Source organism: Myotis nattereri (genome assembly GCF_964212035.1).
Source record: "Myotis nattereri genome assembly, chromosome: 11".
Taxonomy (NCBI): domain Eukaryota; kingdom Metazoa; phylum Chordata; class Mammalia; order Chiroptera; family Vespertilionidae; genus Myotis; species Myotis nattereri.
This window is the reverse complement of record NC_138086.1, coordinates 75,006,278-75,078,366: the sequence shown is the minus strand read 5'-3', so window position 1 is coordinate 75,078,366 and position 72,089 is coordinate 75,006,278. Positions and strand designations below refer to the sequence as shown.

The following is a 72,089-nucleotide window of genomic DNA, read 5'->3' as shown; positions in this document are numbered from 1 at the left end:
CCCAGAACTCGTCTCTCGTAATGATATCTTTAATAAGGAGGAGTGCTAATGGCTGCATTATTTATTCACAATTCTATCTGGATATTTATGACATGTCACCATCTGTCTTCATTGTCCATCCTTCTCAATTCAAGTTGGTTTTCCCCATGAGAATAAAGTGCTTAGATACATTTGATGTTCACATGTGAGTTAAGCACTTTCATCCTAAACAAGTTTTCAGTGTGCTCTTCAACAATCACAGTCAATGGCAAGGAATTCCCGGCTTCATTTAAAAAACCTCTTTACTGTTTTTCTCATTCTTTAAAAAATATTTTAAAGGAAGCAAATCTTAGAATGAGAACTGCCTATTCACATGATTACTTATATTTTCCTTATTTATATCTCATGTAACATCATAGCTGAGCTTATTTTCCTTTTTTGGTGCCTTTTCCCCCTCCTACTTCTTTATTGCTCTCCTTCCCATTGCCAGCGTTCCATTTTCTCAACAGTTGCCCTTCAGTGAAAGGACACTTTTATAATTTTCTCAAAATAACTTCTCTGTCCATAGCCCCCATGAGACTTTCTTCATGTTCTCTACAATTGACCTTTTTCTACTCCAGCAGCTCTATACACCCTTAAAAGAACTCGTCAGAACATCTCTTTTTAAAGATCATTATCTGCTAATTGATGTCAATCTTCTCCACTATGTCAGGGGTACGTTTTATGGGCATATTTATAAGCTCCTGATCACCTGGGCAATAAGAAACTACAGCCTCCCATTATTCTTTAAGCTGCATATTTCCTCTTACAAAGGAAGAAATGTTAAATGGATGCATTCTATGCTTTTCTTATTTACTATATTTATCACTTGGCTGTTTATTGAAAAACATTTGAGTGTGTGTGTCAGGCACTGTTCTAGGCACTTGGGATAAACAATGGAGATGATACCACCATTGGCTGCTGGGAGATCCTGGTCTAGTGGGTGCTATAAATATATATTCAAGTGTAATATCTTGAGAATTACTAATAGAGTCAGTAGAAAGTTCTCTGACACTTAAACTGCTTTCTATTGGGAGACTAGAGGTGAGGGAGAAGCACAGGAGGGGTGAGAGAGCCATATATTTATCCCCCAAGATATTTGAGTAGTGTTTTGAAAATAGAATATAGGTTCTCCAGGAAGGCCACACAGGTAGGGGGAAAATGCAAGGAAGAAAAAAGCAGCACGTGGGAAGGTAAGGAGACAGGGAGAACCATGATATTTTGAGAGAAGGCCATAGCTGGCTGTAGTAGGGACTGTGCCTTGGGGCCTAAGGAGTGAGGCAAGGATGAAACTCCTCATATGTGATGCTACACTTTTCCATTTATTCTGCAGGTAATAAATGCTATGATATTGGAGACATTAAAGTCTCAATTGACTTGAGGACTGAAAGCAGCTTGAAGATTTATTATAGGAAAGAAATTCTCAGCACAGGGAAACCATTTAGATAGTTTATGTAAGAGATTAGAGGTCAGTGGATGTGGCAATGAGAGTGCAAAACTTTTTAAATTAAATTTATTGGATGGACATTGGTTAATAGGGTCATATAGGTTTCAAGTGTACATTTCTATGATACACGATATTGTGTACCCACCACTCAGAGTAAAATCATCTTCTGTTATCATATATTTGTGTCTGCTTCTACCAGATGCTACTGAGAGACAAGATTGAGTCTCCCTTGTTTTCCAGGTTCTTTCAGGAGCAACTTCACCCCAGTTCTACAAAGCCTTGTTGAGCCCAGTCAGCCAGTCTCTGTACAATTGAAGAAAGCAAAGTGGAGTCTAGAGACAGATTAGGTGTATTGAGGGAAAGGCAGAGAACAGTTAAGGTTCATTGAGATAGTTATGATTTGGGACATCTATGTAAACTATGTAAATTTCAGTGCTTCAAATCAAGATGTGAATTCAGAAGAAGAAAAAATATGGGTGGTGGCAATGTAGGAACTTAGTTCAGTTTTAAGCATCACAGAAATGAGTTTATGGATGGTTATCAGCGTAGACTAGGAACGCAAGAGAGAAGACAGTGCAGGAAAGGAAATGGGAAGAGAGAATTAGTTTTTACCTGAGATGCTAAGGTCTGTGCTAGGTGCTTCACGCTATAAAGGGGGCTCAATAAAAAGGGATTTCAATCCGGCCACTGTGGCTCAGTGGTTGAGGTTAGCCCATGAATCAGGAAGTTCGATTCCCGGTCAGGGCATATGCCTGGGTTGTAGGCTCAATCCCCAGTAGAAGGCAGCAGATCAATGATTCTCACATTGGTGTTTCTATCTCCCTCTCCCTTCATCTCTCTAAAATCAATAAAAAATATATATATTTTTAAAAAAGGATTTCAACAATTTAAAAAGGTATTACCATTCAGGGTTCTGGTGGTTTCCTTTACTGAAGATTCATTCCTCTTGACTTACAAAATTCACACTGGGCCCACTGATTATATAGAAGCAATGCAAAATTCACTCCATGATTCTTGGCAAAAAATTTAAAGTCATTATGAATATAAATGTAAATGTTGTAACCAGAGATGTTAAGTGGTCTGTTTAATCATGTAAATTGGATAGCTCCAGTGCTGAACTATGGCCTTGAAAGGTTAGAGACAAGTTTTCCATGATACCAATTTAGACTGAACCATTGGTATTTTCCACATGGTATTTTTCTAAGACTGACGAATCAAGACTTTGGCAAATTCACAATTGACAATTATGGGCTGTGGAAGACAAGTGAGCACACAGTTGTGGGTGGAACTGGGGTGAAGTTGCTCCTGAAAGAACCTGGAAAACAAGGGAGACTCAATCTTGTCTCTCAGTAGCATCTGGTAGAAGCAGACACAGAAATAAAATCCATAGGAACCTGGTGATTTCAGTGAAAGAGACAGAGATTTGATCAGGGCACATGGGAGTCTTACAGGTAATAACCAACCGGTAACAGCTGGAGGGAGGCAGGGTTAGGGTGGAGACCAGGGAAATGCATCAAAGGAGTGATGTCTGTTCTGAGTCTCTGATGGTGAGTAGTGGTTAGCTAGATGAAAGAGTTTGTGGAAGGCAGTGAAGGAAGAGAAAATGGTGGAATGGGGGAGGGAGGTTCAGGGGAAAGACAGTCACATGAGTGTGTCAAGGGCTTCATACTTCAGTGTCTTGAAGTCTAAAGTGTTAAAAGGAGAGGGGTGAGAAACAAGCTGGAGCAGGAGCGATACAGAGTCTGGAGTGGTGTGTGGGGAGTGTTAAGAAAATTGGGCTATAGCTGCAGATGGTGATAGAAAGACACTGTATGAATTTAATTAGGGACCAACATGCATTCGCAAAAGTAGTGTGGAGGGCAGATTGAAGAAGAGCCTAGAAAGGGAAAATTTAACTCTCATAGTAGGGCAGGTGAAAAATGTTGAATGTCTAACTCAAAACAGGAGTAAGATAGCTGGAGAAGGCGGAGAGCCAATATATATATATATATCAGGGCGGTAGAACGGATGTTCAGTTGAGACCTTAGTGCTATGGACCAAGGAGCATGAAAAAAAGGGGGGGAGGAGAATATGAGAGGTAAGGAAATGGTGAATATAGGTTCAGATACACTAAATTTGAGGTCTCTATGGATATCAAGAGAGATGTCTAGGCTGAAAACAGAGATTCAGGTGATGGTGATGATGATGGAAACGATGGTGGTAAACCTTTTCTGAGCACCTCTTCTATGAGGCATTATACTAACTGTTTCATGTTCATTCGGTTATTAATTCTTGCTCTGCTTTATTCTTCAATCACTGTATCATACCAAGTGATTCTTTTTTCCAATGTCTGTCTCACACTGTAATAGAACTGCCACAGGATGAAGAATTTTTATGTTTTGTTTATCTATAGCCAGTGCATAGGTACTCAAAAAATCTTGGTAAATGAATGAATCTTCACGATAACTATAACAGGTAAGGGTAATTTCCCACTCCCCCAATTTTATAGGTGTAAAAACAGGCTTGTGAGGTCATGTATATTGTCTCAGATCACATGTCTAGTTGGTAGAAGTTCCAGGATTCTAATCTTAGTCCCTGTGGTTCCCGAAAACTAGGCTCTTTACAACTCTCCATACCACTATGAGCATAAATGATTACTGAGACTACAGAAAGGAATTGGTCCCACTTCCCAGGAATAAGGTGTAGAGTGTAAAAAGAAAGAGGATATCCTTGGTAACCCCAATCGTTGTGGAAAGAAGAATCTCCAAAGGAAACCAACAGAAATACCAGATAAGTAAGAGGACACCCTGAAAGGAACTGTGTCCTATAAAACAAAGGAGAGCCTGACCACGTAGGCAGTGGTCAGCAGTGCCAAACTCAACTCAGGGGTCAGGTAGGGAATGTTCTGGAAAGGGTCTGTAAAATGGGTATCTCCATGGCTGGACTATGGCCTTGAGCAGTGAGGCAAGTTTCCTTAATAGCCACAGAGACAACGAGTGCCTTGTCAATGCGATGATGGTGAGAGAAGATAGCATGAGGATCAGTACAAAAGGGAAGATAGTGGAGACCTGGATAGAAAATAGCTGCTATTAGTTGTCTGTGAAAGAAAAAAGGAAAACGAGACAGTGACTAGTAAGAAAGAGGCAAGGAAAGATTTCTTAAAAAAACACAAAAACATTTTTATTGAGTTCAGAGAGGAAAGGAGAGGGAGAGAGATAGAAACATCAATGATGAAGAGAATCATTGATCGGCTGCCTCCTGCACACCCCACACCAGGGATCAAGCGGGAAACCTGGGCATGTGCCCTGACTGGGAATCAAACTGTGACCTTCTGGTTCATAGGTTGATGCTCAACCACTGAACCACGGTGAGAATTCAGCTCTTTGACCTGCACTTGATGCTGAACAAAAATGTGTGTGTGGTATACATGTGTGTGGTACATATGTGTGTGGTATATATATGTGTGTGTGTGTATATAGGGGGATGTGTATCTGAAAGGGTATGTGTGTGTGTAGTATATGTGTGTGAGTTATACAGTGTGTGATACTTATGTAGGGGTGTGTGTTTGTATGAGGGATGTATATGTGAAAAGGTATATGAGTGTATGGGGTGTATGTGGGTATGTATATGGAAGAGTGTATGTGTGTGTGTGTGTGTGTGTGGGGGGGGTATCTGTATACATAGGAAGGATGTGTATAAGGAGGGGTATATGCAAGGGTGTGTGTGTATTTAATGAGTCACTAAATCAGTGAAATCTGATGTCTATAAACCTACTTTGTAAATTATAGACTGTAAAACAAAGGTAAAGTATTATTGCTCTTTCCTTGGGATGACTGTGCCTTTAAAATTCCCACCTTATGCTGTGCTACCAAAGGTACTCGCCATGACTATGATGCCCATCATGACTTCTTCCTTCTCAGGGAACTGTGCATCCTGCCCCATGCCATCACTTCGAGGGAATTTATAGGAAGAAAATTGCCGCCTCCTGTTAAGGAGAGGAAAGACATTGTGCATCATTTACCTGCAGGTTTTTGTGCAAGTTGCATGCACCAGGAGGAAACCTGAGAGTAACCAGCAGAGCAGGCGCTCACCCCTCAATGAGCCTAATTTCTCCTGGAGCACCAGCCAGTTCTCCTATTCAGGCAACAAGAGAAAGCAGAGATTGTCCTCCACTCCATTCCAAGGACAAGACTGCTGTGGACAGCACTGGCCACATTACATACGGGATCAGTGTAAAATGAAAATGGAGTGGGGTTTTTTTTCCAGTGGTTAGAGTGTTGGCCTATGAACTGAAGGGTGCATGTGGGAGGCAACCAGTTGATGTCTCCCCCCCCATTCTTCTCCCCCCCTTCCACTCTCTAAAGACAATGGAAAAATATCCTCAGATGAGGATTAAAAAAATAAAAACAAATAAAATGGAAGATCCCTGTTTAACAATAATTAGGAATCCAAGATGATGACAGCAGAGAATTAACCAAGGGCAGGTTCTTCCAAGTTCAGGCCTGTGTAATATGCCTGATGGGCGCTTATAGTTTTGTAGTTAATTAGTGAGTGAAAACTAACTGTACCTATACATTGGGCACAAATACAAATTTCCACTAAGTGAGCTCAATTTAAGCTGTTACTCCTCTTTATTAGTAAGCGACTGAGGCACAGAAGTAAATAAAATGACCTTCTTTGACCTTTAAGTTTATTGTTGGTCCAGAGAGTAACGTATTAGTTTTTGTTCTCCCTCCTCTTCCTCCTCCTCTTTCTTCTGTTGTTCAATGTCATATGTTTATTCTCTTTTTTAACTTAGCATTTCTACTATCTTTATTGACACTAAGTATGTTTGAGTTCCTTGTGAGACATACACAATGTCTTTGGAATAAATGGTTATCTTTTTGGAGACAGAATTAAAGACTGTAACATTGATATGAGGCATAGGATGGGTTTTACTGGTCAATCTAAGAAACCCATTACTTGACAGAACCATTGAGGTTTAATAAAATTAATTCTGAGAAAGGTCCAGTGGACATAATTATAAACTACTAAAAACGAGCAAGATTGAAAAACATTGCTTCAATTATGTTTAGGTAATCCCCAATTTATAAAATGTTCACAAAGCATAAGGGAGCTGATGCAAGTTAGAGAATGACATAAATTTTGACTTCACAAAAGACTTCATAATACAATTTGCTGTTCCTTATAATTTGGTGAGGTGAGTTAGAGTTGAACATCATCTTCTAGGAGCCATATGCCTGGCAACATTTATAGTTTACCTATTGCAGAAATGAAGTCAGTGGCAGAGCCAGAATTAAAAACTTAGGGCATCTAAGGATCTTGGATCTGCTCTTACCCATTTAGCCACCAAAGGGTGAATTGAGTCACCAGTGCAAAACCTGGGGGAGGGGCCCTAAAATAATTTCTTCTGTCTCTGCTACGCTTTATCTCGCCACATTGTGGGTCCTTGTCATCTTATACCCAACCATGAGCACTTGTGTAGGAGAAGTGAGGAAAGTGAAGTCTGTGGTGTGATTTTGATTGTAATTTGGAGGAGGATGTGAGCAGCTCCCTCCTCGTGGCCTGAGAATCTGAATGAGCAGGCCTTTCAGGGTGCATCCCAGCACAAGGACACTTTTCTCTGCCTGACAGCTGAGAGTGCACCTCCTACTTCCTTGGCCATAAGCACACATTTTTAATAAGGTATCAGCTGAGCGGCAGAATATTGGATATGGCTTTTAATAGTATTCTGTTTTCCTTAAGCTCTACCTCTTTGCTGTTAAAATAAAATCACCACCTTTGGGAACAAGGTAACTTTCTTTTTTACAGAAAAATCCTTCACCAGCTTGCGTTGCAAAATTAAGAAGTCTCATTTCTCCTCATGTCCAAATCATATTGACTCCAAACCTTTGTCCTACTGAGGCCCTCCTTTTGGAAGTACCTGACAAATGCTTTCTCATTGGAAGGGAGTCAATAGTAATTAATAGCTTTTTAAAAATATATATATATTTTTATTGATTTCAGAGAGGGAGAGAGAAACAGAAACAGCAATGATGAGAGAGAATCGTTGACCAGTGCCTCCTGCATGCCCCCTACTGGGCATTAAGCCTGCAACCCAGGCATGTGTCCTGACCAGGAATCAAACCATGACCTCCTTGTTCATAGGTGGATGCTCAACCACTGAGCCACGCTGGCCGAGCTATATGCTCCTAAGACATTTAGAAAACAGAATTAAAATATCAAAAATTTCTAAACAATAGATATTACACAAAATGGATCAAAGTTCGTAAAGTTATAAAAATGTGTTTTATGGCATTTTAAACCCTAATCTCATTAGGTTTTGGTGTGTATGTGTGTGTGTGTGTGTGTGCACAAGCATGTGTGTGAATGCATGTGTGCACATGTGCCTTGGGTTAACATCTAATACACAGAATTTAAAATGCTCGAATATTAGTTTTTCCTTCTTCCTTAGTAAGGGAACCTCCACTTTTAGCTGAATATTTAGCCAAACAGAATAAAGATATTTTTTCTGCCTTCTCTGTGGCTAGCTCTAGACATGTGATTGCATTCAAGCCATCCAAGTTGTGTGTACCACTTCTGATAACTGTGCTTTAAGGGGAGGAAAAGGTCTCTCCATCCCACTTCCTTCGTCCTATTGGTTGGGCAGTGGATGGGAGTGTATTGGGCTCTGGGGCTAAGGAGGGCTGAGCAGGATGACTTTCTTCAGCCGTCCTCCGCAGCTTAGCAATTAAAGTCCTCAGGATGTTGTAGAACAGGCTGCTTGCAGACAATCAAAGGGTTGGGAAGAATGGATGTGCTGATAACAATGTGGTTGAAATAATAAACCATGAAGTCCAGACAAGTTAGGAAATCAACTGAAGAAAGGGAGAATGAAGAGCCTCTTTATATAGAGATGGGGGGGGGGGGGGAGATGAGGCCAAGGTGCATTGACAGTGAGGACCGCAGGGGTGAAAATGGAGAAAGGAAACGGGGTGGTCCACAGGGGCATACAGGAGCTCAGACCTGGAGCAGAGACCCAGGCTAAAGCAGAGAGACGGGGCGATAAGAGCAGGGGTGGGGGGCCAACTGAGATACGAAATGTGACGTCCAAATGAAAGTTACAGTCATGCATGGTTTTGAAAGAAGAAAATTGAGGCCAACTTTATTTCAGAGGTCATGGCTATACACCAAAAATGAATAAGAAGACGTGCCATCAAGGAGCAGGACAACCAGTTAAAAACCCTGCAAGATATGTACCATTAGATCCATTCTGTAAGTAATTTTTAGAAAAAGCTTTGACCACTGGCAGGTCATTGTGAATGAGACATGGTGAGTTCTTGCAGTTACTATTATTTTCCCAATAATAACATTGTAGTAGTTCGGAAGCAGCCATGCAAGCCTCCGTGCTATTTATATTTTACTTTTTTTTTTTTTTTGCTCCAGTAGAGGGCACTCAAAGCTCAAATAAATGCACGCAATCATTTCACAGCAATTACTGTTTTATATAATTAAAGCTCATATTCAAAAGAAAAAGAGAAAATCTGATTTAATAAGACAATGATTAGTCATGTGTGTAAATTTCACTAAAATGGAATGAGATCTTACAAGTGACTAAATGAGACATGTTTCTTTCATTTTCAGTCAGTGCACACTAGAAGTAGAAAGGAAATCCTCTGTCTGAGGAACAAGGTGGCTTTCTAAAGGCACATCTGCAATGGACACCTCATTCTCTGATTCCATTTCCAGACCCATCTGACTTCTGAGAGGGCTGTTACATAATTTGGAAATAGCCCTGTGGGCTACTGGACAAATACCCTTCAGTGAAAACCATCTGAGATAGAGCTAGTAAGATAGAAGTGACTTCGAAACTAGAGGAGCCTCTCATTGGCAAATCTGTGCAACAAATGCATGAGATCACTAAGACTGAGGCTGCAGCCACCGTGCCCTGCCCACAAGAGGTTCCCGGGGACATTTCAAGAAGACCTTGTGTTTTAGAGAGCTGTGACTATGCAAATGTTAGCACTCGAGGGAAGACTATTTTCCAGGCACAAGATTAACGTTGTGTGACTTTGGTTGCCAATTTGGCAGAATTCTAGTGGAAGATGTAAACAGTGGTAACTTGGCTGTCAGCATTTCATCAAAGATTTTCCTGAAGGAGTGAGACCCTGGGTCAAATGATTCTATAGCTATAGTCTTTGCCACAGTGGAGCTGCCAGCATCCAAACATAGCAGCTTTTCCCAACACAGTGCAGTTTTGGGTTTGGCTTGACATCTTCTGTCAGAGTAAGGGCTCTGTGCAGGAAGTGAATGGGAATCACTCCCATTATCTTGTGATAAGGGATCTACCATTATGGATTAGCTTCTTAGATAGAGTGAAGGCTGGTAAAGGGAAGAGAGGATTCCTTCCAAAAAAATCGTGTTTTTGGCAGAGATGGTGTACTTGGCATTATAAACGGTATGTTAAAACTTTATGAGTTACTTGCAGGAGATTTTTTAAAGCACTGGCTGCAAGACTCTGAAACTTCATGATTTAAACAACTCTCCTATCTTTCCCCTTACCAGATGCACTCAGAAACCCAGTCCCATCTCCTCTGGCATACCTTAGGGCTGTGGTTCCTCAGTCAGTACAGATGTGTTCATTCCCTTCTGCTCAGAATGCAAATACCATTTAGGCAAGGTCTGAGGAGCAATGCAAATGGAATTTTTTAAAAATCACTTTTCCTAATACAATGACATTACAACATAAAGGATTTAGAATTTAATACCCTGAGGGTATGCAAGCATCAATAATGAAACTCAAACAACTTTATTATTGTTGAGTTAAATATAGAACATATATTTATGGCTTGGGTGTAATTGCTGAGCATGTCTAGCCTTGCCATATATTATTGACAGATCAGGCGACAGCTGTCTCATTGTTTATTCTTTTTCTCAGCTTTCTGACATTGGCCTGATTTATAGTTGTAGGCAATAAATTATAAGGTTGAGTGTAGTTTGTAACCCTTTGGCTCAAGAGTTCCCATTACCTGGTTAGGCAAGCTAAATAGTTTATTTAAAATGACATCAAAATCATAATAAGAAAATTATTCAAATAAAAGTGAATGCCAGTGGACTTAAAATTAACAAGCAACTCCCTGGATGACAGCATGGTGGGGTAGAAAACACATGAGTCCCGTCAGCAAGTCTAGCGTCTATAATCTAAGCAAGACACGTCTCTGTGACTGTGTGTTACTCCTCCAACCCAACCAAACAATCTCAAGATTCTGTGCCTCTATGGATGACTTTTGTAGCACTTAGAATGCATTCTGCTGCAAGTAACAAAAGGCCCAAAACTAAAAGGAGCTTAAAAAATAAAGGCACATATGATTTTACCCAAGTGGAAGTCTGGGCACTGGGTAGTTCCAAGGAAGCTTGTTTAATAGCTCAGTGACGTCAGTCGTCTTGCAATAATCTTGGCTTTTCCTTCTTCAAGGTCACAGAATGACTGCTCCCAGTATCACATCCTCACACAGTGACATTCAGAGACAGGGAAATAGGTATTTTTCTTAGTTTCATTTTCTTAAGGGCAAGGAAAACTTTTCCAGAAGTTACAGACTTTATTCACTGGCCAGAATTGGGCAACATGTCCATCCTGTAGAGCAGGCGTGGGGAAACTTTTTTCTGCCCAGGGCCATTTGGGTATTTATAACATCACGAGTGGCCCAGTGCATGGATTCATGCACATTGAAAGAAAATTAATTAGAAGAAAGATTCATGCGGTAAACTTTTATTTTTAAATTGTACATCATCTGTATCAGCCAGCCAGTCGCATGCGATTGGCGCCAGCGAGAGCTTGATGGTGCCAGCGAGAGCTTGATATGTATCGCGCATGTGGGAGTCAACATTTATTTTTAAATTCCCAGTGCGTGTCATATGTACCGGCTGGCCGGTTGGTCAGATGGTCGGACAGACATACCTTTGGTCACTTAGCCTTTTATATATATAGATTTGCGGGCCATACAGAATTATGAACTTAAGAATTAGCCTGCTATATTTGGTCAAACAGTAAATTAACCCACCCCTAATGCCTTGGCAGGGCCAGAACAAATGACTTCGCTGGCCTTATGCAGCCCACAGGCCAGACATTCCCCACCCCCGTCTTAGAGAGTCACCAATCTAGGAATGAGAATGTGCCAGGGTCCAACCCCAGCAGGTCCAGGGGTTCCCAAAGGCATAGACAGAGTCGGCGAAGAAGGAAGGACATGGAGACAGTATTCAGTTGATCAGCAGCCTAGCCAGGATCTCCAGCCAAGTTCTGGTCTGGATCTCCAGAGAGGTTCTGCTTAGGATCTCCAGCCAGGTTCTGTGTCCATGTTCTCTTGCTAGGTTCTCCAGGTTCTCCAGCCAGGTTCTGTAGCCATGTTCCCTTGCTAGGTTCTCCAGCCAGGTTCTGTCCAGGTTCTCCAGTCAGGTTCAGTTACCAGGTTCTAGTCAGGTTCTCTTGCCAATTTCTGTGGTCAGGTTCAGTCCAGGATGTTTTGCCATGTTCTCTCCAGCGAAGTTTTTCTGTCTCTAGGTTCTGTGTAGGTTCTGTCTTCTGTTGTCTTGTTACATCTGTATTTATACCAGTTGATTCCAATCCTATCAATCTCTATTCTAAAGATTAGGGCGTTTCTTATCTCCATTCCAGGGAGTAAAGATTATGTAACTTAAGCATGATTGTTCGTAGTTAAAGTGATTAATTACCCACATGGCACTTAGTTAAGGGGTTTTATTCCCTCCCTAACTTCAGGGGAAAATCCCTACCTGGGGAAACAACATTTCTCAGAGAGGTGACCTTGGTTAAAACACATAGTGCCAAGAAGGCGAACAAACATATTAAGAACAGTATGCCATATATGCCAGGTCCCTTGAAACAGCAAGGATGGACCGGCTCCCGGCAAGAATGACCATAGTTAGCTTCAACCAATTAGCTTCATCCCCTACAGGCAGAGAGAGTGTCAGGCTGCCCTGGAATACAAGGTGAGTATGAACAAACTCAGTGAGATGAAGGTGATGGTGGGTGGAGCTTGAGTAGATGAGGTTGGATAATTTTCTTCCCAAAAGATCTAGAATCCTCTCTTTATCAGGTATTTCCCCCTGTTTTCATTTCAGAAGCTTCTTCAATTCAAGATGGTTTTGCCTATTGATGAACACGATGCCCTGTCTTCCCTTCTTTTTATGTGACACAGGTAGAAATGTAATGTAGCTTCCACTCTTTATCCTTCCATCTCCAGCTTCACTACATTTGTCTGAAACCGTCCTGTTACAGGGGGTGGAGGGAATAGAGGTTTTCTGCTGGAGCGGAATTGGAGTTCCTTCTCATCTAGGCCCACCTGAGCTGGGTGGGCTGCAGTGTAGAGTTCTAGGAGACAGAACTTCTGTTAGAAGAGCAACTTTGTTCATAAATTATGACAGCTGAGGTCCCAAATACCAGAAGGCAGATCAAGATGTCCTCAACATTCAGAGGAGCAGGACAGAGGCTGATGTCAATTGCGAAATGGATCAAAAAATTCAGAGACAGGACAGCGTGCGTGCGAAAGCACATCAGGATAGAGAGCACAGACAGAGAGAATGGGACTGAGCAATTGATGCATATGCCAGTCAGTTAGCCTGGCTTAACCAGAAGCAGTATGGGTAAAAATTGTCTCCCAAATGGTGGTGATGAAAATAAGAATACATTTCTAATTTTTAAAATTTTTTTTAGAGTGATGGCTTTGGGATCCAAAACTATTTACTGTTGGCCTGATCTGAGGTTCTGTCAGCTCCCCCCCCCCCTTTTTTTTCTCATATTTTAACCTCACCTTACTTGATTCCTTCTAGATTTGGAGATAATTATTCACATGCCATTAAACTTTATCTTCATGAACAATAAGTTGATGTGGGATTTGTTGTGTCTGTCTTCCTATTACTGCTATAGCTTTAGATGTACTATTTTTTAGAGTATCACAACAAAATAGCCTACTGACCCAATGCATATGTTTGGGTTCAGATTAGAATTTAGCCTACAGAGTCATCTTGTATTAAGCAATTAAGCTGTATTTTCTTATGTGTGACACTACTGAAAAAAATCAGAACAATTTTCAAGGAATAAATATGTATATAATATTTTATAATTATATTTAGTAACTACATATTTTACAATTTAAAAATTAATACACCTACAACTTGGGCATGTGCCCCAACTAGGAATTGAACTGATGACCTCTTGGTTTATGGGTTGATGCTCAACCACTGAGCAATGCTGTCCAGGCTCAGGAATGGAATCTTTTAAAGTAGACAAATTATGACAAAACATTACAAGTTAAAATTGGAGCAAAGGAAAAGGCGGAAAGCAAATGGGAAGCAGGAATTTCACTAAAAATGCACTCTGTTGAGGTAAACATGTACTATGGGTAGGTCCAAAATTTGCCTTTAATCTTTCTCTATAAGTGAAAAAGGAAAATTATGGCAGTTACATGCATAGTTCAATTTTGGGGATAAGGTTTTTACAACTGGTTGGCCACTTGGAATGTTTTTTCAGTGCTTCTCCTGTTAAGGGATATTATTATTATTACTAGAGGCCCAGTGCACAAAAATTTGTGCACTCAGGGGGGGGTCCCTCAGTCCGGCCTGTGCCCTCTCACAGTCTGGGACCCCTCGGAGGATGTCCACCTGCTGGCTTAGGCCTGCTCCCCAGGGGATCGGGCCTAAACTGGCAGTCCCTCTATCAGCCCGGGAGCCCTCAGGGGATGTCCACTTGCCAGTGGGAAGCAGGCCTAAGCTTCAGTCAGACATCCTTAGTGCTGCTGAGGAGGCGGGATAGGCTCCTGTCACCACTGCTGTGCTGGCAGCTGGCAGCCTGGCTTGTGCCTGAGCAGAGCTCCCCCTGTGGGAGTGCACTGACCACCAAGGGGCAGCTCCTGCATTGAGCGTCTGCCCCCTGGTGGTCAGTGTGTGTCATAGCGACCAGTCATTCCCAGTCATTCTGCTGTTAGGGTCAATTTGCATATTACCCCTTTATTATATAGAATAGAGGCCTGGTGCATGGGTGGGGGCCGGCTGGTTTGCCCTGAAGGGTGTCCCGAATCAGGGTGGGGGTCCTGCTGTGGTGCCTGGCCAGCCTGGGTGAGGGGCTGATGGCTGTTTGCAGGCTGGTCAAGCCCCACAGTGGGGGCCCTCAACCCATGAGAGTGTGACCAGCCTGAGTGAGGGGATGATGTCTGTGTTCAGGCTGGCCACGCCTGCGGGCTGAAAGCAAAGCAGGTATCTGGGGTTTATTTATCTTCTATAATTGAAACTTTGTAGCCTTGAGCAGAGCTCAGGGCTGGCCGGGGCAGGCGGGAAGCTTGGCTTCCTCCATCGTGGGGAGAAACCTAAACCTCTTGCTTGCTCTAGCTCTGTGGCTGCCACCATCTTTGTGACGGACTGACAGAGTGAGGGAGTGAGGGTGTGACAGTTAATTTGCATATTACTCTTTTATTAGATAGGATTGTGAAGTTAATAAACAATTTAATGCTTTCTTTCGTAGGAGAAAAGAGATTTATTTACTGAGAACTTATAAGGTGTTAGGTACTGGCCTTGTGTTGTCTGTAGGTCATTCAATCTTCCTTCTGCATTGAAAGGAGCCACATATTGCAGGGGGAGAGACAGAGGTTCAACAAGGTTAAATCATGTGCCCACAGTGAGAACTAGTCAGTGGCAGAGCTTGCTTCTAGCTTGGATCACACTCAGAAGCCCAGGTCCATGAATTATACCACTTTAAAGGCACTGCATTTATTCATGAAACCAAGTCCACTGTCAGAGTTGGACATCTCAGATTATGTCATTCTCCTCTCTTCTCTCTGCAACCCCAATCAACTTCTCTAAAGACTGTTCTAGGAAAATTCTTAAATTTAGAATTAGTAGACTTGCTTACTACTTCCTGTTCTTTTCCTTAATCACTGTGTGACCTCGAGTAATTCACTGAAGCCTCCCAAAGCCTGGTTACTCATGCATGGAGTGAGGACAGTGATAGTACCCCACTCACTTCATGACAGCAGTGGTGGGAGGGGGAAGGATTGGTGTAAAGCTCAAACTAGATCCTCTTTTTTGTACATGCTTTGGAAAAATGGTAAGCTTTAATCACATTTGATGCGTTCTTTTTTCTTTATTACTACGATCTTAAGATGTTGTTATAGAGAAAAATTCTACTTCTTAGTTTTTAGACTTTGGGTTACTTATTTAGGAAAATGCTGACTGTTCATGGCACCAGCCACAACTATAATCAAATAATCAGCTGTTTAATGTCTACTTCTTCCTACATGAAAGGGGAAGTTGCTTATTTTAGTTGCAGCTCTATAATTAGCACCTGAATTTTAATGTAAGGGCTATTGTCATGTTGAGAGTTACTTGGGCAATTCCTAAAACCTAAAAGACTGTATTTCTCTTAGCCTAGATTACTTGTCACTGGAGTAGTTACTTTGAAAAGGGAGGGTTTTTCAGGTCACATAAAAGGTAAACATTTTTAAAAAATTAAATTTATTGGAGTAACATTGGTTAATAACATTAAATAATTTTCAGGTGTAGAACATTTTAATTTGACATCTGTACTCTATTGCATGCTCACTACCCAAAGTCTAATTTCTTTGTGTTAACATATATTTGACCCCCTTTACCCTCTTCATCCTTCCCCTACTCCTTCCCTCTCTGGCACCATTGTTCTGTTGTATGTATCTATGCATTTGTTATGTTAGTTCATTTATTACTTTTTGTTTTATGCTCCAAACAGAGTGGAATCATACTATTTTTGTCCTTTCCATCTGACTTATTTCACTTAGCATAATACCCTTAATATCTACTCATGTTGTCACAAATGACAATATTTCATTTTCCATGGCTGAGTAGTATTCCAGTGTGTGTGTGTGTGTGTGTGTGTGTGTGTGTGTGTGTGTGTAACACCTTCTTTATTCAATCATGTATTGATGGGCCCTTAGGTTGTTTCCATGTCTTGGCTATTGACAATAATGCTGCAGTGAACATAGGGGTACATATGTCTTTACAAATAAATGTTCATATTTTTTGAGTAAATAGCCAGAAGAGGAATTGCTGGATCACATGGAAGTTCTGTTGTTAAGTTTCTGAGGAACCTCCATACTGTTCTTCTGAGCAGCTGCAATAATCATCTCACACCTGTTAGAATGGCTACTATAAAAAAGAGAAGACATAACAAGTGCTGGGCAGGATGTGAAGAAAAGGGAACTCTTGGACACTGTTGGCGGGCATGCCAGTTAATGCAGGCTCTATGGCAATTGGTTTCTGACATCTCACAAGGCTGATCCTCCTCAGCTATAAGAGGAAAAACTAATGCTGCAGAAGTAAGCACAGGAATGCTGGATAAAATAGATCCTGATTGATGGGCATTTCAGTGCTTCCCTGAGACACCAATTACCCGTGTACTGCATTTACTCACACACAAGGACATGCTTACTTATCCCCTCTATGTGGATCCATGTGCACAAACACATGCTATTGCAGTGGGAACCTCTGTAGAACATGCCCTGGGAAGAGGGTCGCCTTTGCAAATCCAGCTAATTCTCCTGGAGGCCAGTTTCTTATTAGCAGTGATGGTAGCTACCATGCAATCACAGCATCAGCAATCTCTGCCTCAGCATAGCTTCAAATATTTAGAAAATTTGTTTTGCTAATAATAAATGACACATACCAAACTCAGCTTATTCCTAGAATACAGGAACATCTTGGACTTGGCTGCCTGTCAAATAAGACACTTGAACCCATGGTCCTACTACCTTGACTTCCTACCCACCAGGGCAGTTCAGGGCAGTATACAGGTACAAGACAAGCGCCGGGCTGAGACTTGAAAAGAAAATGGGAACATTGAAGGTAGATGGTAGGAAAATAATTTTTGATTAGGCAGCCAATTGAGCAATGGGATACATTACTTGGGAAAACATTTATGGGTCCCTAAATAAAGGTCTTAGGATAAAAGGGAGATAGAATACATATTCCCATTGTCGTTATTAAGCAGCATCGAGTGTGGACAGGGTACAAGGTAGCTTTCCAAATGCAGAGGCATCCCCCGTTCCTGTGAAAAGTGTGGGGAAGATCTGCATATCAGCAGCTCTGGTTATGTTGGAACTCATGACTCATGAACATCCTGCCGACTAGCTGAATCTGGGGTTCTGTGGCAAGTTTACAAACTCTGAGATGCCTCCTGTTCAGAAAACCATGCGCAGGCTAGTTATAAACATGGAAACATCAATTGTTATAGTGATCATTAATGGTAACTCTAATTATTAGTACACTTAGAATTCTGTGATATTTTACTTGTTACTATATTTTAAAACATTACTAATCAGACATATCTTTTCTCCTGAGTATTTGGCAGAGAAAATTATACTTGGGAAAATAGCAACTAAGTCACAATGTATATTTTTTTATTTAAATAGAAGAAAGCTGGTTAACAGAAAATCATGAATACAGGGAGACAGGCTGCAATAGACAGAAAGTAGAGAGAGAGAAACATCGTTGATCAGCTGCCTCCCACATGCACCTGACGAGGGATGGAGCCCATAACCTAGACATGTGCCCTGACTGGGAATTTAAGGGGTGACCTTTGGGTTCACAGGATGACGCTCAACCCACTGAATCACAGCGGCCAGGCGGGGGGTGGGGGGGGGGTGGGGGGGATTTTTTATTAGCTCTGGTTTTACTGGGTCCTTATTGGCCAATCTATGCATTGATCCATGAAATAAAGCAGTGATTTTCATCAGAAAGAAGAAAGGAGAACATTTCATCCCTCTCCAACTCTGGACTCCTGGCTTGCCAACTGTGCACCCCTTGTTTTACTGCATAGGCAAGGCTTTCCCAAGGGTCGAAAATATTGTCCTTTTTTTCTCTTTGCTTTCTTTTGCTGTCCCTTTCACCTTTTTGCATTAATTGTGGTGCTGTTACTTCCAGGAAAAAAGGGGATGTATATTGACATTGAATCCTAGAACTACCATCCCCTTGGTAAAACTCTCTTTCAGAGTTAGAAATGGAAGTATTTCTACAACAGCACCTTCGAAATTGTAGGTTTTCATAGACACCACTAGTTTAGAATATCACAGTCATATTAAGAAGGACACTTGGCAGAGTCAAGAAATAACCTTTCTTTCAAGGTGTTTCACCATGTCATTGGAGTCAGAGAACAGAGCCAAAGAATCCACACACTCTAAATGCAAACATCAAAGACGAACAGCTGTCTTTGCAACTGAAGATGAAAATGAAAAGGTCAACGTAAGAACTATGCCAACATAAGAAAAAGAAAAGTGTCCATGGTATTTGACATTCAATGGAAAAGTATTCTTCTATGATTAGTTACTAACTAGAGGCCCAGTGCAAAAAATTTATACACTAGGGGACGGGTCCCTCAGCCCAGCCTATGCCCTCTCGCAGTCTGGGAGCCCTTGGGGGATGTCCGACTGCGCAGAGGCGGAAGAAGCTCCTGCCTTCACCGCTGGACTCGCCAGCTGTGAGCCCGGCTTCTGGCTGAGTGGCGCTCCCCCTGTGGGAGCACACTGACCACCAGGGAGAAGCTCCTGCGTTGAGCGTCTGCCCTCGTGGTCAGTGCGCATCACAGTGACTGGTCATTCTGCCATTGGCCTGATACCAGCTCTCTGACATCCTCTGAGGGGTCCCAGATTGCCAGAGGGCTCAGGCAGGCCAAGGGACCCCACAGATGCATGATCAGGGCCAGGGTGGTATGCGGGAGGTAGGCCAGCTGGGGAGGGACCATGGGAGGGCTGTAGGGCATGTCCAGCTTGTCTCGCTCAGTCTGATAGGCCAGACCCCTTCAGCAAGCTAACCTACTGGTCAGAGTGTCTACTCCCTGGTGGTCAGTGCACATCACAGCAAGCGGTTGAATGGCCTTAGCATATCATTAGCATATTATGCTTTGATTGGTTGAACAGCCAACCCGACAACCAGACACTTAGCATATTAGGCTTTTATTATATAGGATAGAAGAACATTTTAGAAATTTGGTAACCTAAAGCAGACCAAGAAAAAGAATCCTGAAAAAAAAGAATGATGTGATAAAAAGCAATAGAATAATTTAAAAATAAATAAAGGATGAGCTAAATGAGATTGATTAGGGATACTAAAGAAACTAAAATTGCAATGGAAGAATTAAAATCTGTACTAGGCAAGATTTATATTGAATAAAATAATTCAACACTGATGAGAGTGACTCACTTCAGTAGTTCTTTCAGCAAGAAGAAACATACCAAGAGATGAATACTGAGAGAAGAAAAGTATGGTGTTCATAAAATGGAAAGCCAATTATAGAAGTTCTTAGAAAGGAAACCAAGCTAATTGCAAGAAAACTTTCTTTAGCTAAAAACAAAACAAAACAAACAAAAACACAAGAGTGTGCAGATTAAAAAAGGCTAAACAGGTTTCAGGAAATGTTAATAAAAAGAATCACATGTAATTCCATCATGATGAGTTTTTGAATTATAAAGATAAACAAAATAAAACAGAGCTTATAGGCATCCATAAAGAAAATGAAAAGATAGTAACAACTTAACTGTGAGTACAACAACAACAAAAAATCAAGTTGTCTCCAGAAGCAAACAGAAGGCCATGGAGAGATAACATCAACCGTGTTAAGATTAATTTACAATATGGTGTTGGAGGGGAGCTCTATGGATACCCTAAAACACTAGAAAGACAAACAAATGGGTCCTGGAGCAGATTAAGCCTGAAACATAGCAGAAGGCAAATAAAAAATACCAAACAAACAACAAAGAACTGAAGATGTCCTACTTTGGGCACATCATAAGAAGGCAGGGTTCTTTGGAGATGACAATAATGCTAGGAAAAATAGAAGGCAGCAAGAAAAGAGAAAGACTGAATAAAAATGGATTGAATCCATAAAAGAAACTCGAGGCATGAGTCTACAGGAGCTGAGCAAGACTGTTGAGGACTGGATATTGTTAACGTCACTCATTCATAGGGTCCACAAGATTCGGAGCTGACTCAATGTATACAACATGCACACTTCGGTATAACTCTAGCTCTAATAGTTGCTTTAGAATATATTCCGCCACATTTCCCTAAATAAATATAAAAACTGAACTGGACATCAACTTGAATTTCAATTTAAATTCATACAAGATAGAAAAAAAAAAAAGCCCCAGCATATAAGCAAAGTTAACTGACAAATTGGGAGAAAAAATTGCAACTTATCTCACGGAGAAAAAAAAGTAATTGGCTTATTTGAAGAGTTAAACATTCGAAGACCAATTTTCCCCTATTTACTCCCCGAAATGGGCAAATGACATAGAGCCAGGTTACCAAAAACAGAAAAAGGCAAGTAGCTTACAAATATATAAAAAAAAGATGCTCAATAGTTGTGATTAGCTGGAGCTTTAGCAAATCTCTATTTTTGGGGGGTCTCTGAAGAAGTAATTTTTTAAAAAGGAGGACTAAAAATTAAATACTTGATAATTGACCAGTTTTAGAATTCAGATTCTCCACCAGAAAAAAAAAATGGTGTTTTTTCTTCCAGAATTGAGTAGGTCAATGAGCAATATGATTAACAAATATCTGATGCCTGTGACTTTTTAATTACAAGAAATTCATGAGATTTTATTCTATTACCTCAGTTATCTATTACATCTGTATAAATTGTATACATATATTACCATGATAAAATACCTTATTGCCTAAATTAGCTTGTTTTATTGTGCAATTCTGTTAACCTCAGGCTTTCCATTTTTTATCTGAAAATCAAGGGCTGAATAATTTGTTGTCCAAAACTATTCTTTCTTTAAAATTAAATTTATTGGGGTGACATTGGTTAACATTAATATTCTTACTTTGTGTTGTTTTGTTTTCTTTTTTGTACACTTAAGTATCAAATTTAAGTTATTTTAAGTCTATGAGATTTAAAAAAATTGTTTTCACCATTTATAACAAAAAGCAAATAAACATTTTTATCTTTCATAAAAAAAGAGAAATTACTGCCTGAGAAATTGATTCAACCAAATTCTGATATATGTAAGTTAATAAAACATGTTATCACACATATTTTAAAGCATTACCTATAGACATATGGTATGGTACAAGTATGAGTTATGATACAATTATGGTACAATTATGAATGAAGGCTGGTGATGAGAGTATTTGTAAAACATATTGTTTCTAAGGCAACTGAAATAATTTTATAACACATTTACTTAAATTCCAAGAAAACCCAAGCGGTTGAAATTTATGGCCTCTATATTTAGAGAAACTAGGATTTAGCTAGATTAAGTTATGTGAATCAAAATCTCACTAATAAAAATAGAATCAGGATTTGTATGTTTGGATTCTTAATACAGAGGGCACTAGTTATCAAATTAGCATTGCCTCTTTTCCTTTGAGTTAATTTTAGGTAGTTTCTATAATAAAAATAAGAGAAAAAAGAAAATTGGCCTGAGAGTTGACCATGCTTAAATAAACTCCTCGTATCTTTCCCAGGATTAGGTTAGTGCCTATGTTTCATTAGAAGCTTCCTTTAATTCCACTAACAGTCTTGTCAAGTACAGTATGGAAAGGCCTTCAACAACAATGGGGTCTTATTGTTGAAATCGTTAATATATGCCAAGCACTATTCTAGGCATTAGGGCTTAAGATACAGAGAATGAAACCAAACAAAATCATGTGCTCATGTCTCCTAGAGTTAGAGGAGAAGCTTTTTGGGAAAACAGACCTACCTAGACTACAGCAAAGGGCACCCATTCCAGCTCTGGTGACTAACATGCCAGCTGTGGTAATTGACATACTTCATCTTAAACATGAAGGGCCAACTTAGGATCACCAGGCAGGAGGAAAAACAAGTGTATGGAAGATGAACAAACAGAAAAAAAACTGCTGATGGAGAAAACAAACTATTCAGGCCACTGAAGGAGTCGTTTCTAAGGGTACATTAAAAAGTGTCCTTAGAACTATTTTAGAAGAAATTAAACCCAAGGATAAAAAAGCAATAGAGACACTACAAAAACTTTTACAAATTAAAAATATAAGTTAAAATAAAAGTAAAGGAAGGGCAGGAAGGCAAAGTATGAAGAAGTCCCTCAGAACAAAGAACAAAGATATGGAAAATGTAAAAGAAAGAAGAAAGAAGGAAACAACAGGAACATTAATCCAAAATATCCCACATATAAAAGCCTAAGTGACCGAATGACTGAAATGACCGGAGCGACCAGTCACTATGACGTGCACTGACCACCAGGGGTCAGATGCTCAATGCAGGAGCTGCCCCCTGGTGGTCAGTGTGCTCCCGCTGGCAGCCACTCACTCCCTAAGTAGTCTTCCAGGTCCAATCTCCAGAGAACAGGACAGGCACCGACGGACCAGCACCACTGGCACAATCCTGATAGCACTGCCAGCCTCCTGGAAGTTGGCCTCGGGCACCATAGCCACTTCCCCTGCCTAGATGCTCTGCAAGGAAGAAATAATATAAAAGCAGCCGCCAGGTGGCTCTTGACAACCAGCACAAATGTCAGCGGGATGGACCTGGATCCCGGGCCAGCAAGGGCGTCCCACCACCTGCCTAGAGTGCCAAAAATGTCCCACACTCCCCCGTCCCATTGCCCTTGGGACCCCACCGTGCATGAATTCGTGCACTGGGCCTCTAGTCTGATTAATACACATTTATGGGTGTGGGGGCACAGTTTGCTTATGCTGTGGTGGTTGTTATTGTTTATGTATTAGTAAAAATAATAGCTTACATTTGTTGAGAGTTATTATTGTGCTGGAACCTGGGCTAAGGTCCTAACCCACAATGTCTTGTTTTATTATCCTACCACTTTTAAATAGAAATGTGAAGCTAGACCAGAGAAATATTTATAACATAAATGATTATGATGGGTAATTGAGTCTATTTAGTTGTGGGGAAGAGAAAATAGTGAAGGAGTAACTCTTGTGAGCTTGGACATCAATGATTGAGGTCAGAAGTGTAAAAGTACCAGCTGCTTTTGGGGGAAAAGAAGATGTATTCAATTTTAATAGGTTGAGTTGAAGTGCCCAAAGGATATCTGAATGGATACAATCAATCAATAGATAGATTGGCTGCATAAGTCTGAAGCTCAGAGAAAAGGTTGGGTCAGAGAGAGATTTAGGAATCACCCACAGATCAGTTAAAGCCAGATTGGATACAATTACTTAAAGAGAATCTGAGTGTAGACAGAATAAATCAGAAGGCTAAGGAGAAGGGAGCCGAGGGAGAGGCTGAGAAGGAGCATGCGGTGAACTGGGGACAAGACAGGTGGGGATGGAGTTGCCAAGGATGGGAACAGATGCTCTGTAATTTTCTATGCAGAGGATTATTGGTAGGCAGTATTTGTCAGAACAATGTTAATGACCTTCTGGGAACAAGCCAAATCATAGCTGAAGAATGAATGAGAAATGGATCCAAGCTCTTCATCTGCTTCTTGAGTAAAATGGATGAATAATGCCTATGTCAGCGGATATTAGTGCGTGTAGAGTACTTAGCAAAGTGTCTGACACACGGTAGGTGCTCAATAAATGCAGGATCCGTAGTGATTGGCTGGTTGCATGGATTTGGACTTGACTAGATTTGGGTTTTTAGTTTAGCTTTGCCGCTGTATAGTTGTGTAAACTTGGACCAGTCACTTTGTTTCTGCCATTTTCTTTCATATATAAAATGGGGGATAAAGAAGCATGTGCCCTCTAAAATGATTTCTACGTATTAGTCATTTTTCGTTATGAATGGTATATTATTTTGTGAATATTTGTGTTCTGTCATCAGTCTGAACTCTCATATTAGTATGTGACTTGATAAGTTAAGATTGTCTGGTTATATAATGGTGAATACAATTTGCTTTAATATTGGCTTGGGTTTGTTCTGCCTAGCTTTCTCTTTTCCCCATAAGATAGATAGACTTCTTCAGGGCAGACTTCCTAAATTTGGAAAGGCAATAGGGTGTATCAGGAATAGGGCAGGGTAGGTGGACATGACCATGGGAAGAGAAGGAAAGGTGGGTAAAAGCCGGCACCCACCTCCCAGGAGCAATGGAGACTTGCAGAAGATGGACAGCGTCTGACACAGCAGCAAAGTCTCAGTCCTTGTGGGACCTGTGGCCAAGACACTGGTGTCCCAGCACCAGCCAGAGAGGACCCATGAACAGAGCATCTTTCTTTTAGTTACAACCTAGAACATGTTGGAATGGGGAAAGGCCAACATCATAACAGAGGTGTTTCACTTTTCCACTGATACCCACAGTCCATGTACCATCTACCAAGAAATAAATGTAATTTTGTTTCCATTTTTCTGAGTTTTGCTCATTATTTTCATTTTTTGTCTTATTATGCTGACCAGAACTTACAAAACAATTCAGAAGCCTCACAGTTAAGAATGAGGAACCATTTAGCCATGATCTTCATAGACCAAGATATCTGGGTGGACATAGATGAGATATAATCTGATCATACCTTCTGCTCTCCAGCCCACCTAAACTGGGGAATTAGGTGAGCTCTCTAATCCCCTCACCACCCTTGCCATACCAGAATTTAGGTGCTGGGGAAAATTGGGAGACTAAATGGAGTACAGTTCATTTGCTAGTATATTGAAGACTCATAATAGAAGTGATATAATTATAGCCCTAGCTGGTTTGGCTCAGTGGATAGAGCACTGGCCTACAGACTGAAGGGTCCCAGGTTCAAATATTGATCAAGGGCACATGCCCGGGGTTTCAGCCTAGATCCCCAGTAGGGGGTGTGCAGGAGGCAGCTGATCAATGATTCTCTCTAATCATTGATGTTTGTATCTCTCTCTCCTCCCTTCCTCTCTGATATCAATACAAATATATTAAAAAAAGAAGTAATGTAATTATCGAAAAATAAAGTAAGTCACCTATTCTTACCACCTGTGTGTAGATTAAGATTCATACCCACTCTTCCTTCAAGCCTTCTGAAATTTTTATTGTGTGTAAAATCCTCATGACCGCAAGTGTAGCAAGAACCAGTTAAATGCTATTATGCAAAGGAGGCACTCCAAAATTTAAAATTTTTTAATCTTTAGTGCTCTTCTAACATCTACAATACATGTAATCATTATACTTAAAAGTTTTCTTATGGTATTAGAAATGAGTATATATATATGCCATATATATTGTATTTTAAGTATGAAAGTTCAAGGTCAATTAATGTTTGCTTGTCTGCCTTTTGCACTACCCCCAACCAAGGCCTTCTAAGAATATGTCCTTTCCAGTAAATCCCTCCAGTGGGTTCTGTGACGTCATACTTTTTTCTGTGACTGCACCCCTTCCTAACATTCCACTCACTTTGCTTCACCATAAATAAGCTGTCACTCGTCTCAGTTTTCACCCTCGATGCTTGCTCCACCACCTAATCTTCTCTGACACTGAGTCCTCCTCCATTGGCTCAATCAAGCATGCATGTTCTCCTGCAGCTCTCAGACCCTACAGAGGATGCGGGTGGACAGGAGCCTCTGTAGAGTCTTATTGCTTCTGACTGCTGCTCCAATTAAGAAAGCAATAGAGTTCAGAGCTAAAGCGTTTGGACTTGAGTGCCAAGCTATCTATATTATACAAGGTCTGTGGCTCTAACGCCGTAATGACCAAAAACCGATGCTGGTGGACTGGGCTGAGAGCACAGGTGGGCGGGGCCACGTGATTTCACGCACTGGGCTTCTAGCTCAAATTAAAATCCTAGCTGAATTGCATCTTCAGTATAAATATTTGGACAAGTTATTTGGTCTTTCAAAGCTCCAGTGGCTTCATCCCTAGATAAGAAAACCAACTTCAAAAGGTTGCTCAAAGATTAAAGAAGATTATACCAAGCACGTGTTGCATGCCTAGAAGAGATGAGTGCTTGTTAATTGATAAATAACAATGGAGAAACTAAGATGGCGGCATAGATAAACACCGGGAAATAGTCGCCTCCCACAACAATTGAAAATTATCCCAAAGGACGGAGCAAACATCGTCCAGAACAACAGGAAGGCTGGCTGAGTGTAATTTCTACAACTAGAAGAAAAGAAAAGCACGCTGAGAGCCAGAGGAGCTGCGGAGGCTGAGTGCAGAGGTACGGCGGCGGTTCGCGCGCGCGGAAAGGGGGTGGCACCTGAGGACGCGGCTGTCTTTTTGAATCACAAGCTCCCGACTGCTCTGAACTCCCGTTCTGGGAAGTCTCTGGGGACCCAGGACTCATACGGGGAGAGGCTGCTCTGTCAGGTGGCAGCGGGCGAACTTGAGGGCGGATTTCCCTCAGAGGTGCTTGCAGCCGTTACCAGGACACTGAGACGCGCGACTCCGGGCGCTGAGAATCAGCCATAGCTTCTTTCTCCACCCTTTTGACTCCCTGAGACCCCGCCCCACCCAGGCTGCAGCAGAGGCTTTTGCATGTGAATGTACCTAACTACAGCCCAACCAAGCAGACCCGGAACTTCCAAGAGAAGGCCCAAGGCCCCGCAGCGGCTTGCATTGCTTCACAGCTGAGCCTCTTCGTGGCCCCGGCTGTGAGGCCTCAGGCAGGGGCTGAATTAGCACCTCCTTAGATCCAGGAGCCACTGTACCCAGTGGTCAGAGGGGGACCATTCTCCCACTTCAGACACAGCTGCTTCCCACAGCCAATTGGCCTGGAGGTCAATTCCTCCCAGTGATCCTACATCAACCAAGGCACCAAGAGTGCACCAAGAGTGTCCACCCCAGGTAACTGGGGAGGCTGAGCCACTGGGCCCTACAGGACACCTGGCGCGCAGGGCCACTCTATCAACACAGGGAAGCAGCCAAAATGCGGAGACAAAGAAACAGGTCACAATTGTCAGAAACGGAGGAGGGCAGACGACTGGATATAGAGTTCAAGGCCACGTTTATAAGGTTTGTCAAGAATTTTATGGAAACCGCCGATAAATTTAATGAATCCCTCAAGGAGTATAGTGAGACCATGGAGGACATGAAAAAGGACCAACTAGAAATTAAGCATACACTGACTGAAATAAAGAATAATTTAAAGAGATCCAACAGCAGACAAGAGGATCCCAAGAATCAAGTCAAAGATTCGAAATACAAAGAAACAAAAAAATACCCAACCGAAAAAGAAAAAAGAAAAGAGATTCAAAAAATATGAAGATAGTGTAAGGAACCTCTGGGACAACTTCAAGCGTACCAACATCAGAATTATAGGGGTACCAGAAGGAGAGAGAGGGCAAGATATTGAAAACCTTTTTGAAGAAATAATGACAGAAAACTTCCCCCACCTGGTGAAAGAAATGGACCTACAAGTCCAGGAAGCGCAGAGAACCCCAAACAAAAGGAATCCAAAGAGGACCACACCAAGACACATCATAATTAAAATGCCAAGAGCAAAAGATAAAGAGAGAATCTTAAAAGCAGCAAGAGAAAGACAGTCAGTTACCTACAAGGGAGTACCCATCCGACTGTCAGCTGATTTCTCAACAGAAACCATGCAGGCCAGAAGAGAGTGGCAAGAAATATTCAAAGAGATGAATAGCAAGAACCTGCAACCAAGATTACTTTATCCAGCAAAGCTATCATTCAGAATGGAAGGTCAGATAAAGAGCTTCATGGATAAGAAAAAGTTAAAGGAGTTCATCACCACCAAACCAGCATTATATGAAATGCTGAAAGGTATTCTTTAAGAAGAGGAAGAAGAAAAAGGAACTCTTACCATTTGCCACAGCATCGATGGAACTGGAGAGCGGATAAATACCACAGGATCTCACTTATTTGTGGAATATAATGAACAACATAAACTGATGAACAAGGACTGATCCAGAGATGGAGAGGCTTTGATTGGACTGTCGGGCCTTGGAGGGAAGGTAGGGGAGAGTGGAGGCAAGGGGGAAGGATCAACCAAAGGACTTATATGCAAGCATATAGGCCTAACCAATGGACACGGACAACGGGGGGGTGAGGGGATGAGTGGGGGGGGGTAGAGGGTACACATATGTAATATCTTAATCAATAAAAATATATATATATAAAAAAAATAACAATGGCATTATCTTCATCACATTGTCTCCCTCATGTAAAGACAAAGCTTTGAGGCCTTGACTATCCAATTGTACAGGTTGTGTGCCTTATACTGCTTCAGCTTTTTTTTTTTTTTTTATCTAACCCTCTCTTATAGGCCTTTGAATTCCTTAACACCAGGTACTTTCACACCTACTCCACAAAACAAATTTATCTATGGGCCATACCTTGCATTTTTCACCATTTACAACTGTTTGTCTTTTGAAAGCTTAAACCTCAATATTTCACTCTCTGAGAACCACTTCCTGTTAGCTCTCTGTGTCTCACTCCAAACACAGCATTTTACATCATTAATGTTTCTAATACCTGGAGGATTATATTTTACACAAATTATCGGTGGTTTTCTGGATTCACTTATTTCTTCACCAAGTTCACCTACCATGTCTTTATTGACTTTTACTCCTATTCTTTGTTGCCCTTTTGCGGCTTTGGCTTTGCCAGAACCTGATTCTGGATTGCTCCGCACTCACTGCCCAGTGTGGTGACCAGTTACAATGGTCACTTTTCAAATGTTCAAATATTATACAGCACAGTTTATAGAATGCTTACATTATCACAGAAAGCTCTACCGGACAGCAATGCTTTAACTTTTTCTCTTCTACACTTTGGGGTGAAGAACACTGCTGGCTAAGACAAAGCAACTATGTGGTTGGTGAAATTTCGGTGTGGTCAGTCTCAATAGTCCTTAAGGCGGCCTGGGGCTGTTCTGAATGAGCCTCATCTCCTACCTCCTGCCACCATTTCAAAGTTTCAACTATCTTCTCAAACTTATCATCCCACCATCCCCACCACATAAAGGTTCATCACTATTAGATGACCTTACCTTCTTTTTCACTGGGGAAAGAAATTATAATAGAGGAGAATACAACTGACAAGGAAGTCGGGAAGTTTGCTGAGAGACTTTCTGGCAAAAGTAGTAAGAGCGAAGATTCTGGGGCAGGTGGCGGTTCAGTGTATCAGAGGGATCCCAACCACGGGGGCCATGTGAGTGGATTACAGCGTGTAAAGTGTAACAGAGAAGATGTGATCAGGGACAGAGCCAGGCTCTACAGCTTCTTTCTCACCACACTAAGGATTTTGAGGGAGTTGAGAAGCCATGGGAGGGCTTGAAAGAAAGGACCTCAACTGACTTACATTTTTTAAAGGGTCACTTTGAATATTGAGTTCTCAACATCCCATGGGAGCAAAGATGAAAGTAGGAAGATCTGCTAGAAAGTAACTACAATAATTCAGGTGTGGTGGCACATTTAGATCAATGGGAGGGTGAGTTGGCCAAAGTAGCAGGGGTGGGGGTGACAAGACATGGTCTGAATATCGTCTGTTTTGAAATCAATCTATCCTTTCTTAGTACTGCAGAACACTTACTTCTCTCTCTTCTCTTGTATTTTCCAGTTCTCTTTGTTTTTGCTGAATCTCCTTAGTCCTCCCACTGAAATTTGCCCGGAATCATGAAGCTGACCTGCTTGGGCTAGAACCAGCACCGATTTGAATTGTCAGAGCTCCTGGAGGTTTCTGTTTGTGCTGTACTTGATTGTCCTGGATCATGTGACACTTCAAAACTCTCACTTCACTGGGCTTCCTTGAAAATTCTCTCTATTGTTTTTCCCTTGAACATCTGGCTCCTCCTCAGAATTCTTCGCTGGCTTCTCTTCCTCCACTCACTTCTAAAATATAAAGCTTCCTAAGACTCTGACCTTAAGTTTCTATTTCTCGTCTGCTCTGTTTTCTCCTCAGAAGGTAATTTCAGTAAGAAATATATACCCAAATACTATATATCATCGAATCAATCGAATTTTATTTTTACAAGCAATATTATGAAACAACTATTCCTAGTTAATTGTTGTTGTTGTTTTTAATTGAAATTCTATCTCGGGGACCAAGATGCCAGATTACTATCAGATGCCAGAGTGAGGGTGACGTAGACCTCTGTGGAATAATTTTTAAAGTTGGTATCTGAGAACAGAGTCTATGATTCTTAAAACCTTCTCCTTAGATTGACCTCTGCCTCCTCACTCCCTCCCCCCTCCGCAGGCCTTCACAGCACTATTATCTGTGCCCATGGGTTTTGCATATAAGTTCTTTGGTTAATCTCTTCCCCAAACCTATATAATTTAATTGACCAATGTCACCCCAATAAATTTAATTGAAATATGTATATATTTCAATTATATATAAAATATTCATATTTTATATATAATATAAATATATATAAAATATTTTTATTGATTTCAGAGAGGAAGGGAGAGGGAGAGAGAGATAGAAACATCAATGATGAGAGAGAATCACTGATAGGCTGCCTCATGCAAGCCCCCCCACTGGGGATTGAGTCCGCAACCCGGGCATATGCCCTGACTAGGAATTGAACTGTGACCTTCTGGTTCATAGGTCGATGCTCAACCAGTGAGCCACACCGGCTGGGAAAAATATATTTTTATTGATTTCAGAGAGGAAGGGTGAGGGAGAGAGAAATAAAAACATCAATGGTGAGAGATAATCATTGATAAGCTGCCTCCTGCACAACCCCCCACTGGGGATCGAGCACATAACCTGGGCACTCAATATCAGGAATCGAACTGTGACCTCCTGGTTCATAGGTTGATGCTCAACAACTGAGCCACACCGGTTGGGCTAAATTTAATTTTATAAAACCACAATAAGATAGTTCCTCACACCTGTTAGAATGATTTTTAATAAAAAAAAAAACCACAAAAAACAAGAGATAACATTTCTGGGAGAGATGATTATATCTGATTTATATTTTTTGGAAATAACTATTAATGCTTTATTTTTAAATTTGCATATTTGCAACAATACTGTATAAGTCAAAATTACAATCCTTTCACAATAAATTCATCCTATTGACAATTTTTATTTAGAAAATAATTTTTTAAATATATTTTTAATTAAATTTATTGGAGTGACATTGTTTTATTAAATGATATTAATTTTCAGCCTACATTTCTATGGTACATCATCTGTATATTATATTTTGTGTCCACCACCCAAAGTCAAATATCTTTTTGTCACCATATATTTGACTCCCTTTACCATTTACTACCTCCCCACTCCTCTTCCCTCTAGTAACCACCATACTATTGCCAGAGTTTTTGTTTGTTTGTTTTTCTTATTTGTTCATTTGTTGCTTTCAGTTTTATATCCCACATATGAGTGAAATTATATGGTTCTTGACTTTTTCTGTTTGACTTATTTTACTAAGTATAATATTCTCAAGATTTATCCATATTGTTGCAAATGGCAGTATTTTATCTTTTTTATGGGTGAGTAGTATTCCATTGTATATATGTACCACATCTTCTTTCTCCAATCATATATCAAAGGCCATTTTAGATCGCCACCATGAATAATGCTCCAATGAACATAAGGGTGCATATATCTTTGTGAATAAATGTTTTCAATTTTTTTTCCTGTAGATATCCAGAAGAGGGGTTGCTTGGTCATATGGTCACTCTATTCTTAATTTTTTTGAGGAACCTCCATTGCCGGGGTCCAGCCCCAGCGGGTCCAGGGGTCCCCAAAGGTGTGGACAGAGTTGGCGAAGAAGGAATGACAAGGAGGCAGCGTTCAGTTGATCAACAGCCTAGCCAGGATCTCTAGCCAAGTTCTCCAGCCAAGTTCTGGTCTGGATCTCCAGAGAGGTTCTGCTCTGGACCTCCAGCGAAGTTCTGGTTAGGATCTCCAGCCAGGTTCTGTGGCCATGGTCTCTTGCTAGGTTCTCCAGCCAGGTTCTCCAGGTTCTCCAGCCAGGTTCTGTAGCCATGTTCCCTTGCTAGGTTATCCAGCCAGGTTCTGTCCAGGTTCTCCAGCCAGGTTCAGTCACCAGGTTCTAGTCAGGTTCTCTTGCCAATTTCTGTAGTCAGGTTCAGTCCAGGATCTTTTGCCATGTTCTCTCGCTAGGTTCTGTCTCTAGGTTCTGAGGCCAGTTTCTGTCCAGGATCTTTTGCCATGTTCTCTCCAGCGAAGTTCTTCTGTCTCTAGAGAACGTTCTGTGTAGGTTCTGTGCCAATTTCTGTCTCTCTCTCTCTCTCTTGCTGTCTTGTTACATCTGTATTTATACCAGTTGATTCAATCCTATCAATCTCTATTACAAAGGTTAGGGAGTTTCTTATCTCCATTCCAGGGAGTAAAGATTATGTAGCTTAAGCATGATTGTTCATAGTTAAAGTGATTAATTACCCGCCTGGCACTTAGTTAAGAGGTTTTATTCCCTCCCTAACTTCAGGGGAAAATCCCTACCTGGGGAAACAACCTTTCTCGGAGAGGTGACCTTGGTTAAAACACAGTGCCAAGAAGACGAGCAAACATATTAAGAACAGTATGCCATATATGCCAGGTCCCTTGAAACAGCAAGCATGGACCGGCTCCCGGCACTCCATAATGGTTTCCACAGTGGCTATTCCCATTTACTATTCATTTATATTTTCCACATTTTATTTAAAAACTGTGTGTTAGTTTTAAAATTAGAATGGATGTCATTTAGAAAGCAATAATTTTGGAAGGGCAAGAAGGCATTGCTGCCTTTTTCTTTCTTCACTGATGCACCAGAAGAGAGCACCCCTGCCTCTTCCTATTTGCACAATAGCTTGTTCACCTAGGTCATGGATGCTCCATTAGTCAATAGGATTCTAACTTGGGGTGTCTCACTGTCTCTAGGAGTCATATTACTTTTCTGAGTCCCCCAGAAGTTTGTGTAGAAGTAGGATATGTAGTTTGCTTTTTAAAAAAATATATTTTATTGATTTTTTACAGAGAGGAAGGGAGAGGGATAGAGAGTTAGAAACATCGATGAGAGTGAAACATCCATCAGCCACCTCCTATGCACCTCCCACTGGGGATGTGCCCACAACCAAGGTACATGCCCTTGATCAGAATCGAACCCGGGACCCCTCAGTCTGCAGGCCGACGCTCTATCCACTGAGCCAAACTGGTCAGGGCAGGATATGTAGTTTTAAATGCCCAAGTACTAATTTCCTTTGGTCACACTCTTAACCAGCAGCGAGTGTTAATGTCTTTTGCTTGGTCATTCCTTGCCCTGGTTCCACCTAGGCAGCTGCTAGATATCAGAACTCCCCTTCATTGGAGAAGAGTGGGGCAAAACATCACTCAGTTCAGTAACTTGGCTTTACTGACCACAACAGGTTGATGGAGGTGATCAAATTTACACCTACAAGCTAATACAACCACCAGTTCTCCCGGAATCCTTACATTGCTTCTTTAAAGTACATGCTATTCTCCTGGCGTCAGTTAGGGGGCAGCAGATATCCTGGCATTTTTTTTTGCTATCTAAAGTAAGCTTCCAGTTTGGAGAACCTGAAGTTGATATGCATTGTATTAATATTTTCCTTACCATGTCACGTGGTCTGGCAGTTCCTTCCTGCACTAGCTGATCATTTTAGGGAGCCAAGCCATTCACCTACTACAGTGTTTATAATTCAATACCGAGTAAAGGTGAACCCAAGTAATAAATTACCCGGTGTAATTACTGCGCTGTGCCTTAGCTGAGCCAGTTTCATTGCTATCCAAATATTACAAAACCCAGCCTTCTCTTTCGGTCTGCCATTCAGTCCCTCACACACGCCCAAGTAAGCTTTATTTTGACTCCTTAAAATACCCTCAGAACGGGACTGCATGTAAAGGGATGAGTGAAAACATCTATAAAATTGCTTTTGCAAGGGCTGCAAGCTGCTAATTTAAGAGGATGAAAGATAGCTTGGCCTGTAGTAAAAACATTTCCTTTTCCTGATACATATACATTCAGGAGTTGCTACTTTTTCAGCTATTTATCAGATACTGAAAAGCATGAATGCTGGGTTTGAATCCAGGTAGTCCAGCTGCAGAACCACACACTTTAAGCACAGCTTCAAGTGGACTTCTTCCTATTTCAGACCCCTGGGGTGCAGAGCCCGCGCCTTTAGTAACCATGAGGCCATAGGTAGCTGTGCCCACCCACGTTATTCGGGGAGTCTTGATGACAGGCTGTCCTCTTCAGCTAGATGCCACCGGGGACAGAGTCAACCAGGAGTCATTTGGGATGAGGTGGTTCTAAAGACTGCCTTCATTTTACGTCCAGGAGGAAGCTGTTCTGAGGAGGAGCTGTCTTCTTGGGACAAGGACCCTTGGTGAAGTTTGGCCTTTGTACGCCTCCATCTGAAAACTTAGTTTGTTTTTTTAATGAGAATTTGGATTGAAGGTTAGAGATGATTGCTCAGAGGGGGAAAGTGTGAAATGGTAATCGCTTTCATATGACACTTGAGAAATGTTATAATAAAGCTGAGTAAGTTGGAGCATGAGTGAGCCAGTCCTTTGCCTAATGATGTCACCCACTTTCTGCTTCCTCCAGTCTATGATTAATGAAAGGGGGATTATTACAGTAACTCATTCCAAGTGGGCAGCAGTGACATCAGCAGCAGCTGAGCAAACTGACTACATTTAGTCGTGCGTGTGGATGTGGGCATTTTTTTTCTCTGTGACTAACATGAAGCTAACAGCATCTAATGAAACAAAAGCTCCTTGAAATTTGGGGAACTTATTGAGTGGACTTTTTTTCTACAGGGAGCACCATTTTAATTATTCTCATTTTATAGTTAAATGATGTTAGAATTGGCCAAAATTACATGACTGGCTTTCTGCCCCTCTTTATGTAGTCATCACAAATTAACTCTTGATCTTTGGGAAGGAGGTTTTCTGAAGCGTTTGCTTTCTAATAGAATGGCTCTTCCTACATTCATCATTCTATCTCATCTTTTAAAAGAAAATCAGTGAGTATTAAGAAAAGGGACTGTGGCCCTAAGTTTTTTTGGTGTGTGTGTGTGTGTGTGTGTGTGTGTGTGTGTGTGTGAAAGTTCAAGACAAGTTGTAGAATCCAGTGGTCCCAGTTCAACATTGAGAATATTGGGCTTAATTAGTTGGCTTTGCAAGCTGATAAAAATGAACAGAAGTCCTGCTTGCTATTTCACCTTTACAAACTTGACTGTCCTAAAATTAGAGTGGGGCACCTAGAAATATTTACTCACCGAGCTGAGCCACTGCCAGAACGCACTGTCATGTACATGAAAGTACACAGAGTCTGGAACAACGGCACTCCACTGTGCGGGCCTGGGCATGCCTCAGAGGTGCTTCGACAGGGGGCAGAACCTTTGGACTCTTTCTATCAACACACAAAGGAGACAGCAATTCACTGATAAAAAAATACACATAGGACTGCCCCCAGCCTATTCTGTCTTCCCTCCTGAAGCTACAGTTTGGGAACAGGTCGTGGGATAGCTTTGTGGATAGACAAACCGGGATTCTGCTCTCTTATCCAAATCCAATGGAATCTAGATGCTAAACCTATATGTCCACGAGTCAGCAACATGGAACTTATTACCCGAGAGGATCCAGGTGAGAAAAACGCTTACAATAGCTGTTATATGTTCTTTTGTGAGTACCTCTCCTAATCTTCTGGGGCAATATATGGTCAACTGCTGTGGCAGATGTTTGTTGATTGCATTAGAACTGAGCTATGATAATCAATTTCGAAATGTATGTTGGCCAGGAAAAACTTTGAGGACATAGTTATCCTTTTGAGTTCGTGTTAGTATTGGCTCCCCCCGCCCATATATGTTCTTTTATGAGGTTATTTGTGACTATTTCTCTCTACATATTGAGTTTTTCACAAGTACTCAGTAGTTCTTGGGAAGAAATCCAGGTGTCTCTGAATCATGGGGAGGCTGATTGAAGTGTCTGGTTCCAAAATGACCATTTACCTGAGGAGTCTGATTCACATGCCAGAGCTAATGAGATGGCCTTGGAGTGTCTAATACATCCCCCCCCCCACCCCCCATGGCTCTCTTCATCTTGCAACAGTCTCTGACCGGCCGTCTCCTTCTGGATGATCCAAATCACCCAGGGACTAAGTGATGAGTCAGGGAAGTTGGCCGAATCATGCAGGGGATGGCATTTCACATCTAAGCCCGTTGGATCCAGGCAACTTCCCTGTTGTGTGTTTCACCAACATTTGTTGATTATTATCATTATTTCCCATGATATGGAATCCTTCATAATAGCTCCCCCAGTCCTCGCATGGGGGCAACACCTGAAAGGGCACGGCCTTCCTTCAACAGTCATCCCACCTCCTTTTAAAGAGGAAGTTTGGAGAATATCATCTTGCTTGGAAGACGCATTAGGATTTAGCAAAGCACTCTGTTTTCTCTCCTTGGATATGGTGTGTCATTCCCCTAATGTATTAAACAAATAAAATCAAGCTACATCATATTTGTTTGCTCTGGGACAGTGGTTGGCAAACTCATTAGTCAACAGAGCCAAATATCAACAGTACAACGATTGAAATTTCTTTTGGCAGCCAAATTTTTTAAACTTAAACTATATAGGTAGGTACATTGTTATTAACTTAATTAGGGTACTCCTAAGGCTTAGGAAGAGCCACACTCAAGGGGCCAAAGAGCCGCATGTGGCTCGCGAGCCGCAGTTTGCCGACCACGGCTCCGGGAGAAAGGCATGGCAATCTCGCCTTTGTGAACTTTACTTCTGAGAATTCTCTATTGCATGGACTTATCTGCTACGGAATTACTGACATGAATAACTCAACTCCTCACTTACTTACTCTTTTCCATAAGCCTGTTGCTTCCTAACAACTTGGTGTTGGCCAGCTCATAGCATTTTGTTGCTGGTCACCAAGATTCTTCTTTTCCTTAGAACGTAAGGTCAGCAGGAAATGTACCAAGGCCATGCTGGAAAATTGGGGGTGGGGGTCGGGAAGACCACAACGTTGCCGGTACGCTTACAGAGCTGTATCTGCTGTGTGGTGTGGGTCTGCATTAATCAGGAAGCACAAAACACAGGAGGAGGCAGAATTGCTTGAATTATTATTTTTCATGGTTGCCAAGGCCCTTTGGGGCAGGGATGGGAAAGGAATTATGTGAAACTTCAAAATTATAACTCAAAATCAGGGTTTCTCAACTCTGGGACACCCAACTTTTAGCCAGCGAATGTCTGTTGTGCAGGCTGGTCTGTGCACTATAGGATGTTTAGTTGCATCCCTGGTTTCTGCCCACTAGATGCTAGGAGCCTCCCCATCTTGTTAGGCCGAGTAAAAATGTCTTCATTGTCAGGTGACTTCTGGGAAGCAAAATCACCCCCATTGAGAACCACTGCTCTAGACTAAAGGATAACAGTTTACATTTTTTCTCTCTGATCATTTTAGTTCTAGCATCTGGGTTCCCTCTGTTCTGATAAGGCATTTCCAAATACTCTGAACACAGACACTTAGGCAGAGCACAAGACCTTGTGGAATATCCCAGTGATTCTCGGGGAAATGTGAGGTTAGGAAGACAATTTTGGATTAATTATTTCTGACTCTTGTTTTCTACTAAATTCTGAAGGAATTTCAATCTTTCTCTCTCTCTCTCTTGATCTGTCTCACTCTAGCTCCATTCATTGATTTACCTTAAAAGCAAACAGCTTCCCAGTTCACTTTTGAATGTGAAATACTGACCCTTCTTTGTCCCAAATCTCTCTCTATACAGCCGGCTGTACAGGAAACAGGCAGGGTTTGCCAATCCCATATTCAACCTAAAAACCATTTGATGAGACTCCCCAACTCTCCCTGCAGCAAATAACATTCTGACTCTGCCCACGTTTTCTCGATTCTTAGATTCCCCTCGAGGGAGTCACCGCTGCCCACCTAGGCCAGGTTTTCCCTCCTTGAGGCCAGAACAACACGTCAACTGCTGGGAACACCTCGAGCCCTTTTTATTTCTCTCCACAGTCACGTATCATGTTCTGTCTCCCAGAAAGGATGAACCAGAAAGCATGCTTTTTTGGAAACAGATTTTTCATGGGAAGGAACTAAAACACCCTGAGTTGTCAGCAGCCTCGTCCGTGCTCTGAACCCCCAGCCTCGTGCTAGTTCAGCTGAATCAGAGGACAACTTCCCAGTCACCTGCTAGGGATGCTCACGTCTCCTGGCGTGTATGTTTCACTGAATACCAGCAACGCGTGTGCTGCAGCTAAAACAACAGCCCCCTTTTCTAGGGCCATTTCCTTGCTCCAGAAGCAGTGAGCAAAGAGGCCAATTAATAAATAGCATGGGTGGAAACGGAAGGACATAAGGTTTGCTTGGGAAGAAAAATGAACATTCTTGCTTCTTGCTCCATGCTAACTTCACCTGGGGACAGCCGCTGCCACGGGTCAACACCACTACAGGTGAGCCGGGCCCTCAGGTGTGTGTCAACACAGGCCACAGGCAGGAGCAGGGATCCTGGTCCCTCCCCTGGCTGCACCGTTGAGCCCTTATCCTTAAAGGAACTGTGTTTTTGACCAACTCTCTCATGGTGATTGAACACACCAGCTCCCCAGCAAGGCACAGCCCTTGGAGTTAGCAGCAGCAAGACAAGCCCTAATTGCTCCATTTACATAAAAGTAGAAACATACAACTTCTAAATATAAATCTCTGGCACATCCTGCCTTTTGCAATTACAGTGAAATAAGGTAGCACCGTTTCCCTCCCGGCTCCCTGTCGCAGCAAGCTGCTCGGCTGGCCGGGGTGTCCAGGGGCAGCTCCCCTAGGCCAGAAGGGAGCCTTGCAAATGCTCCCGGGAGGAGTTGGGCGCTGTGTGAAGTGGCCAAGCAGGCCGGCAGCCCCAGGTGGGACCCGCAGTGGCCGCGGGCCAGGGCTAGCCCAGGAGCTGCTGCCCCCCCAACCCCCCCTCGCCCCCAACTCCACAGGAGATGTCAAAGCTCCTGGCGCACCTCTCCCTGCCCAGCAGCTAGCCTGCGGGTCCCCAGCCTGGACCCTGACACTGGCTGTGCTTTGTTTGGGCCCTGGCTGAGCACTGATTCCGACGTTCCCAGCTGCGATCACTGAACAGTTATTCCCCCCCCCCCGCCCCCCCTCTGAATTCTTGCGCTGCCAAAAGGGGGCAAAAATCAAGAGCTGCTCTGAAAAGAGCTTGCCCTTGCTGGTGCTCCGGGTAAAAATAGAGGCGGCCGCTCTGCAGGGCTTGGCGATCGCGTCGCAGCGTGATCCCCGGGAGCTGCCAGCAGGTGTTGCTCAAGGTACAGTAGCAGCCGAGCCGCCGGCAGCAGGGCCGGGGGCGGGGAGCTGCTGGGGGGGAGGGGGCAGGAAGTGAAAGAGAAACCAAAGCGAGGAAGGAAGAGGAGATGCTTGACAGAAGCTGGGCTGACCCGCTTACTTTGGACCCTGGAGTTTGGAAGGAAAAAGATCACTTCCCAGCCCGGAATATTCCAGAGAAGTTATGTTAACACGCCCGCTCCCCCGACCACCCCCACCTTCACTTCCAGGGAGCGGAGCGAGGAGGCATTTCCAGGGTGCCTCAGCGCTGCGCCTGGGGGATTCAGGTGGAGAATGACATCACCGCTGGTGGGCATCTGATAGCCTACCCGGCCTGAGTCACACATGCAGGGCGGCTCCGCTAGCGAGGGCTGCAGATTCCTGTGACACCAGTGTTTGCAAAGGCATCTCAGGAATGGACCCCACTTTATGGATGAGGACACTGAGGCCGTAGGGAGTGGTCAGTATGCAGTGGGACCTGGGGCTCCATCTAGGTTGGTTGTGTGCCCCCAAACTCAAAACCAGGGGTTCTTTCTGGGACAGGCGGGTTCTCCCCTGGGGGAGGAGCTGAGTTCAGAGGCCTCGCAGGCCATTGCCCTCCATGAGGGGCTCATGCAATAGGCTGGGGAAGGTCCTTTCCAGAGGGAGAGTCCGAGTCCATCCAATTCCAAGCTGATGGTCAGGTGTGGCGTTAGCCAACACTGATCCTGTTTCTATGGGTCCTTCTCAGATTCCCCCCGTTCCTGTACAACCTAATGATTTAATTTCCTCCTTTATTTCTGCATATGCAGTTCTTAGAATACTCCCCACCCCCACATACAGTTCTGCATCCACACTTTCTCTGTGTTTGGCCAAGGCGGATCCTCTTACACAGAAAACTGGTGGTGTCCTAAAGGAACCAGCTTCAGTTATACATCAGGAGGCCAGAGCCTCTAGATGTTGCTGGTGGGCACAGTGAAAAGTTTATTTTATGCATGTTAAATCCTGCATACAAAACAACATATATGGTCATATGGCTTTCATTAGCTCCCAATTTTGCACATTTTATTCAGCTTATGGTGAGGACCCAGCTTATGCTTCAGCTATACTCCAAACTACCCTTCTCCACCATCCTTGTCTGAGATTCCTTCCTCCTGTATTATTTCTGACTTGCTAACACTCCCCCGCCCCAAAGAAAATCCCAACCAACTTAACCCCTCGACGAGGAATGTTTGTTTCTTTTCATTAATCTCTTGTTATATTTGTAACAATTTAGAAATCATAAGACTTCAAGATTTGATAAAGAAGGATAATATATGAGATTTTTTTTTGGGGGGGGGAGGGGGATTCTAAAGACTGGGAAGGATACTTATAATGTTTACCTGCAGAGAATGACTATTTCCAAAGTTCTTGGTGATAAATGATTTATGAAGCAGGCATTCAATTTCATGATGTAAAATAATAGGGTTGACAGGGCAGGGAGACCATCATCATATAAGTATACATATTTTCTTTTTTTTTTCCAATGGAATATCTTATTTAAAAAAGTAAAGTTAGAATCCTTAAAAAGGGTACTGTGAATTTTCTTGCCTGTAAGAAACAATAAAATACTTTGTAAATAGAGGTAACTTCATGAAGTAACAGATGTTTTATGTGAAGACATAAAACTGAACCTGAATATAATGAGAAGTGTGTGTGTGTGTGTGTGTGTGTGTGCAAATAGTAAAAGAAAAGTTGGAAGTTGATACTCAGTGAGATATAACTGCTTGATTCCAGTAGTTTTCTTTAAGGTAATCTAGTCAGCCAGAGGTTTCCTGCCTTAGGGATCACCCAAAAGCAGCTAAGAAAAGACTTTCCATTAGATAATGATTATGAAATATGCCTCACACTGGAAAAACTAGTCATCTGCTGATGTCATGCAATTCTAACCAATCCCAAACAATCCCAGCCCTCCTGTTTGAGTGGTACCAATGTGTGAGTGTACAAGTAAGTAGTACAGTATAAAAGTTCACAGAGCCAATACCATGAAGAGGAACTCAGACAGCTCTAACCACATGATACAAGAGGCTGCTGGTGAAAGAGAGAGCACCGGAAAGGTAATGCTTTTTAACTCTTACTTGTGAGCTGCTTACACATTCATAGTCAGGATGGTTAGAAGGAATTTTACAACTGCCTGGCACTTCATGCACGTTATGGTTTTGTACCTTCTTGTATTATTCAGGCAGGTTGACACAGCTTTTAATAGGACAGCATGCAAATAGATTATGTGTTTATACAACCTATTCAGCACATGTACAGGGAGACACATGCCAAAGAGAAAGCTATTTGTTCAGAGTTACATTCACAAGCAGCAAATGTAGGGGACACACACATCCCCGCAGAGAGAATCCTGATGCTGACAAATTGCACTGAATCTAAATGCTACTCTTAGGACTCGTGTGTCGTTTGGAGTCATTCAACTTTTAGTTCTATGTCAGACTCGCTTGTAAAACTTAATTGGACTACAAAAGGCTTTGGATACTGTATCTGCAATGCCAAATAGCTAGATTCTGTTAAGTATTATATGGCAAAGGTATTTTATTAAACAATTATAATGCAAATGTCCCCTTCCCCATTTTTGTCACCACCCCTCACTAAAAAATTAGGCTGTTCAGGGAATGCTGACAGTCTTAACCATATCAGCAGAGTGACTGACGTTCCTGGAGGTTAAACTCCAAAGGTCATACAGGGCTCGTAACACAGAAAGACTTGCAAGTAATTGTTTTTGGAAAGGGGGGCAGTGCATGCAATTCAGGAAACCGTCGTTACTTGTGCAAACTGTCATTGTAACTTAGTGCCCAACTTTCTCACCCTCCTCCCCTGCCCTCCAATCTCAGGCATATAGTAATGGCATTTATTAACTTTCTCCTCCCCTTTCCCAAATTGTCATGCTTGACGGTAATGCTCTGAACACGCTAGGTGTCAGATATAAGCTGACTGTATCTACAGAAACGGAGAGGGCTTATGTGTGGGAAAGAAACCCAGAGGGAAGGAAAGCTTTAACAGATGGACCTCTTAAAGATACTTCTGCAAGATAAAAGCATTAAGACAGAAAATGAAAAAAGGGGCTGCGGCGGGGGCAGGGAGGAGAAGAAAAAAACAACAACCACCTCAGAGAGGCATTGTTTAAAAATTCACATTTTTCTTTGACTGTGAACACTGAAATCCATGATGATTTCATCTGCGCTGCTCCTTTGAGAGGAAAGGAGGCAGCCAGGGGCCAGCCCATGACCACACTGGTCCAGGATGGGGAGGGGGGTGGAGGGGCTGCAAAAAACCCCACATGACAGAGAAAATCACTTGCCAATGTATCTTAGAGATTTTTCCCCCCATAGGACCAGTAATTCAAGTTGTAAGAGAGTACTATTTGTGTGACATAATGTGGGAAAGGCCAAGCGAATTGTGCATTTTCTCTATGAAGTCAGGGCAAGCGGTGGTGGGCTGTAGTGAGTGTGTGTGTGTGTGTGTGTGTGTGTGTGTGTGTGTGTGCAGGGCAGCAGGGGGTGGCTGCTGAGGAGAGAGAGGGGAAAGTGCTTCAGATGACAGGAGCACAGAAAACGCTGCCTGCCTGCCTGCCTGCCTGCCTGCCTGCCTGCGGATCTGCAAAGTGGCCCGCGGCATTTTGCAGTTGGGAAAAGTAGAGTGTATTATATGACCCCAAACAAAAGTTCCGTGGCGCTCGCTCCTGTCAGATCGCCTGCCAGTGTTGACGATCCTGAGCGTTTAACTCTGAATGAATGGGGAACCGGGAAGATCTCTGGGATTCCCTCAAGCTGGAACTCTTGGCTGGCCCTGTGCCCCGTAGTCCCCTGCCCCTCTTCCCGACCGTCCCTACCTGGCCCCTGACCTCCGGCACCCTGAGCCCCCTCTCCAGGCCGGTGAGCTGTGCGTCCAGGGCTGTGGCTAGGAGAGTGCAGGGCGGTGGGGGCAGCCTGGGCAATGAAGTCATCCCTGATGATTGAGACAGTGCCTTTACTTGGGGCATTTTTTTCCTCTCCAAAAGAGGAAGAAGGTGAAGCAAGGGGACTGGGCAGAGGAAAAAACAACAGTAGAACAAAATTAGGAGAACGTCTTTCCGAAGGGAAAGTGGAACTCCCGAGAATGGAGATATTTGAAGAGAGGTGTGTGTGAGGGAGCCGTGAGCAGCAGGGAAGCAGCCTGTCAGAAAACGGGCTTTCCCTCCCCTTCTAATCACAGCCTCTACTCACAACTCCCTCCCTCTCCCATTCACTCACTCACTTAGGGCCAATCCTTCCCTCCCTCCCTCCCTCTCTCCTCTCTCCTTCTCTCTCTCCCTCCTTCCCTCCCTCCCTCTCTCTCCCTCTCCCCTCTTCTCTCCCTCTCTCTTCTGTCCCCTTCTCTCCGCTCTCCCTGTCTCTCCCTCCCCCCATCCTCTGTCTCTGTCTCCCCCCCACCCTGTCTCTCCCTCCCTCTCTCCCTCCCTCCCTCCCTTTTTTTCTCTCTCCCTCCCTCTCTCCCTCCCTCCCTCCCTCCTTCCTTCTCTTACTCGGAGACAGTCAGAACTGTCCTCCCTGACAGCCACAAACCTACAGCACTGACTGCATTCAGAGAGGGAACCTGCAAAGAAAACTTCACAGAAAACTTTTTGTTCTCGTTCCAGAGAATTTGCTGAAGAGGAGAAGGAAAAAACCCAGCCCAAACCAAACCAAACAAAAAACCTGTGCGTGAGGGGGGAGGAAAAGCAGGGCCTTTAAAAAGGCAACCACAACAACTTTTGCTGCCAGGATGCCCTTGCTTTGGCTGCGAGGATTTCTGTTGGCGAGCTGCTGGATTATAGTGAAGAGTTCCCCTGCCCCGGGATCCGAGGGGCACAGTGCGGACCCTGCCTGCCCGTCCTGTGCACTGACCACCCTGCCCAAGGATGTACCCAGCGCGCAGCCGGAGATGGTGGAGGCCGTCAAAAAGCACATTTTAAACATGCTGCACTTGAAGAAGAGACCCGAGGTCACCCAGCCGGTGCCCAAGGCGGCGCTTCTGAATGCGATCAAAAAGCTCCATGTGGGCAAAGTGGGGGAGAACGGGTACGTGGAGATAGAGGATGACATCGGAAGGAGGGCAGAAATGAATGAACTGATGGAGCAGACCTCAGAGATCATCACGTTCGCGGAATCAGGTGGGTGCTGGCGCTGGGGCTGGGGCTGCGGGGGGGGGGGTGTATTTCCCTCACAGTCCTGGGAGCAACTTCTTTCCCCTCCAGCTGTACTCTGCCCGGGAGGGTCATTAGTTATTAGGTGAAGGTGGCAGGCAGGCGGAGGGGGGTGCGTGAGGGGGAGAGGACTTCAGAGAATTGGAATTCAGGAGCCTGGCTGGTGGTGGCCAGCTTACACTTGTTATGTGCATGGGTCACCCGGAGGAAGCCCTTGGGGCCAAGCTGGGGCTGGGAGCCGGTCTGGGAAGCCAGGTCTGAGCAGCCTGATGAAAGAAAGCTGGGCAGTCAGGGTGCCGGGGGACCCAGGAGGCTTCCGACCCCGTCCAAAGTTTGTGTGGGGGCAGGGGCGGGGTGGGGAGTGTGGGATTGGGGTGGTCCGGCACCGATGAAGTCACTGCCTTAAACAAATCTTCCCTTGGAAAGTCCAATCAGGGGCCACCTCTGAGGAGCAGGGCACATCTCTGAGTGACATTCATTTTTACCTTCAGAAAGTCTGTCTATAAGAGCACAGGCGTCTCATTCTAGGCAGCCAAGAGCGGCTTCAGGGGACAGTTGCCATTGCCCCGGCAGTCACTTTTAAAACACTGACTTTTGCTTTCTGAGCTGAGAGAGAGAGAGAGAGAGAGAGAAAAGAGTTTTGTTCTCTGTAAAGTTACTAAGCGCTCTCTGCCAAGGAATGCAACCTTGACAAAGTGCTCTCAGATACGACACTGAACTCTCACTCAATCCTTAAGAGGAAGAGCTTTAATAAATAGATTCTAATCTTTGGCTCAGGACCACACTAACCTGTTGCTGAATAGAAAATACCTGTCAAAAGTGGAGGCGGAGATCTGCAGTCAGGTCACTTTTAGTTCTGTGACATGGATCCTTTTGCATGCCTACCCGCCCATGCATGCCCGGATATGTTCATGCCATGTTACCTTCATGGGAAGGCCAGGCTAAGGAAGCATAGCTCTTGGCAAACCTATCTGAAGGGAATGCCATTGTTGTGTTTGGTAGAGCATATGGCCAGGGAAGTATGTGCAGGGGCTCCCAGCATTTCTGTTGGAAAGTTTGCCGCAGAAGTGTAAACATTCAAGGCAACACTCAGAATTTCCAATCCTGAAAACCTGTTGACTCAGATGTTCTGTTTTCAAGAAAACCTTCCAAGACCTGGGCATCCTTTTGGGGGAGCAGGCAGCCTGTTGGCTTCCTGGCTTCCCCCCCCCCGTTGGAGAAGCCCTGGTGTCCTGCAAGCTTCCCGGCAGGGTAGTTTAGCTTTCTCATCAGAGCAAAATTCTTTTAAAGGTCTTACTTTTTCCCCGAAAACTCTTTCTGGATAGAGCTGCGAAGGACATGATGATTAGGACTTTATTTTTTGAGGAAAATAAGTCAGGCTGGAGTTTTCAAGTTGCCACCCAATTTTCCTCAACCTTTCCTGTGGCAAGGTAGGAAACAGAGTGTTTAATGGCTTTGGGTCCTGTGCAGGGCATGGATTCCAGCAGTCCCTCTGGACTCTGCTCCCTGTCCTGACTAGAGGGATCCTGTGTGTTTTTATATGCCAGTCGCCACACCTGATGGCCTTAATTGCAGCTCCTCCTCAATTGCCTTTACCACATCGTATGGCGAAGTATACTGATGCCTTTGGCCACTTTTAATATACACCTGGTGCTAGCAACATGTCCTGCTTTCTCACTGAGCTGACTTGCATAGCAAACCGCTCTCTTGGCATTGGGAGATTGTGCGGTGAAAGAATTTGACCTTTTATATATCTTTTTATTGACTTCGTCTCAGTGCCACTCTTTTTCTAAGTTATATGAAATCTTGTCATTTTTTAAAACTTTTCTTTTTAGTAAGTGTTTTTTAAATTGAGAGAGAGGAACAGAGATGGAGAGAGAGAGAGAAACATCAATGTGAGAGAAAAACATTGATCCATTGCCTCCCCTAGGCACCCCACAACCTGGGTGTGTGCCCTGACCTGGAATGGAATCAGTGACCTTTTGGTGCATGGGGTGAAGCTCAACCAACTGAGCCACACCGGCCAGGGCTTAAAACTTTTCTATTAGGTGTTTAGTTAGAAAGAAATTGAGCTTTTTTTTTTTTTTTTTTTAAAAAGGTGATCCATTTGACTCACATGTTGACTAAAGTTTAAGGTTAGTAATGGAAAACGACTCCTGGTTGAGATTACAACTCAGTTTTGGGTGAGCTGCTGGATTCTAGACAAGGTTTATTGCACTTGCTTATTTTTCCCATCTGAGAAGTTTCACACACCAACTTCAAGTTGTATTAGTATGATTTCACAGATTTGATGATTGCTATATGAACAATCTATTCTCCAAAGAGAGTACCATGTCAGTATTTTGCTGCTATTTTCCTGGGAAAGAAATTTATCATCTGAATGATTGTAGTGAATATATGAAAATGTCTTATTGCTTTTGGAATAATTCAACTTTAGTAAAATTCAAAGTATGTCAAGTGTCAAGATTTTTGGAGAATTAGCAAGGGACATTTAGTTTTCTTTCCCTTATAAACTATTTTGTACAGCATAGACTCCAGTCAATGAGTGTCACCTGCATGCCTCAGATGCATCCCATGGATGCACCTTTCAACTACAAGATTCCCCATACTTAGTTTTTGCTTCTAGTCTCTTTGATGGTTGAATAAAGCCAAGACATGGCCACAGCAGTTGAAGAACTGCAAAAGTTCAAGTGCTTAGAACTCTTTGAACTGATTCTGTCTCACTATGCTCAGGTGGAAGGTGCCCCGTTTTTGTAAAACTGATGTGAGTTGTTAAGTGGCTAGGAATCACTCTCAAGCTCTCTGCCATGTATTCCAACCAACAAAAATGAAATTATTTTTATTTATGTCACCCAAGATTGCTCTGCCATTCTTGGCATGGCTGGCACAGAATCCTCGGTGTTTACGTTAAGACCTTAAAGGAAACGAAGATGTCAAGCCAACACTCACTACGATTGTCATTGAAACTAAAGTCAGTGGCCTTCTTGATACTATATCTTAGTATCATAGTTTGATTTGTGACAATAGCTGGTCAGTCAATGTTTAATGACAATATATTGCTGAGTCTCCATATGCTGCCAAATTTATAGGCTGGTTCTGGTAATTAAGTTAGCAATTGATAGCACTTGTTGAAGAAAGACAAATGAAACCTTAAAACCTGGGAAATGCTTACATAGTCAGGTATGGTTGAAAGCAACACGAATTCTTCCCTTTTGGAGAGTCTAGTGACAGAAGGTGAGTTTGAAATGTACACTTCCCAAACAGGGGTCTAACAAGGCTTCTGGGATGACTGTTTCCCCCACCCCAAGAGAGCTATCTTAAGGTGGAGTTGACTTCCACCATCCTATTCCAGGCTTCTGAACTTTTCTTCGAAAACCCCTCACTGAAGAGTGTTTTCACACACTTTCTTCTCTGAATGATGGGAAATGATGGGCCACAAGAGGGCGCATTCCAAAGGCTTTTGCTTCTTACCAGTTAATCTTTTAGGGAAACAAAATTTCACCTCCTGGAAGGCCCAGTCTGCAGCACGCTAATCTTAGTGATTATCAGTTACTGCTTTCTTCATCTCATCCAGGAAATGTTAGGATTTTATGGGAAGGGAGGAACATGGCTACCTGTAATACATTCAATGAGGCAGAAGGAAAAGGAATGGGAATTCTAGTGGTGCATGTGAACTTTCCCAAGCTCTATGGAAGACAGTGGGATGATAAATTTCTGAAGCAAACAAAACAGTACGTGGAGAAATGTGACCATGAATCATCAGCCATACTGATTTGCTCACACATCTCCCCATAATACGGCTGCCTGGGCTCTTGCAAAAAACGTCTTTCTTGTCCCCTGATTTTGTTGCCTCATTTGCCTGTCTTATCAATGCTTTTCACACACGACAAATGACAAGTGGATGTGAGCAAGGGGGGAAAAAGCCTATTTATTTAACGCCTTGTGAGAACATAGTGTGCAGTTTCAGAGGATGTGTTTGTTTCCAAACCGAGAGTGTGGAGAGAATGCTGAAGGAAAGAGGCGACAGAGAACAGAGGTTGGGCCTGGGAAGGGGGTGTCTGAGAGCGGGGGCGGAGGATGTCAGGGGAGAAACTCAGTTTTAACATTCCGAGAACTGGGAGTAATACCTTCCCAGGCACTTCTCACGAAAACACCTATTTGTCTTGGCCCTTTTTGCTAAAATATACTTGATTTGCTCTCTGAGTTGTAGTTTAGAATTCTTTATCCTGAACTGGGTCCTAGATCTCACATCAAGAGTAAAAGTTCCCAGGATTTTGGAAGGAGTTTCTGAAAGTCTCTGAGTTGAGCCTTAACAACTTCTTCTCCTTCTCTTAGGAACCTAAAACCCCTTTCTCTCTAAATATTTAACCATCTTATTTTTCATTTCTATTTAAATTAAAGTGCAGGACTGTGGGTGACCACTGACAATTCCGTAGCATGTCCTTAGCAAATACATTAAGGCTGAAAAATCAATCAAGATCATTTATGACCAAATGTGCAGTTTTGCTCCAGACAGGACCCTGGACCGCAGGTGAAAGGAGGCATAACCGCTCTGTCCCCACTGGCTGCTTATGCAGAAACCCCCGGAGGCAGTCCAAGTGCAAAGTTAGCGCTTCAGGAAACACTCACGCTGTCACTGGTGGCTCCGTATGCTCCCACCAGTGACTATACCACACCTCGGCACAGGGAAACCTTGGCGAAGAATGGGAAATTAAATTAACAGTCATATTTTACAGGGAGGCTCTTCCCCACCAGATGAGTTTAAATCCTCTGTAAACAACAAGGCTTTCCACATTAACGTTAGACCTGGTTCCCATAGGTAGAAGGGCATCATACTTTACTCAGGGTCCTGGTGAGGAAAACAAAACAAAAAGGACACACTGAGTGCATTGCTTAATTCACTGGAAATGTTCTAATGCCTCTCCGCCCACAGATTGGAGTTACTGGGCTTGGGGGATGAGCAGCATCCTGGTGTGGGGGAAGGGAATAGCGGGGGGCTGGGCAGCTTAACCCTTTTATGATGGGGATACTACAATCATTTGAAAAATCCCGAAAGCAGAGGACAGTCTGTTTTCAGGTGTCGTTACTTCCAGCTCCCACAGTCTTTCCTCTTTCTAATCCTGCCCACCCGCAACATTTCAAAGGTGTTCCCTGGAAGATGCACAATTTAGCTCTCCTACCCATTTTTAGGCATTTTAAAAAAAATCTCCCGTTGGTATATGTCCACTGAGGTTTAAGTGATGAAATATTATCACCCACATGGATTTGTGTGGGACTTTCTTAGTGAATTACTCAGGCAGAGCAGGCTGTGATGCAAGCCTTGCTCACAAGCCTCAGGGAGGAAAAAATAGCATAGAGGCTGAAAAGGATATTATCAGAGTAGGTGATGAAAGGTTAGCAAAGCCACTAGTGGTATCTTATTAAATAGGTAATAGTGGAGGAACCCAGTATGCGCCTGTAGAAACTAAAATGCTGCACCTGCCCACAAAGCATCATGGGACGGCTTCCATTTCAGGATTTTACAGCAGGAGATAATTTAAGTCAGTCCTGAAACTGATTAGTAATTGATCCTCAATTAGTAATTGAGCCTTAGGTAACCTATTTTTCAAATTGTTACGCACACAGATTTGAAGAGAGAACCATTCTGAAAACATCACTGCAGTATAGCAATCTCTCTCAGGTAATATACACATAAAGGGAAAAGAATCAAGAAGCTAGTTATATTTTTCATACCTAAGAAATTGGAAGGCTGTAATTCCTTCCTGAAGCCTACAACCTTGACAAATATTAATTTCATCTCAGCTTCTAGCTGTCCCATTCTCCCCACCCCCTTCTGCAATGAAAGCTAAATGTAAAAGAAAAAAATATGCACTCTTTAATAAGTCAGAACACAATAGAACTTTTAAAATGTACCTGCATGTAAGGTAGATTTTAAGAAGACTTGATTCTCTCTCTTCCCCCTGTTCTCCTGAGCATTATGGCAACAGCATTTTCACGAAATGGGATCTCAGTTTTATTTTATTCCTGACAAAATATCATGCAATATACAAATAGCAGTTCCAGAAATGGACACCAGGAGAAGGAGGCGACAGGCATGTCAATTAGTGAGGGGAAAATCCAAATGTCAGAAATATGGGGGAGAGATACAGCATGCAGGCAACGGACGGGAATACAGGGAACCGTCTTCAGCTCAGTTAATGAAACCAGGGCATAAATCAGCGCCGCTTCTCCCCGCAGTGCCAGGGGATGCCACACAGTCACTTCTCCGCCAGGACCAGGATGAAAGTCATTTTCTGATGACTCTCTGATCCTAATATAACAGCACCTGACAGATTGAGTCCCCTCTAATGAGTACTCTCTTTGTACAATCCTCTCTCAGGAACACGAAATCATTTGCTTCTGAGTACAGCAGCCTGTGAAGAAGGGGTGGGGCTAGCTCATGCATTAGAAACCCGATCTTGTGAAATGAGAGGCTGTCCTGTAGGCTGCTGCTGGAAGGAAGCAGCCTGGGGCCCTACAAATCCATTTGCATATGCTCTCACTGGCTCATCTCCAAGGAGCCCTCCCTTGGCCCCCCTCTCTCTACCTCTCACCCCCCAGTACCTATAAACATCTCTGCACTTTATTCATGGAAAGTCCAAAGTGCGGGTTCAAATTGCCACCTGTCCCCTCTCTTACCTGAGGGCCATCTACCTTCACCCTCAGCCCCTCCAGTCAAGCATGGGTCAGAGTAGAGCAGAACCTGTGGGAATGAGTTATCTGAGACCCAGTGCTCCCATCCTGGGGACAGCTCAGATGCTTCGGTTTCAAACTCGTACCTAGAACACACACACACACACACACACACACACACACACACACACAGAAAAACAAAACACAACCGTGTCCCTCTGGCTCCTCTATTTTAGCAGCTACGATCTCTCTGTCTTTAGAGTGGCATCCTACCTAGTTGAGGGTTTCAGAAGCTGGCCTGCTTAGAGGCAGAAGGGAGAGCAGGAGGGACTCGTTAACATTCTCCAATAGCAGGGCCTGTGGCCTCCGTGGGGAGCCGGCCACTCCTGTGGGCTGGTCTTCCGAGGCTCAGGAGGCTTTGGCAGCCTTTACCTCTGGTCTTGGGAAAACCCTACCTACCACCTCAAAGCCAGCTGCTGATGGTCTTCCTAAATTTAAATGACTACGCTCTCTTCCTGGAATCTTCTCTTTGCTTTCTTAAAACAACAAAACAAAACTGATCAACGACAAAACCCCCACCAATGTTTAGCAAAGGGGAATCCTGGATTCACTTTTTTAAAAAAGTCATCATGCTTCGTAAAAAAAGACGGCTTCCCCTCTAACTGCTCCTCGCTCTGGTGATCTGATCATAAACCCAGCTTTCTATTCATTTCAACGTCTGCCAGCGACCTGAGGTCAAAGGGGCGCTCCTCACCACTGCCATCAAGGCCAGGGTCCTAGCAGGTTTCTATAGCAAAGCCAGAGAACCTTTCCTATGCAGCCCTCCTTGGCCCTGACCTCAGTGAATTTACCACCATCATAATCACTGTGTGCAGAGTGTGTTAAATTAAGAACAGAATCTGCAGTGCACAATGCACAGAAAAGCTGCCTTCTGCTGCAGGGAACTTGAAACTGTGCCTAGAATTTATGGTACCGTAAACATCTCAGGGTGGAGAGTGATAAGTACGGCCGGATTTCCGTTAGCTATAGAAATCCAGGCAGAGGACCCTCCTAGGGAATTGTACGTTCTGAGATGAACTTATTTAAAACTGTTCTCAGGTTTGTACATGGAAGGCATGTATGCCAGACAGCTATAAGCAGGTACTTGCCAGAGGGGGTCATGAAAAGAGGGCATGTTTCATATACTACCCAGTGGTGAAGTGCAAGTGAGGAAAAATATTTCATCAATCAAAAATTCTAGCCTGAACACCTGTACCTTAGAGTACTGGTTGCCCATGAATAAATAGGTCCCAGTGGAACGAGAAGAAAACAGGTGACTTTCTTATGTTTGAGTTAGGCAAGAACGGAGTGGTTGCAGAATCCAATCACCACCAATGTAGGGAATTTCCCTCTGCTAGAGCAGTTGTTATAACTGGTGCTTATCAAGTTGCATTAAAGGAAGGAGACAAAAATGGGGGATTTAGAGGTAGCAGGTAGATCTCTTAATATAAAATACTCAATGCTAAGGATGCTGCCACCAATTAAAAGAAATAAATGAATTGCCCACTTTCTGCTAAACACTGTGCACCATAGGTAGGACTTCAGACCTGGGTATCCTAGACTAGACTGGCAGGAGATGTTAGGGAAGGCTTCTAGAGTAAGTGGTGTCATCTCTTCTGCAATCTGCTCTTATTATGAGCAGCCCCTGAGGGTTGCGTGTTGAGAGGAGTATTCTAGGCGGAAAAAACTGCAGGCATGTGACAGCCCAGAGGTAAAGGGATGCATGGGATGCTCCCAACTTCAAACAAACACAGTGGGCTGGATTGCAGAGGATGGGACACAGAGAGAGCTGAGGACGAGGGCTGAACGCAGAGTGCAGTGTCCTGGGCAGTTCCTGTTTTAAACGGAGGAAAATAGAAACTCAGAAAAGGACTGTAAAGAATGAGTGGCATGATCAGACCCACCCTTGGAAAAGGTTACTTTCCCCATTTCACGGAGAAGAGATTGCAGAAGGGCTTGGTTCCCCACTGGAGAGGCAAATGACAGAGCAAGCAGATGCTGTGACCCAGCAAGAAAGAGATGGGAGGAGGAGGCTATATGCCACACAGACTTCTGGGGCGGGGGGTTGGGTTAAGGGGTTCTTTGCATATTTGTGTGGGAATAATATAGCTACAGCTTGCTAGAGCTTACAGTGTGTCTTTATTTGTGTTATTCCGTTTGATCCTCCCAGACCTATCGGAGAATGGGTCAAATGTCATAGGTGACCCCCACTTGATAGAAGATGAAGCTGAGATTAAGCAATTAATGAACAGATGCAGCCCCCTGCAGCCCCCAGACACACTCAGTTCTAGGCCATGCTCTATCTAGAGCAAGAGTTGAGCAACTTTCCCTGTAAAGGGCCAGAGAATAAACATTTTAGCTTTGTGGGCCAGTCTCTGCTGTAGCTACTGAACTTCATATTAAAGTGCAAAAGTAGGTGCAGACAAACCTATAAAGAAGTAAGCAGAGCCGTGGTCCCATAAACCTTTATTAATTGGCACCGACGTTTACATTTCATATAATTTTCACGTGTCACAAAATACAATGTTTCTTCAATCATTTAAAAATGTCAAAACCTGTGGGCCTTCATTTGCCTTTGTTGGTCCCTCTTCCAGATGGAGGGTAACGGAGGCCCCGTGGGGGCCTGAAATGAGTGAGTAGCAGAACACGCAGGAACTAACCATGTCCCCCCTCTCTCTTGCGCTGTGTTTCATTCTCAGGCGCTACCAGGAAGACGCTGCACTTTGAGATTTCCAAAGAGGGCAGTGACCTGTCCGTGGTGGAGCGCGCAGAAGTCTGGCTCTTCCTAAAAGTCCCCAAGGCCAACAGGAACAGGACCAAAGTCACGATCCGTCTCTTTCAGCAGCTGAAGCACCCGCAGGGCAGCGTGGACACAGGGGATGAGGCCGAGGCCGTTGGATTAATGGAGGAGAGGAGTGAACTGTTGATATCGGAAAAGGCAGTGGATGCTCGCAAGAGCACCTGGCACATCTTTCCCGTCTCCAGCAGCATCCAGCGGTTGCTGGACCAGGGCAGGAGCTCCCTGGACATTCGGATTGCCTGCGAGCAGTGCCATGAGACTGGTGCCAGCCTCGTGCTCCTGGGCAAGAAGAAGAAGAAAGAAGAGGACGGGGAAGGAAAGAAAAAGGCCGGAGGAGAAGGAGGGGTGGGAGGAGACGAGGAGAAGGAGCAGTCCCATAGACCTTTCCTCATGCTGCAGGCCCGGCAGTCGGAAGACCACCCCCATCGGAGACGGCGGCGGGGCTTGGAGTGCGACGGCAAGGTCAACATCTGCTGTAAGAAACAGTTCTTTGTCAGTTTCAAGGACATTGGCTGGAATGACTGGATCATCGCTCCCTCTGGCTATCATGCCAACTACTGCGAGGGGGAGTGCCCGAGCCATATAGCAGGCACGTCGGGGTCCTCGCTCTCCTTTCATTCAACCGTCATCAACCACTACCGCATGCGGGGGTACAGCCCCTTCTCCAACCTCAAGTCGTGCTGTGTGCCCACCAAGCTGAGGCCCATGTCCATGTTGTACTATGATGACGGGCAGAACATCATCAAGAAGGACATTCAGAACATGATAGTGGAGGAGTGTGGGTGCTCGTAGAGTGCCCAGCCCAGGGGGAACGGGAAAAAGAGTTGTCCAGAGAGGACGGTGGCAAAATGAAGAAATGTTTAAGGTTTCTAAGAAAAAAACCAGAAAAATAAGAAATTTTAAAAATAATAAACTAGAAACAAAACCTGAAACAGATAAAGGAAGATGTGGTGGAAACATTCCCTATCCAGGGCTCAGAGATGAAGCAGTGAAGGAGATGGGAATTGAGAAGGAAAGGCAGAACGGAGTATCCTTCATGTCTTCTGATATCGAAGTGATATCAGTCGTTTGAACAGGAGTATGGTCCTCTCCTTTCCAGTTCCCTTTCAGGGTGAGCCTGGAAGTCAGCTTGTCCAGTCTGCAATAACGTGGGCTGGCACAACCCAAATAGCATCTATAGAAAGCCATGAATTTGAAAGGGCCGGTGACAGGCACTTTCCCACCCAGTTACCCAGGTTGTAAGGTATGTCTGCGTGACCCTCTCTCTGTGTATATCAGTGTGCGTGCACACACGCTACCCCCCCCCAACACACACACATGCACACATGCCACAGACCCCGCACACTCAGACACCCTCCCCAGACACACACACACAGGCATTTCTACACACCCACATACATCCACGTCCTGGTAAGAGAACAGTAGTGTGCCGGTGGTCGCACTTCCTTTTTCTGCAACAAGACAAAATAAAAGCCAACAACAACAAAAAAATTGAGAACAAGACTAGAAGAGTAAGAGATCAAGGAAAAAAGAATACCAAGTTATATTTCGTTAAGGTGCTTATGATCCTAGAACTATGCAACCTAATAGGTTTGAAACTGTTTACCTGAGAGAGAACAAAAAGAGAGACTTTTTTGTATTGGAAGTAACCTGATTAATTTTTATTTTCTTCAAGGAGAGATACTTGAAAGGAATATGTTTGTCCATGTGTTGGATCCAAACATTTCTATATTTTGTAAATGTTGTGTTTTTTTTTTTTATTGTTTACTATTTGCACTACAATGGTGTTTGACCTGTCCAATCCTTATTTAACAAGTATTTTCTTTGGGTGGGGGTGGGAGGGTTAAAAGCTGCACTTAATGTGAGCTATAAAAGAACTGCTACAGCACACAAAATAGCTATTTTTATTATTATAATTATTATTATTATTTTGTACCTTAAAAATAGACACATACACCAAAGACATTTGTGTGAGCCTTTAAACAGTCTGTCTGTGGTTGGTTATCATTCACCATCAATGAGTCAGGGGTTGAGGTTCAAGGTTGAGTAGGGTTGATTGTGTTCAGGCCTAAAAGACCTGAGAAGTTTGATTTTTGACTCCTTTTCTATCCATGAAACAGGACATTTCATACTGGATGTACAGTAGTTGTACACTGTTGGATATCAAGTTTAATCAAATTCATGAAATGCTACATGCTTGTATATGTATATATACATTGCTTGTGCATATGCATATCTGTGTGTATATATACATGTATTACATCATGTCCATACACATTTTAAGCACTTCAGGCTGTCATTTTTTAATGTTTTTAAAGAAATGAATGTTTGTGTGCAAAACACAGTATTTTTAAGAAGGAAAGGTTATAGTTTTTGCTTTTACTCTGAACTAGGTGGGCACATTTCAAAAAATTTGTTGGGAAAAAGCCTGGAAATTCCAGGGAATATTCAGCAAGGCCCTCTTTCAATGTACAGAGATCCAATCCCCTCCTCTCCCTTGTCCCCCATTCCCATCCTACAAGTTATTCCCTGCTGGAAAAACAGGAAACTCCTGTTCATCAAAGCTCTAGGCTGACTTTATTTTTTTGCAGTTTATATTTATTATCTATTGGAATCAATCTTAAATCAGAAGCTTTTCCAGAAAAAAAATATTTAATTTTTAGTCCAGAATAAAAGAGTTAAGTGCAATTTTTAAAAATGCTTAAGGCCTGATTGTGAGAAATATTTTGGGCTAAGTAATGTCATCACTAGTTAAAAGATAAATAATCTGGGAGAGGGTGTTAAGAGAGTAGAATTAAGGAAGAGAATAGTTAAGAGGAGGCAGGAATGGGAGCAGGAGTAAAAACCCTAGTATAGCCCAAATTTTTGATGTGTAAGTTGGTATGTATTAATTCAGATGCAAATATCAAAGTACATGCTTAAAGCTAAATTCTTACTAGTTTATTCAACAGTATTTAGCTTGCCTAAAACATCTCTAAGTTAGTCATTTATGTGCTTTTAAAAAAAATACAGAGCCTTATTTTTACTGATTTGTTTGCCAACATTTAAAAATGCTAATAATTGGGGAAAATTATAGTCATTAATGTTTTGTATAATATTGAAACCTCAGCCCTATGTCAATTCATAGGTTTTAAAAATAATTAACTGTAGGAAAATAAAATATTAGTGAGAAACAAAATGTTACCAAAGGTGGTTTAGCTGTTGTATTAAATCAGTGTATGGTAACACTAGGCTGTATGTAGGCAAATCACTTTAATGCTGTTACCTGGCAGATATACTTACTACACTGTAGACATTTACGATTTCTTTTGCAGGAAACAGCATGTACTGCACAAGAGTGGATTCTAATTATGAGAGGGAGAGCATGCACAATTGGTGCTTACTTCCTCCCTCTTAACCGCTCACCAGGAAGTCAGTCAGGTGGGAAAGTGGGTGAGGTGAGGAAAGTTTTAAGGAGAGAAGTAGGTGTCGATGTTCATATTTTACAAATTTTCACAAAAAAAGTTGAATGTTGAGGGCCTTTTGAACTGCCTCTTATTTGGTACTGGGCCAAAAATAGAGTGGGAGAGTGGGGAACCAAGTGCTAGTTCATTATGCAATAGCAAAGATGACCAAGGCCATGGATAAAGCAAGAGGTTACAAAAACAGTTGACATACATGCCATATCGAATATATATGCCATGTTTTTAAGCCCTTTAAGTCCTCAACATATTGGGGGTGAGAGGGAGTTTTGCTTGGTGGCCACAGTAATTATAAGCAGAGCAAAATGAAATTCCATATGAGAATATTTTAATGGGATGATTTATTTTAAATTAATTAGGTTATCACACACTTTTAAACTTTAACCTATTTCATTAAATTTAAATGGCCTTGAAATAGAAATAGAAATTGCTAATACCTTTAATAATCTTGGAAGATATGCAGCCTTGTGAACAACCATACTTTTCATGTAGCAGCATGAGACCAAAAGAAAAAGCTTTTAAATTCTACCGTATTGGGTTTTTCATAGTATGTTTTCCTTGATCTAATCTTAGCATCTCTCCATTCTTTCTCTAGAGCTAATTTCTAGGCTCTTAAAAATCTACCTACGCCAACTTTAAAAGCTCTGAAAAGCATTTGTCACCAAATATCTTTGAAGAATGGTAACTATTTTGTACATTGTATTGGAACTTTTGCTCTTTTGCTAAAAAGTAAGACAAGTTTCAGCACACTGAGTTGGAATTTTCTTGTCCCTGAAGACCAATCAACTTCTTATTTATTTAAGATTGATTCCACACTCTGTTTTCAAGGAGAGTGCCTGCATTCTCCTCTTATGTAGAGCAAGGGAATTTTTATTTCACCCCCATGGGACTGGACCTTGAGGTGACTCTAAAAAAATAACTAAAATGCCTCAGTTGTACTGAGCTTAGATTCGAATTATCATGTTCACTTGAAAAAAAAAATATTTCCTGTGGGCCTTTTGGCAACTTCCTTTGCAATGTAAAGAAAAACTTAGTCACCCTGAAAACCTACACAATAAATGAAACTTGTAGATGTGGGCAGAAGGTTTGGGGGTGGACATTGTATGTGTTTAAATTAAACCCTTTGTCACTGAGAAGCTGTTGTATGGGTCAGAGAAAATGAATGCTTAGAAGCTGTTCACATCTTCAAGAACAGAAACAAACCACATGTCTCAGCTATATTATTTATTTTTATGCATAGAGTGAATCATTTCTTCTGTATTATTTCCAATGGGTTTTACCCTCTATTTAAATGTTTTGAAAAAACAGTGCATTGACAATGGGTTGATATTTTTCTTTAAAAGAAAAATATAATCATGAAAGCCAAGATAACCTGAAGCCTGTTTTGTTTTAAAAGTTTTTATGTTCTGTGGTTGATGTTGTTTGTTTGTTTGTTTTTATTTTGTTTATTTTTTTGACATACTACATGCAGTTCTTTAACCAATGTCTGTTTGGCTAATGTAATTAAAGTTGTTAATTTATATGAGTGCATTTCAACTATGTCAATGGTTTCTTAATATTTATTGTGTAGAAGTACTGGTAATTTTTTATTTACAATATGTTTAAAGAGATAACAGTTTGATATGTTTTCATGTGTTTATAGCAGAAGTTATTTATTTCTATGGCATTCCAGCGGATATTTTGGTGTTTGCAAGGCATGCAGTCAATATTTTGTACAGTTAGTGGACAGTATTCAGCAACGCCTGATAGCTTCTTTGGCCTTATGTTAAATAAAAAGACCTGTTTGGGATTTATTTTTTATTTTATGTCTTATTGGTTTTCCAAGATCAACTTTGCACACATATTGCTACATCCTCTTCTGGGTTATAATTTTGTTTCTACTGTAATTATATGGAAAGAGTATGAGAAACAGATTGAGTGGGAGAGAAAGGTCAAAAGCTAGAATGAGAGCTCATATAGAAAAAGAATACATATTGCTATGCAGAGATTTGTAATGGGCTCAGATGCTTGACCAGCAATATTTATATTCATTTTGTTAATTTCCCATTTCTCAAACTATAGTGGCAAGTAACATGAAATAGAGACTTTCACCCTCCCTCCCTCCCTCCCACTCTCTTTTTGCCTCCTCTTTCTCCCTCCTTCCTCCCTTCTCTTATTTCTTCCTCATTTCCTTTCTGGCTAGAAATCTGGAATTATACAACAGAGCAGCTAAAGCTAGAGAACTAGATGCACAGGGAAAGAAGTACTGGGACCAATAGGACCAATTTGAAATCACAGAAGTACAGCCAATAATGAATTGATTGGCCAACTTTTTCTTCTATAGGTTTTTCTCTAGAATTTGTGCCTTTCCCAAAGGTTTTTACTGAGAGGCTAAATTTATAAATGCTCAGATGAACCAAGCATGTGCCCAGCTTTTTTCTTTTTTCATACATCATCGTTTTAACTACCCTGAGCAGTAGATATTGTTACCCCTGCTTTTACTGATGTATCTGAGGCATGAAGTGACATTAATTGGAACTAGGATTCTAAGTCAGATCTATATTCAATTCTAAAGTTAATTTTCTTTTCCTCTTTCATGCTTCCATTTTGTGATAATCTTCTTTTTTACTGAGAAGAAAAGGAGGGGAGGGAGGAGTTGAGTGTTGAACATACTGCTAACTTTTTAACACAAACAGTTTACACTCACCAGATAGTTCACTTGTACTTATCTCCAAGTGAAATGCCAAATTCATGTAAATTCATACTAAATCCCTTTTATTTGTTTTAGGTAGAAAAGTTCCAGATTTAAAAAAAAGAAAAGGAAATGGAGTTGTTATAGTTTTGCTTTATATTTATTAACTTGTCTTATTTTTCTGTTCTTATATTTTGCTAGAAGATACCTTTTGTCCAAAATATTTTACTTTATGGGACCTGTGTGTGTGTGTGTGTGTGTGTGTGTGTGTGTTGCATGAGCACCTGAATTAAATGTCATTTCCTGCTAAGTTTAAAAATGAATGCATTTTAGGAACTAAGTAAAAATTCCACTGAATCACAAATGAGTAATATTATTAGGAAATTTATATGGATGTTATTGTAATGAAGGCAAAAATAACAAAGAAAACAGTTGAGGACAGGTATAGAAAAATTTATGAATATCTATTTATAGTATACAATGTATATATGTTATATATGTTACATGCCTAACATATATGACATATAGAGAGAATATGTCATCATTTAAAGGAAAATCTAAATCCAGTTTATATAGAGGTTTAATCCTTTCCAAGAAAATATTGGTCTGGGGATGTGTCCAAACTAAAGGACTAGAGCAGTGCAAAAATTCCTCCTTGCATAAATCAAGAATCAGCTTCTTTAAAAGAATTCTGATGTTTCTGCATTGATACAATTTTGAGTCTTCTCTTGGTCCGTGAAAAGGCAGAATTCATTAGAAATTCTTCATTACACCCTTTCAGGCTTTAAATGTCATCTAATTAGTGCCTACAGTAATTAAAATAAGAAAGGCAAATTGTTTATCCACCAGCAAAGAACCAAGAGCTGTTTCAAGACTTCTTAGAGCTGTTTCAAGACTTTTTAGAGCTGTTTCAAGACTTCTTAGAGCTGTTTCAAGACTTCTTAGATCTGTTTCAAAACTTCTTAGAAATAGACCATCTGCTCCACTTAACTATGCCCACTTTCAAGAAGAGCCTGTACTCCTAGGAGTTCCACCATGACTTTGATTCACTGGAGGGACAACAGAAAAATACTTTTCTTGCCAAAAACTTGGCAGTTAAAATCTGAAAATGGTTCTGGAAAATATTAGACCAACTAAATGAAAATGATGAATTTTTAAAAAACTGACTTCTGGTGGGAAGAAGTTAGAGGAAATGTTTGAGAGAAGGGCCAGTCACTGTCAGAAAGGAGCATTGACAAAGCCACCCAGGGTCAGAGTTAGTTTGTTGCTGTGATTCCTGCTGCCATGGTGGTAGAAGTGCCCGCATCACTGTCATGTGGGAGGACATGCTGTAAGACAAATACTGTAATGTGGCAACAAAGACCCCATCTAATATGTCTTTCATTAATGAGGTTGTCCCAACGCAGTTCAGGACCACAGCCTAGGCCATTTGAAAGCTTAGTACTCACATGGGATAAAGGCATTCATTATGGGGAAACTCTTCTATTGTGAAAGAAAGAAGAAAAGAAAACTGAACACTGCTAATCTATGCCAGAAACAGCAGGCCTAAGGCAGGAGGATGACAAAGCACTGGGCTTCAAAGTGTTTATTGTGCGAGAGCTTCCAAGCACTTTGAAGACAATCATCAAACCCTTCTAAATGGAACCAGGGAGCCTTCTCACCATTGATCTCAGGAACAAATGTTTGTGTTTCATGGTCAATTTATTTATCCCTCAAAGATTCTAAGTAAAATTGTTGTTAAATAGGATATTTTTAAAGATAAAGCTAATTTTTCATTTGAGTAATCATATCCTAAACATGATTAAATTGCCAACTACATGAAATACCTTGATAAGGTATGCCATAATACATTTAGTAGCTATTATTATGCCAAATATTATGGGGTTTACAATTCGGAAATCAACTAACCCTTATGGTCTCAAAATAGTGACTTTTTACTAGTCTCCATAGGATCATAGACTGGCCCCTGCTGCCGTGAAGTTACAGATTGAAACATGGAGCAAGCAAACGTAGTCCCCTTTTTTTGGGACTTGGGGTAATAAGATATGAATTACATTGAAAACTCTAGTTAATTGGACTTACCGAATCATTCATTTAGCCACTATAGAAAAGCAGGGGACTCAAGAGTTTTCTCCAAGCTCAACACTGCCTAGTAGGTAGGATAGCCTGGCGACTCCTTGAAAGATGAGTAAACAGAAAATGCTAGGTGGCCCCATCAAGGCCCTAGCAAGTCCAATGTAGCAGGTACAAAGAAGTGAGATAAGCATGCATTTCTTTTCCTAAGAGAGCCAGTTCACACCCCGGTACCTGGGGCTAGCCCAGCTTACTCCTGCAACCGGACATTGTAGGGTGATCATACACGGCTTTTATCTTTGCACTGTAAACATTTCACAAGACAGGAAATGCAATCTTAAATCCATTTTATATCGAACAAGCCCCCAGTTACAATTCTGACTAGATCCTTTCATCATCAGGAAAATTGATTTTCAAAGTACGTAGTAAGCCCAGAATTGGAAGTACATGAATTAAGCACTGAAATTAAATTGTATGGAAAAAGGAATCACTGTAAAATAAAACAGATACCTTTCAGGTGACCCAAAATGAGGAAAACGTAGATTAAACCCAGGTGTGGAAAGGGTGAGGCCAGGTGCTTCTCTCTAGCCTCAGTTGTGACTTAGATTTACCAGGAAGTAATCTGATAAATGCATGTACTGGCCTCTGGGAATCAAAATACTAGAAGTTTCTTTTTGTTGCTTTCCTAAAGGAGGAACAGGTGCCTCAGGGAATCAAGGTGGGCAAAGCTGCACCCTCCACCTGTCAGAAGAACTTGGGTCTATATCAGTGGAGAAAACAGCCACAGGCGGAAACGAAAGAAACCTTTCTATAAAGGACTCTGTGCAGAGGGAGCACTCCTTTGGTTCCCAAGTAACACACTGTGATATTATATGGGAGAAAGAATCATTTTCCACAATTATGAGTTGAAAACAGCATCATGGGTACTGCATAAAAATGGGTCAACAGTTTTGGGAGCCATGAAAAATAGAATCCTCACCAGATGTTGGCATTTGCAAGGTGATCTCTGGAGGCAGCGTGACGGATCCCCATTTGGAGGCTTGGAAGAACCTAGAGAGGCCTTGGAGGAACTGAAGCTGACTAGGCACTTTCTGGGCATGTGTGGAATGCCTGAGTTCCCAGCACAACTGGATGAAGTGTAGGGATGGGCTACAGCGTCTACTACAGTGATGGCGAACCTTTTGAGCTCGGCGTGTCAGCATTTTGAAAAACCCTAACTTAACTCTGGTGCCGTGTCACGTATAGAAATTTTTTGATATTTGCAACCATAGTAAAACAAAGACATATTTTTGATATGTATTTTATATATTTGAATGCCATTTAACAAAGAAAAATCAACCAAAAAAAATGAGTTCGCGTGTCACCTCTGGCACGCGTGTCATAGGTTCGCCATCACTGACTCTACTGCTACGTTTCATCTTTGAGAAGATGGGGCAAGAGCTCAGGAAAGTTGGCTTATTTCATTTAGTACAGCCCTCTCTGCTCTTACATCTTTGTAAGGTTATAGAAAACACAATTTACATTAAAATTGTATATGGAGACACGAAAAAGTGTCCACGGGAAAGATTTGAACCCAAATTCAAACAAGTCACAAAAGTATTTATCTTACTAATGAAAAATCGAAAGGCAACTTACTTCTGACAAACTGGAATAGATTTTTAAATAAAAAATGAAGCTTATGAAATAATATCTATGAATAACTAGAAGGAAATACTTAGAAAAAGAGAGAGGCAGGCTTGGAAACAGTCCTTCCTGTGCAAGGGTGCCCGAGAGAAACTACCTACAATGTGAATGGTTTACAGCACATTTAACAAACTCCTAGAAAGGCATTATTATTTGCTGGGTCTGAATGTAAACCATTATGAATGGTTTACACCTTATAAGAAGTCTATGAGGTAGAGCTTTTGCTTCTATCTTCTAGAAGATGGACCACAGCCACTACTTCACAGGTAAGAAAACTATGGCACAGAGTAGTTAAATAACTCATCCAAGGTGAGATGCCGAGGATGCAACACAGATAGGGCTCCAACCCAGGGGAGTTCTGCATCAGCCATTGCACCCTCAGCTATATATTCTATTACCTTTCCACCAAGAGCACGATTGCTGTTTCCTCATAATTCTACTGGTACCACCCAACTGTCTTCTTCCACGTCTGCATATAGATTGCATATTTATAACTGATACAACCAACTGCTTTGCTAGCTGGAACCCTGCAGATCAGGTAGTGGAAAGGAAAAGAACTCAGGACCATGAGTCAGGAAATCCAAGCTTTAGTCTGCCTCAGTCACTAAGTAATTTTGTCCTATTAAGTTACATTTCCATCTTTGGGTTTCACTGTGCTAGTCTGTATAAAGGAATGAATTAGAATCTCTTAAGTGCATCTCAATGTTAATATTCTAAAATTCAATCTGGCCAAATAGGTTAGACAAGTATCTTTTGACCAAAGTACCTTCATCTCCCTTTGTAACAGATGTTACCACAAGGACCTACCTAATCATGAGGCATACTTTTTCAATTGATTGTCACTCTATTTTTGATGCTCCAGTGTGTGCTTTTGTTATAACATCAATAACAGTAAAAGATGACTTAATTACTTCTTGTGGAAAAAATGATTGTCTAAACCACTCAAACTGGCTAGAAGAATTACTTCAGAATTACTGATGTTGCTTTTTAAAGAAGTGGTCATGCCTGGCCTGTGTGGCTCAGTGCTTGAGCATCATCAACCCATGCACCAAGAGGTTGCTGGTTCAATTTCCAGTCAGGGCACATGCCTGAGTTGTGGGCTTGATCCCCAGTAGGGGGCACGTAAGAGGCAGCTGACCAATGTTTCTATCTCTCCTTTCTCCCTCTCCCTTCCTCTCTCTGTAAAAATCAATAAAAACATTTTTTTAAAATAAGTCTTTAAAAAAATAAACATTAAAAATAAAAGATCTAACCAAAGAGATGAGTTTTGGCTACATGACATATATTTCTATGCATCTCATGTGTTTAGCCTAGCTGGCTACATTTTACTTATCTTTTTAATTGTGTTTCACTCTACATGTCATTGGATTTCTACCTTTTAAAAAAATATGTATATTTTTATTAATTTCAGAGAAGAAGGAAGAGGAAGAGAGAGATAGAAACATCAATGATGAGAGAGAATAATTGATTGGCTGCCTCCTACAGATCAAGTCCGCAACCCAGGCATGTGCCCTTGACCAGAATTGAACCCGGGACTCTTCAGTCCACAGCTCCATTCACTGAGCCAAACTGACTAGGGCCTACCTCTTTTTTCTTTCACCCTCCACCAAGAGAGTTTGTTTTTTGCTATTTTTATTTTTATTATTCTTTATTTCTGTAGAGTATTCTTCTTCTGGCTGTTGACCATAGAGACATGGTTGATTTCTGGGCTCTCTGTTCTGTTCCAATGGTCTATATGCCTGCTCTTATGCCAGTACCAGGCTGTTTTGATTACCAAGGCTTCGTAATATAGTTTGATATCAGTTATTGTGATACCTCCAACTTTGTTCTTCTTTCTCAAGATTACCGAGGCTGTTAGGAATCTTTTTTGGGTCCATATCAATGTTGAATATGTGTTCTAGATCTGTGAATTATACCATTGGTATTTTAATAGGAATTGCATTGAATCTAGATTGATTTGGGTAGTATGGACAATTTTAATGATGTTAACTCTTCCAATCCATGAGCACAGTAGATGCTTCCACTTATTTGTATCTTCTGAGTTTCTTTCTTCAATGTCCTGTAGCTACCCAAGTACAAGTCTTTTACCTCCTTGGTTAAATTTATCCCTAGGTGCCTTAATTTTTTTGTTATTGCAATAGTAAATAGGATTGCTTTCTTAGTTTCTCTTTCTGATAGTTTATTATTTGTGTATGGAAAAGCCACTGATTTGGGAATATTAATTTTGTGCCCTGCTACTTTTCTGAATTTGTTTATTGATTCTAGTACCTGTTTGGTGGAATATTTATTGTTTTTTTTATGTACAGTATCATGTAACTTGCAAAAATGAAAGTTTGTTTTTCCTTTCTAATTTGGATACCATTTATTGTGTCTACTTGTCTAATTACTGTGTCGAGGTCTTACAGTATTGCGTTGAATAAAAGTGGTGAAAGTAGACATCCCTATCTTGTTCTTGATCTTAAGGGGACACTTTTAATTTTTGCCCTTCGAATCTGATAGTGGCTGCAGATATATGGCCTTTATTACTTTGAGGTATGTTCCCTGTCTTTCCACTTTGCTGAGAGTTTTTATGCCAAATGAGTACTGGATTTTATTACATGCTTTATCTGCATCTATTGCTATGCTCATGTGATTTTTATTTTGTTTATATGGTATATTACATTTATTGATTGGGAGTTATTGCATCCCCAGAATGAATCCCATTTGATCATGGTGTACGTTCTTTTTAATGTATTTCTGGATCTGGTTTGCTAATATTTTGCTGAGGATTTGAGCGTTTATATCCATTTTTTATTTCCTTGTAATGTCTTTATCTGGTTTTAGAATTAGGATAATACTAGCCTCGTAAAATGAGCTTGGGAGTTTTCCCTGCTCTTGAATTTTTTGGAATAGTTTGAGAAGGATAGGTGTTAGTTCTTGGGATGTTTGGTAAAATGACCTGTGAAGTCATCTGGTCCAGAACTTTCATTGTTGGGAGTTTTATTATTATTGCTTTAATTTCACTAGTTGTAATCTATTTATTCAGATTTTCTGATTCTTCCAAATTCAGTTTTGGAAGATTGTATGTTTCTAGGAATTTGTCCATTTCACCAAAGTTGTTAAATTTGTTGGCATATATATGTTCATAGTGTTTTCTTATAATCCTTTGTGTTTCTTTGGTGCCAGTTGTTAGATTTCTTCTTTTATTATTCATTTTATTTATTTGGGTCCTTTCTCTATTTTTCTTGATGAAGCTGGTTAAAAGATTGTCAATCTTGTTTATCTTTTCAAAGAACCAGCTTTTTGTTTCATTGATCTTTTCTATTGTGTTTTAGTCTCCATTTGGTTTATTTCTGCTCTGATCTTTTTTTTAAAAAAAAAAATTAATCCTGACCTGAGAACATTTCTCATTGATTTTTAGAGAGAGTGGAAGGGAGGGGGAGAGACACAGAGAGAAACACTGATGTGTGAGAGAGTTCCTGGATTTCTTGAATTTTATAACTGCTCTTCTGAATGCGTTATCTCCTCAGTTGTTGTGATGCTAATATCTCTGGTGCTTGTGGTACACAGACATCTAGTTCCTGCTATGAGAGGAAATATTACAGAATATCTCTTTTTTTTTCTAATTAAATCTTTATTATTCAGATTATTACATTTGTTCCTCTTTTTTCCCCCCATAACTCCCCTCCTCCCAGTTCCCGCCCCACCCTCCGCCCTCACTCCCCACCCACTGTCCTCATCCATAGGTGCACGATTTTTGTCCAGTCTCTTCCCCCATCTTCCACACCCCTTTCCCCCCCAAGAATAGTCAGTCCATTCCCTTTCTATGTCCCTGATTCTATTATGATCACCAGATTATTTATTCACTTGATTCTTAGATTCACTTGTTGATAGATGCATGTTTGTTGTTCATAATTTGTATCTTTACCTTTTTCTTCTTCTTCCTCTTCTTAAAGGATACCTTTCAGCATTTCATATAATACTGGTTTGGTGGTGATGAACTCCTTTAGCTTTTCCTTATCTGTGAAGTTCTTTATCTGACCTTCAGTTCTGAATGATAGCTTTGCTGGATAAAGTAATCTTGGTTGTAGGTTCTTCTATTCATCACTTTGAATATTTCTTGCCATTCCCTTCTGGCCTGCAAAGTTTCTGTTGAGAAATCAGCTGACAGTCGTATGGATATTCCCTTGTAGGTAACTGAGTTTCTTTCTCTTGCTGCTTTTAAGATTCTCTCTTTGTCTTTTGCTCTTGGCATTTTAATTATGATGTGTCTTGGTGTGGTCCTCTTTGGATTCCTTTTGTTTGGGGTTCTCTGTGCTTCCTGGACCTGTAAGTCTATTTCTTTCACCAGGTGGGGGAAGTTTTCTGTCATTATTTCTTCAAATAGGTTTTCAATATCTTGCTCTCTCTCATCTTCTGGCACCCCTATAATTCTGATGTTGGTACGCTTGAAGCTGTCCCAGAGGCTCCTTACACTATCTTCGTATTTTCGGATTCTTTTTTCATTTTGCTTTTCTGGTTGGGTGTTTTTTGCTTCTTTGCGTTTCGAATCTTTGACTTGATTCTTGCGCTCCTCTGGTCTGCTGTTGGGTGTCTGTATAGTATTCGTTATTTCAGTCCGTGTATGCTTAATTTCTAGTTGGTTCTTTATCATAACATCGAGGGTGTCATTAGATTTCTTGAGGATCTCACTACATTTATCGGCGGCTTCTAGACAGTTCTTAAGAAACCTTAAAAGTGTGGTTCTGAACTCAATATCCTCCATTGACAGTTTTGTCCTGTTTCTTTGTCTCCACATTTTTTATGCTTTTTTGGTGCACCCCCTAGTTGTCTTTGTGCGCAGTCTTGTTGTAGTTAAGCCTTGACTGTTGGTGGCAATACCGGGGGTGATTTGACCTCCAGGCTAACTGGCTATGAGAGTCCACTGTGTCTGCAGTGGGATAGCTTCTGTGCTGGATCTCTAGGGCGGTGCTAATCTAGCATTTGCCTGAGGCTATCTGGAAAATGGCTCCCTGCAGGGCTTGGGCGGGGGATTTACAGGGCTGGCCGGAGCGAGCAGTTATGGCTGCTCTCAGTTCAGTCCCTAGGGGCTCTGCCTCACAGAGTCCCAGCAACCGCTGCAAACCTCGCGGAGAGAAAGCTGCCTTCGAGTTTCGACCGAAGCCAAACAGTCCTGCTTCTCCCATTTGAGTCTGGGTCCCTAGAGACTCGCCCGGATCTGGAGCTCAGAGTCTGAAACTCCCTCCGGATTGAAAACAACAACCGCGCCCTTCGCCGCCAGCCCGCTCCGCGCGCGCTCTGCACCTGAGTATTTCACTTCAGCACTGTGCCTCCTCTGAGTCTGGGTATGATATTCTCTTTCCTCCTAGTTGTAGAATTTCCACTCAGCCAGCCTTCCTATGGTTCTGGATGATGTCCGTTCCGTCTTTTAGGTGTAATTTGAATTGGTTGTTCGAGGCAGCAATCTCTGGCATTAACCTATGCCACCATCTTGGTTTCTCCCAGAATATCTCTTAATGTATCACACATAACTGACTCTGGGATTAATGGGTGATCATTATTTCCTGATTTATTGTCTGATGCTCTCAGAATATTAAATGCACATAGGTAAGTAGGTTACTCTGTACAATAATTATACATTTTTGCTCTCACTGGTCAAGTTGTGTACTTATTAAGGCTCAAGTATTTTTGTTCCCAAACCTGCTTATGCCAATTGTATTTGTGTTTGTATTACATAGACACTTAAAACTTGAGGGGGGGAAAAAAACCCACAGAAGCTAACAAACAAACTGTTTTCATAGAGTTCAAGGAAAATCACTAAAAACATTTGTGGCTAAATTAGCCATGAGAGAGAACTACAAAAACGTGAAGAAAAATTATAAAATGTAGGAAGATTCCATATTCTTGAAATTTTACAGTAATCAAGTTCTTGTTCTACTTTAAACAATCTCAAACTGGAAATTATAAAAGATATATTATAAATTTGATTCATACAAGAAAATTATGTCAACCTCCAATCAGGAGACCTTGGTGAACAAATCTATAATAATGCACCTGAAGTTAAAATTTAGTTAAAAGTATATATCCTTTTGCATAATTACCCTCTTTAGCCAACTTATCTTATTAAACATCTACCCCCACATCAGGCAAAAAGGCTTTTCTGGTCTATTAGAAGGAAGAGATAGTAATGGTGTGTACCTGTGCATAATGGAAGGCAGTTTTTAGATTACAGGAGTAAGAATTCTAAATCCTCATCCATAGTAGCAGGACAATGACTAAAGTTAATGAAAACTCATTAAAATGTACATTGCTTAGCACTTTAGAATAACTACTCAAAAAATAAAAACTAAAGTGTTAAAAAGCACATATATTTGGAAAGTAGAAGTGTTACGAGTGGCAAGCACATATAGGACACTACGGTTTGGCTTATATGCTTATTACTTCTGATTTTTTTAAATGCCGTGCAATTTTACTCTTATAAATATTAAACTATTAACCAGGAACATCTAGCAGTGATCTTGTTTGTATGACAGCCAGCCTCCAACATAGCCCTTAATGAACCTTGCTTCCTGGTATCCACACCCTTGTGTAATCCCCTCTCCCATTCCACATTGTATTAGTGTTGATCTGGTTGGCCAATAGAATACTAGAGAGGTGATAATATGTCACTTCTGAGATAAGTTATAAAAAATTCTTTGGTCTCTCTCTCTCTCTCCCTCCCTCCCTCCCTCTCTTCCGCCCTCCCTCCCTCCCTCCCTCCCTCTCTCATCATTGGCTCTGGAGGAAGCCAGCTGCTCTCTCATAAAAAGCACATGTGGTAAGGAACTGAAGTTCATTTAAGTCTCATTCCTTATTTATAAATTTTAGATAGTAACACATTCCTTGCAAGTTATTGTGAAGTTTATATATAAAATATATAAAGATCAAGACAAGAAATAGTCCTCAATCATAGGTGATCTCATTATTACTATTGATATAATTATTAAACTTGCCAGAGCCATTCAGCTTACATATGGCACAGATAGGATTAAAAAACAGATCTATCTACATCCTAAACCATTGCCCACGAGTGTAAACAGATGCCCATAGAAAATTTGGGTAAATTTTTCTTCTTTTTGTTATACATTTTTGTGGCTTATAGGAATCTGTAATTCTCCTCCAGTGACCTTTGCAAGGAAGAAATCCTCAATGGGGCCAAATGGATGCATTACAACTTAAGACAGAGTACCAAAGGACAAAGCAAGTGCTATGGAATTGCATACTTACAGACAAAGAGAGAGAGAGAGGAAGAGAAATATGGTGCACATCAACTCAGAGGGAAATGAATGGAGAAAATGCCATGCTAGAAAGGCTTTTGAGTAAAGAAGAGGGTAAAGTGATGGGAGGCAGGAGCATGGTTGCAAGAAGAGAGATAACACATGTGTTGACATGAGTGAGTGGTTTTGATTAACAACATGGGTAAAGATCTTGAGATATATAGTCTGGGGAGTTACCGGATTTACAGTGAGGTAAGTTAGGGCTAGGAAAGTTGTTCAAATTGAGCCAAAACACATGATAAGGTTTGGTAGAAAGTTTTATAGGCCCATCTTGACTCTGAGGTGGAAATTCAGTGAAGCAATAAGACTCATAGTGACCAAAACAGTCAGATAGTAGAGAGAAGACTGAAAGAAGGGGAGGGATTGGGATGACATGGAGAGCCCAAGGGAAGCTGCTAGATGATTACTTGACCTTGTAAGCTGAGTATCAGGAGATTGATGGTTTATTTCAGGGTTGCTTTTTTTTTTTTTAATATCCTCCAAAATGTGATAAAAGTTAGTTGTGTGCTTAAACTATTAGATGGGCTGACAAACTCAAGACTTGGGACAGAGGCACCTGATGTCAGAGGTACAGAATTTGGGAGAGGACCACTTTTCCTCTCCTGTACTGGGTCAGCAACCAAGGTTCACTCT

General features: G+C 41.9%; 1 protein-coding gene and 1 long non-coding RNA gene across 2 annotated transcripts; one reads left to right on the top strand and one right to left on the bottom strand.

The window, feature by feature from the left end:
• Positions 1 to 14,953: 14,953 nt before the first annotated feature.
• On the bottom strand, positions 14,954 to 50,763 carry LOC308527455. The gene is made up of 3 exons (XR_013996612.1): positions 50,676 to 50,763; positions 35,520 to 35,653; positions 14,954 to 15,036 (listed from the first exon to the last, which is right to left on the bottom strand). It is a non-coding gene; the product is annotated as an uncharacterized lncRNA (long non-coding RNA).
• INHBA (inhibin subunit beta A) lies at positions 44,217 to 55,736 on the top strand. The gene is made up of 2 exons (XM_081102779.1): positions 44,217 to 44,729; positions 54,173 to 55,736. Exons 1-2 carry the CDS (start codon positions 44,342 to 44,344, stop codon positions 55,063 to 55,065), a joined length of 1,281 nt encoding a protein of 426 aa, XP_080958905.1. The 5' UTR covers positions 44,217 to 44,341; the 3' UTR covers positions 55,066 to 55,736.
• The last annotated feature ends 16,353 nt before the right edge of the window (positions 55,737 to 72,089 follow it).

Coding starts and splice junctions, on each gene's coding strand:
- INHBA (XM_081102779.1), top strand. CDS start 44,342: ATGCCCTTGCTTTGGCTGCGAGGATTTCTGTTGGCGAGCTGCTGGATT. Junction 44,730..54,172: donor CATCACGTTCGCGGAATCAG/GTGGGTGCTGGC, acceptor TTTCATTCTCAG/GCGCTACCAGGAAGACGCTG.